General features: G+C 41.2%; 3 protein-coding genes across 4 annotated transcripts; 1 reads left to right on the forward strand and 2 right to left on the reverse strand.

Moving 5' to 3' along the window:
* Positions 1–3691: 3691 nt before the first annotated feature.
* On the reverse strand, positions 3692–3991 carry LOC120865713 (cytochrome c oxidase subunit 7C, mitochondrial-like). The gene has a single exon (XM_040243032.1). The coding sequence runs from the start codon at positions 3890–3892 to the stop codon at positions 3701–3703; it is 192 nt and encodes a 63-aa protein (XP_040098966.1). The 5' UTR covers positions 3893–3991; the 3' UTR covers positions 3692–3700.
* Positions 3992–13797: 9806 nt separating this feature from the next.
* On the reverse strand, positions 13798–23381 carry RWDD4 (RWD domain containing 4). Of its 2 annotated transcripts, XM_040243034.1 has the most exons (8): positions 23109–23381; positions 21692–21772; positions 19600–19709; positions 19368–19515; positions 18109–18226; positions 17201–17250; positions 17059–17061; positions 13798–15632 (listed from the first exon to the last, which is right to left on the reverse strand). In XM_040243034.1, exons 1-8 carry the CDS (start codon positions 23130–23132, stop codon positions 15600–15602), a joined length of 567 nt encoding a protein of 188 aa, XP_040098968.1. In that variant the 5' UTR covers positions 23133–23381; the 3' UTR covers positions 13798–15599. The 2 variants fall into 2 exon arrangements, with proteins under 2 accessions (XP_040098968.1, XP_040098967.1); XM_040243033.1 differs by having other exon boundaries at positions 17059–17250.
* Positions 23382–23579: 198 nt separating this feature from the next.
* On the forward strand, positions 23580–60443 carry TRAPPC11 (trafficking protein particle complex subunit 11). Its single transcript, XM_040243035.1, has 30 exons — positions 23580–23735; positions 28689–28913; positions 29765–29934; positions 30611–30681; positions 31493–31607; positions 32356–32455; positions 32820–32893; positions 34463–34559; positions 36559–36692; positions 37327–37474; positions 39460–39553; positions 40519–40598; positions 40699–40777; positions 40885–40939; positions 41294–41439; positions 41920–41981; positions 42078–42210; positions 42794–42924; positions 44210–44365; positions 46647–46834; positions 46939–47087; positions 47272–47393; positions 48684–48803; positions 49895–49960; positions 50069–50225; positions 51091–51202; positions 54140–54231; positions 55894–56027; positions 57499–57666; positions 59604–60443. Exons 2-30 carry the CDS (start codon positions 28710–28712, stop codon positions 59646–59648), a joined length of 3402 nt encoding a protein of 1133 aa, XP_040098969.1. The 5' UTR covers positions 23580–23735; positions 28689–28709; the 3' UTR covers positions 59649–60443.
* Positions 60444–71082: the final 10639 nt, after the last annotated feature.

Here is a 71082-nt window from a genome sequence, read left to right on the forward strand (position 1 = left end):
GCCACAAATCCTCCGTGGTCTGAGCCAGCAGATACGTAACAACTCCAGTTTCAGCATGACTAGGTTCTAGACCCTGTTCTCCATGCTGTCCATCCTGTCTTACTTAATGTGCACACGACCCCACCAGATGGTTGCTCCCACTTCTCTCCCCATTTTGCAAATGGGTAGACTGAAGCCCAAAGGTGTTAAGGAGAGCACAGGCTGATGAGTTTAGGAAGCAGAGGAATCAAAGGTTAAACCTAGGCCGTCGGTCCCCATGACTGCAGCTGTTAACAAAGAGGAACCTTAATGTTTTGTCAAAGGTGAGAATCAGAGAGCAGGAGGTCATTTCACTTATGCACAGAGATCTTCTCTGCGCGGTTTGTTCTCAAGCAAGAGTTAAACCATCTTGGAAATAAATATAAAATTACCATGTGGAAATACAGCATAAGAAAGAGAGAACTACCTGAAGAGTTCAGTTACATTCATGGATACTCTGATGTATGATATTGGAGAAGAACTGGGTCACATTAGAAAAAAAATGGGAAGAGAGTCACAAATATGGCAAAGATGTTAAAGTGGTAGCATTAGTCGTGATTCCGCACTGCTCCCCCCCATAGCTGTTTAGGGAAAAAAGATACAAACGGCAAAGTTAAAACTATCTGTAAGGTGAGAGAGTGAGTAGAAAAATGCAGCTTTGGGATCAACTGTTGAAGTGAAGTAACATCGCTCAGTCGTGCCTGACTCTTTGCGACCCCGTGGACTGTAGTTTACAAGGTTCCTCTGTCCATGGAATTTTCCAGGCAAGAGTACTGGAGTGGGTTGCCATTCCCTTCTCCAGGGGATCTTCCTGACCCAGGGATTGAACCCAGGTCTCCCGCATTGCGGGCAGACGCTTTACCATCTGAGCCACCAGGGAAGAACCTACTAATGATAATCAAAACAGCCGATGTGCATTAGCTGGTCAGCTCCGGACATCTCACCCAGCACCCATGATGGCACATCAGAGTCCCAGGAGCCCAAAGAGGAGGCTTCTTCTGGCGTAAAGATGGGGAATTCAAGGGCTAGGAAAAACACCTCGTTCTCTCTTCCTGGAATAAACTCACCCCCTTTACCTGGCCATTGCCAAACTAGAGCGAGACCTTCCTGTCAATCTATCTCAGCAGACCCTGATTTTTCCTCCATAAAATTTACTGTAAGTTGTAATTACAAGCAAAAGCACTTCTGTTTATTTTCAACATAAAACCTTGTGCAGACAGAAACAAAGCTATACTCAGAACCAAAGAAATGAACCCCAGAAACAGAGTCTGGCCACAGTCGTACATAGAGAAACCAGTTAGTGAATTTTCCAGCGTTATCACTGAAAGTCATGTGTCCTAGGAAACCCCAAAGTAACTTGGTTGTTGTGCTGTGCTCAGTCGCGTCTGACTCTGTGACGCCCTGGACTGTGGCCTGCCAGGCTCCTCTGTCCATGGGATTCTCCAGGCAAGAATACTGGAGTGCATTGCTAATACTGGAGCACCCTGCTCCAGGGACTCTTCCCCACCCAGGGATAGAACATGTATCTCCTGTGTGTCCTGCATTGCAGGCAGACTGTTTACATTAAGCCACCAGGGAAGCCCAAGTAACTTTACCATTCTGTTGTTTATCTTTGCTGCAAGATCACTGCTGGTACATACAGGCAACTCTGTGACCCCTAAGAAGGGAGGATCCCTCCTTTTGGTAGACCAACCGGAAAAGCATTTTCCTTCTCCCATGCTGGTGGAAGGTGTCAGGGAGCTGGGCCAGGCAGCTTGGTGATCAGCGTGGGATTTTAACCCAACCTGAGGCCTGTGCAAGGCATAAACACACATGATGGCCTTGCTTGCAGGCATCACAAACTTCATAGCCAAGGGCCCTGACCCATGGCTAGGTTTATTTGCCTTATTTTAAATATATTTTAATCAGCTATGTTTGAATTCAGGAGGCCCAATCTAAAAATACAGATTTTGGACTTTTCTTGAAAGACCTAGTGATATTCCACTTTCCTTCTCCCATGGCAATTACAGGCTGGGGTCAAGCCGTGCTGCTAACTTCTTGCTCTGCAGACCTGTGTGCTCCCATCACCCCAGCGGTCTCGGACTCAGAGACCCAGTAGAAAGTGTCCTTCCTTAATGCTTTGTATTGCTTTTCCTAAAGTCGACCAGCTTCATTCATATTGTGCCTGACCAGCCACTGCATTCTTTTAAGCGTCCAGTCCTTGTTACCATCTGTCTCTCCTTTGATCATGCGGCTTCCCGGGTGGCTCAGATGGTAAAGCGTCTGTCTGCTATGTGGGAGACCCAGTTCGATCCTTGGGTTGGGAAGATCCCCTGGAGAAGGGAATGGCAACCCACTCCAGTACTCTTACCTGGAAAATTCCATGGATGGAGGAGCCTGGTGGGCTACAGTCCGTGGGGTCGCAAAGAGTCAGACATGACTGAGTGACTTCACTTTCTTTTCTTTTCTCCTTTGATCACAAGGTGACACACTGCAGCAAGTTCAAACCTTACAGCGTCTTGGTTCTTGGTTGGAGGACAAAAAGCAAGAGCATCTCTCTGAGTCCTACTGTATTTCACTGTTTACTATCTGCTCTTAGTAGTGCTAGACCAGGGCTTCCCAGGTGGCTCAGTGTAAAGATTCTGCATGTCAATGCAGGAGCTGCACGGACACAGGTTCGATCCCTGGGTTGGGAAGATCCCTCCTCCGTGTTGGAAGAAATGGCAGGCCCACTCAGGATTCTTGCCTGGATAATCCCATGGACAGAGGAGCCCGGTGCGCTACATTTCTTAGGGTTGCAGAAGAGTCAGACGCAACTGAAGTGACTGAGCACTCATGCACGCACGTAGGGCCGGACCAAACCTCACAATAGCATGGGGTTACCTTGAATGTTGCATTTCTGGGCTTCCTATTGTTTGCAGTCTCACACTGTTCGCATCTTTAGGGTGATGGTGGCTTGAAGAAAGGATAATGGATTTGCATTGTGTGTAGATTTCAGGGAGAGTTAGGTTTCTAGGAGGATACTGTTCTTGAGCTATTTTTAGGGGAGGGTGAAGGAACCCAGGAGCCGGATGACTATTTCAGACTGAGGGGCTGGGACAAGGAGGGACAAACTGTGCTCAGGGTGAGGATGGAGAGCAACTGCCTGGCACTCCTGAGGACGTTCTGGGCTGTGTCTTTCTCTTCTTCTGTACCTATTTGTGATGCACATCTCCTACCAGCACTCAGCCAGAAAGATTTGCTGAAATAAAGGCCATTTGTCCTCATGGCTGAATGCCAACTTGTAGGGCTCTCCCAAGGAATATGAAACAAGAAAATGAATTCATTCTAGAGAAGGCAGACCTGACTTTGATCCCCTATGGGGTTGGACACTCCCTGGTTTTCAGTAGATGTCCAGAAGCCAGCAAGGTCAGGCTCGCCAGTTTTCCAGAACTGCCAGGAGAGTACAAGCCTTCCAGAAGCCACTATGTATGTGAAGGTGTCTCTCTCTCTCTCTTTTTAAATCAAATACATATTTAATTAAGCAATATTACCCAAACAAAATGTAAGCACATGTTCAATTATCATGTTCCGTATTTCAGAGAAGAGGCATTAAGCATTTATGGTTTATTTACAAACATATCTAGGATGCTGAGTTTAAAGGATTGATCCTTTTAAGAGACTGCACCTCTTAATATGTTCCTCTTCCTATCTGTCTCATGGATTACTTTTTAAGCAGTTGGTGTCTTACTATAAAGAAAGGTGCAGCAAATTCAGACCCAAAGAACAAAGTCATCATAGCTAGTAACCTCCACTTGTTTTCCACTGAAAATGGTATATTCTTCCCTGGACCCTCCTCATAGTGGCTCCGATGAACCACAGAGGTTGTGAACCCCTGGATGCTCTGTTCCAACATAGTGCTGTTGGACGCTCTACAAAAGATCCAGAGACCGGAGGCGGAAGAAATGGCGGCTGCAAACCTACCACTCCTTGCCTCATGACCTTGCTCCTCTAACTGCCAAGGTGTCTCTTTTTGAATTGAGGAAGAAGCTTGCTGGTCAGCACGGTGCATTGGGCAGGTACTTGGAAGAACCAAAAGGCTGTCTATTTGTGAAACTTGAAAGACACAGGCCTGGGCAAGTGACAGGCGATCAGGAATGAATGGATCCACTGTAAAATGGGAATGAAAACGCTGTGTGGAGATGGACAGGGCTGCGACTCACTGGGCATAAAGGTCAGTTATTAAGGAGAAGCTTTGATGTGCGGGTAAGTAGAGAAATGGGACCGCTGAGGTGGAAACAGATGGGAGGTCAAAGAAGGGATTTTCTTGTTTGAGAGGAGAGAGAACACGCTTGTTGGCAAAAGGGAAGGATCTAGTAGACAGCAACTGATGCTGCGGGGAGAAAGAGGTGACGGCAGTGTCCTGGAGAGCGAGAGAGGCACCGGGATTTGGAACCTACAAGGGGAGGTGAGCCTTGGCTAGGATGAGGATCTTTTTTACTTGGTGCAGCAGTGAACACAGGTGGACCTGAGTACAGCTGCAACCCGGGTCGCATGACGGTGGGAGATGCGTTACGTTAAGCAAGTGGTCTCCGCCCAGACTGAGGAGTGGCATTTAATCAACGTGGAACTTAGGACATGGGCAGGTGGGAGGAGGGGGAAGGGAAGTGGGAAATTGTGAGGTTTCCTAGGAGCATTTGGTTCAGTGGTAAAGAATCTGCCTGCCAAGCAGGAGGTGCAAGAGACATAGGTTCGATCCCTGGGTTGGGAAGATCCCTGGAGGAGGAAAGGGGAACCCACTCCAGTAAGCTTGCCTGGGAAATCCCATGGACAGAGGAGCCTGGCAGGCTCCAGTCCATGGGGTGGCAAAGAGTTGGACACGACTTAGGGACTAAACAACAAGAATAAAGTAGCACGTGGGCACTGAGCGTCTAAAGCACAGAGGAGGGACAGAGGGAGGGGGGGACCCCAGCGGGGAAACACATTTCTCTCTCTGTGGTTTTACTGAGGCTGCCTACACCAGTGCTGAGCTGATGAATAGTCCTGGAATCTTTGACATGAGTGCCCACAGACTGCCTCTTCCTGATCTAAACTGGAATGCCTCTCAGAAACCAACTTCTGCTGAGTTATCAATGAAGATCAAGAAAGAATAATCCTCAGTGGGGAGAGAAGTTAAGACAAGTGCTGGGGAACCTACCTCGGCCCCATGGCCCAGGGAGGAGGGTCAGAGTCCATGTCACCTGGGAATGACTCAGATTCCAGCACGCCTCTGCAGCCGGGCCTGGGACTGGGGCCTTGGGGAGACGCCGGACAGGCTTTGCCAACTGAACACTGTCACTCAGCAGTTCTTTCACTGATCGATGAAACCACACATAGGGAAGAGACATTATTGAAGGGTGAGATTTAGGGAAAGTGGAGCAAGAAATGCTAAACTGATCATTGGAATGCTTTAGAATGACTTCCTCCTTTTGCCAGCAGAATCGCTATGTGGGCTGCAAAACGGAGTATATTTCTGTTTTTTAATCACTGACTCGGCCCAGTAGTAAAGAAGGGATTCTGCCGTAAAGCTTGATATGGTCAGAATGACTCAGAGGGGCAGCTCAGGTGGGAAGCAGTGGGACACTGCTTGTTAAGGACAGCTTGTTAAAGACACGGGAAGCTTAAATAGGACTTCCCTGGTGGTTCAGACGGTAAAGTGTCTGTCTACAATGCGGGAGACCAGGGTTCAATCCCTGGTTTGGGAAGATCCCTTGGAGAAGGAAATGGCAATCCACTCCAGTACTATTGCCTGGAAAATCCCATGGACAGAGGAGCCTGGTAGGCTACAGTCCATGGGGTCGCAAAGAGTCAGACACGACTGAGTGACTTCACATTCACCAAAAACACAGGAAGCTTAAATAACGTGCACAATTCTGCTCTAAATGCGAAGGAAAGTAAAAATGTCAAGCAAGGATCCATTTGTTGACAATGCAAGTGGTAGAATGTGTTTCTCACCATCTCTTAATGAACTGTAGGACTCTATTGGATAAATTGTATCAGAATAAAGCACCCTGGACATGGTCTGGTTGACTGGTTCGTTAGAATTCACTCCTATTGACTTTCTGTATCTTTGGTCCCATCTAAGCACTGTTCTGGTTAAATACAGGATTATTTGATCAGATTCCATTGCAGTCCTCACAGGCATTCAAGGCAAGCCCCAATTTAGGATTTGGAAAAGTGGTTTTCAATTTTTTTTTTAGAAAATAAAACTCACAGTACATTTTCTATCACAGCCCAGTGTGTAAATACTCACTGGTTCTAAAGCAAGCTGGAAATGTCCCACAGACCATTATCTACTCTTAGAATGTATATTGTATTCTGATCTATTCTACTCTGTTCATTAAAAAAAGATCTGTTGGAAGCCTGCAAGATTGAATTTATACCCACTCATGCATTGGGTTGTGAACCAGTTAAAAAAAACACAGGTCTGAAAAAATGTATTAGTCAAACTAAATCAAACCAAACAAACATATAGATATCAAGACCAGAGTAGCAGTTACCAGAGGGGCAGGGGTCTCGGGTGGGGAGGGCAGAATGGGTCAGGGTCTCTACTGTACGGTGATGGATGCAAGCAAACTAAATTTCTGGTGGTGAGTAGGCTGTAGGGTATACAATTTGCATGATTTTCCTTAAGAACTTCAGTAAAAGCTTTTTTTTTTTTCCTTTTAACAAATCAAGTTGCAAGTTCATTGAGATTCAGTTCAGTTTCTCAGTCCTGTCTGACTCTTTGCCATCCCATGGACTGCAGCACCCCAGGCTTCCCTGTCCATCACCAACTCGCAGAACTTGCTCAAACTCATGCCATCGAGTTGGTGATGTCATCCAACCATCTCGTCCTGTGTCGTCCCCTTCTCCTCCTGCCTTTAATCTTTCCCAGCATCAGAGTCTTTTCAAATGAGTCAGTTCTTCGCATCAGGTGGCCAAAGTATTGGAGTTTCAGCTTTAGCATCAGTCCTTCCAATGAATATTCAGGACTGATTTCCTTTAGGATGGACTGGTTGGATCTCTTTGCAGTCCAAGGGACTCAAGAGTTTTCTCCAACACCACAGCTCAAAAGCATCAATTCTTCAGCGCTCAATTTTCTTTATAGTCCAACTCTCACATCCATACATGACTACTGGAAAAACTATAGTTTTGACTAGATGGACCTCTGTTGGCAAAGTAATGTCTCTGCTTTTAATATGCTGTCTATGTTTGTCATAGCTTTTCTTCCAAGGAGCAAATGTCTTTTAATTTTATGGCTGCAGTCACCATCTGCAGTGATTTTGGAGCCCCCCCAAAATAAAGTCTCTCACTATTCCATTTCCATTGTTTCCTCATCTATTTGCCTTGAAGTAATGGGTTGGATGCCATGATGTTAGTTTTTTGAATGTTGAGTTTTAAGCCAACTTTTCCACTCTGCTCTTTAGTTCTTCTTCACTTTCTGCTACAAGGGTGGTGTCATCTGCATATCTGAAGTTATTGATCTTTCTCCCGGCAATCTTGATTCCAGCTTGTGCTTCATCCAGCCAGGCATTTTGCATGGTGTACTCTGCATATACATTAAATAAGCAGGGTGTCAATATACAGCTTTGACGTGTACTCCTTTCTCAGTTTGGAACCAGTCTGATGTTCCATGTCCAATACTAACTATTGCTTCTTGACTGCATACAGATTTCTCAGGAGGCAGATAATGTGGTCTGATATTTCCATCTCTTGAAGAATTTAAGACAGTTTGCTGTGATCCACACTGTCAAAGGATTTGCCGTAGTCAATAAAGCAAAAGTAGATGTTTTTCTGGAATTCTCTTGCTTTTTCTATGATCCAATGGATGTTGGCAATTTGATCTCTGGTTCTTCTGCCTTTTCTAAATCCAGCTTGAACATCTGGAAGTTCATGGTTCACGTACTGTTGAAGCCTGGCTTCATTTTGAGCATTACTTTGCTAGTGTGTGAGATGAGTGCAATTGTGTGGTAATTTCAGCATTCTTTGACATTGTGTTTCTTTGGGATAGAAATGAAAACTGACCTTTTCCAGTCCTGTGGCCACTGCTGAGTTTTCCAGATTTGCTGGCATATTGAGTGGAGCACTTTCACAGCATCATCTTTTAGGATTTGAAACAGCTCAACTGCCTTCACCTCCTCTAGCTTTGTTCATAGTGATGCTTTCTAAGGCCCACTTGACTTCACATTCCAGGATGTCTGGCTCTAGGTGAGTGATCACACCATCGTGATTATCTGGGTCATGAAGATATTTTTGCATAGTTCTTCTGTGTATTCCTGCCCCTTCTTCTTAATATCTTCTGCTTCTGTTATGTTCATACCATTTCCTTTATTTTGCCCATCTTTGCATGAAATGTTCCCTTGGTATCTCTAATTTTCTTGAAGAGATCTCTAGTCTTTCCCTTTCTATTGTTTTCCTCTATTTCTTTGCATTGATCACTGAGGAAAGCTTTCTTATTTCTCCTTGCTGTTCTTTGGAACTCTGCATTCAGATGGGTATATCTTTCCTTTTCTTTTTTGCCTCTAGCTTCTCTTCTTTTCTCAGCTACTTGTAAGGCCTCCTCAGACAACCATTTTTCCTTTTTGCATTTCTTTTTCTTGGGGATGGTCTTGATCACTGCCTCCTGTACAGTGTCATGAACCTCCATCCATAGATCTTCAGGCACTCTGTCTATCAGATCTAATCCCTTGAATCTATTTGTCACTTCCACTGTATAATCATAAGGGATTGATTTACGTCATACCTGAATGGTCTAGTGGTTTTCCCTTTCTTCGATTTAAGTCTGAACTTGGCAATAAGGAGTTCATGATCTGAGCCACAGTCAGCTCCTGTTCTTGTGTTGTTGTGTTTTTTTTGCTGACTTTATAGAGCTTCTCCATCTTTGGCTGCAAAGAATATAATCAATCTGATTTTGGTATTGACCATCTGGTGATGTCCATGTGTAGAGTCATCTCTTGTGTTGTTGAAAGAGGGTGTTTTCTAAGACCAGTATGTTCCCTTGGCAAAACTCTGTTAGCCTTTGCCCTGCTTCATTCTGTACTCCAAGGCCAAATTTGCCTGTTGCTCTGGATATCTCTCGACTTCCTACTTTTGCATTCCAGTCCCCTATGATGAAAAGGACATCTTTTTTGGTGTTAGTTCTAGAAAATCTTGTAGGTCTTCATTGAATTGTTCAACTTCAGCTTCTTCAGCATTAGTGGTTGGGGTATATACTTGGATTACTGTGGTATTGAATGGTTTGCCTTGGAAATGAACAGATCATTCTGTCGTTTTTGAGATTGCACCCACGTACTGCATTTTGGATTCTTTTGTTGACCATGATGGCTACTCCATTTCTTCTAAGGGATTCTTGCCCACAGTAGTAGATATAATGGTCATCTGAATTAAATTCGCCCATTCCAGTCCATTTTAATTCACTGATTCCTAAAATGTCGATGTTCACTCTTGCCATCTCCTGTTTGACCACTTGCAATTTACCTTGATTCATGGACCTAGCATTCCAGGTTTCTATGCAATATTGGAATCACTGAGATTACCTTACATTTATAGGATAATTTAGGGAGAATTGGTATTTCAAAAAACCAAATTTATTTCATTTGCTCAGGTCAAAAGCTTTGGAGTCCTTATTGATGCATGTCTATTCATTTCTCCCACATCCTTCATCTGATCTGTGAGCAAGCCCTGTGGCAGTTCTCTCAACGCACATTCAGAAGCTGATCACTGCTCACCCACCTCTACCCCCTCACCCTAGTTCAAGCCATTGATATCTCCACCCACATTTCTGCAGGCTTCCCTCCTGGCTCAGGTGGTAAAGAATCTGCCTGCAATGCAGGAGTCCTGGGTTCGATCCCCACTTGAGGAAGATCCCCTGGGGAAGGAAATGGCCAGCCACTCCAGTGCTCTTGCCTGTAGAATTCCATGGACAGAGGAGCAGGAAAGGCTGTAGTCCATGGAATTGCAAAGAGTCGGACACGATTGTGCAACTAGCTTCCACTTTCATTTTTCCACATTTCTGCAACAGCTTCCCCACTGGTCTCTCCCTGACTTCCAACTTCAGTTCATTCCCAACACTAAAGCCACAATAAATAGTTCAAACAAAGGTCATCCTGTCTCACTCCTCAGCTCAGAGCCCTCTGTGTGATGGAGTATTATTCAGTCATGAAAAAGAGGAAATCCCGCCATTTACAACAACACAGATAGAATTGAGGGCATTGTGCTGAATGAAATGCCAGATAGACTAAGACAACTATGGTGTGGTGTGTATGTGGAATCTGAAAAACTCAAATGCACAGAAGCACACGGTAGATTGGTGGCTGCTGGGGGCTGGAGGGTTGGGAAAATGGGGAGATGCTGGTCCAAGGGAACAAAGTTCCAGCTATAAGATGAGTAAGTAATGTCCAGCATGGTGACTGTACTTAACAATGCTGATTTCATTCTTGAATGTTGGTAAGAGAATAGATCTTAAAATGTTTTCACCACACATAAAAATAATTATGTGAAGAGATGGAAGTGTTAAATATGTGTATATAAATGTATATGTGTTGATAAGTGTATCAAACCACAATGTTATATGTCAATTACAGCTCAACAGAGCTGGGGGGAACCCCTCTTGAGGCTGTCCACCTTACTCTGAGTAAAAAACAGACTTGGAGGAAAAGATAGAAACTCGGGGAAATTTTAACAGATGGCATTTGTCAGCAATTAGTGGGAGTGAAGCTTCTCTTTTAGCAGATGGGTGGATGTTCTTGTAACCAAACTCTATGATTTCTTCGTTATCATGGAGACTTTGAATAAATAACCACCACCAATTTAAAACTGTATCTTTGAGCAGCCCCTGGAAGGGAAGGAATATTTAGTGTATTCACATATCGAATGAAATGGCCAACTTGTAAATCCTAGATTTAGTGATCTTCAGAGACACAGGACAGAAAGACGAAAAGGTTTCACTTAATTTCATTCACGTTTGTGCTTAAAAAAAAAAAAATCATTCTATTGGGTAGAATTTGAAAAGCATGTGATTTTAAGAGTTCAAAGCAGACAGGGAAAAGCATATAGGAATTTATCAAGAGTTTGCTGCCACTGAAACCTCAGAGGCACTGATTTTCCCAGGATACAAGGTCTGAGTCTTAAGTATGTTCCTTCACCAAATGAGGTGGGTAGTGACTCAGGACACTGACTGTGCTCTGTCAAAACACACACATTACCACTTTGCAGTCAGAGCAGAATGAAGCGCTAGAGGACAGGATTCTTCAGTCTACACTCGGGGCGGTAAGGCTGGTCCCTTGCAATTCCACACAGGAAAACCTTTCTCCTTATCTCCTGGGCTCTAAATGCCGTCATCAATTAAAGCTTTCGAGGTTAATTTCTAACCACTTAATCATGAAGCAAGACGTTTCTCATCTGTATCCTCCGCTCTCTCACTGGGACAGTTTATTCCTTACTTTATAACTTGCATTCTCTTTTATGAAAGAAGAAAGAACCGATCATACAGAACTGTTTGTGGTTTCAACTATCAAGAAGTGTCCCAACAGGCCCAATCTTTGTGGGAGCCACAGAAATAGATCTTTTATAGCATCCAGAAGGACATAGAGAAATGTGCAAGGTCACTTCAAATTCCCCAGCTGCCAGTAATAACAGAGGAACAAGGGCTGGGACAGGGATGCTTCTTGTCTGTTTTATCACCACCATAGGTGGCTCAGACGGTAAAGAATCTGCCTGCGATATGGGAGATCTGGGTTCGATCCCCGGGTTGGGAAGATCTCCTGGAGAAGGGAATGGCTGCCTATGCCATTTTCTGGCCTGGAGAATTTCACAGAATGTATCGTCTATGTGGTCGCAAAAAGTTGGACATGACTGAGGACTTTCACTTTCATACTTTGATAAGCAGATTATAATTTGTCAAAGTTTTTTTCTTAAAAATATTGGCTGCACTGGGTCTTAGCTCTGGCACATGGGATCTAGTTCTCTTACCGGGGATCGAAGAACCTGGGTCCCTGGTACTGGGAGGGCAGAGTGTTAACCACTGGATCACTAGGTACAGATGGTGTTTGTCAGCAATTAGTGGGAACTTAAGGTTTTCAACTTTTACTTAACTTTTTAGACTCTAGGTATTGCTTACTCTCTTCAGCTCATTTAAAAAAAATATATATTTTTTTTGGTCCAACATTTTGCACCGTTTCTAGGTGGATGCTACATCTTGCATTTGTAAGTCAGTGCAGTTATAAAGCCAACATTTCTCTCTTAGTTTATTTTGGAAACTGGATTGATAGAGGAAACCCAGGAAGAAAATGATCATTCCTTTAGAAATGGTGGGAAAGTTGATAATTTTATGTTCAGTTCTTACCCATATGAAATTAAAGCTATTAAAATTATTTATCTATTTATTCAGGTATTAGCTCTTAGGTGTTCTCTTCAGTTCTTCATATAAGCTAAAACTGTCTTGCAAGGATTTTCACATTACAAATTTACAAAGTCATTAAAAAACCCTACTCTAAATCAAATGTTTTGCTCTTTTCCCATTATACTATGCAATGTGGCTAACTGGTCTTCAGGAAGAAGGCAAAAATCAACAACGAACCTTCTTAGCACTTTGAAAGGCAGGCTCATTTTGTCTTTTTGAAAATTAACAGCCTTCATGTAAAATTTGTTTCATCTTTTATATGCTCTCAGCAGTGGCTTTCAAACTTGTTTCACCGTTACTGACTTTAAGAAATAAATTTTACATAATACTTAAGCATCACAGAATACCTTACATGTCATATCCACTGGTATTTTCTTTAATTCCCTAGTTTCATGGAGGGCAATTTTCCCATGGATTAGCAGGTGAGTGTGTGTATTGTGAATTTTATTTCTATTATCATTACATCAGCTCCACCCCCAGATCATCAGGCATTAGAACCTGAAGGTTGGGGTCTCCTGCAATAGACTGTGTATAACTTGTCAAAAACACTGAAATTCAGAAACATAGATCCCCTGGTAATCCCTACCAGGTAACACTCCTTGGTCTATTTCCACAGACCTTCTGTTTGGAGGTCTGGATTGTGGGTGGGTTCAACCTTCCACAGTAGATTTGTGGTCCTTTCTATCAGCTGCCCAGAGGTTCGACTCACTCCTTACCATCCTGGGTTGAGGGTTTTTTTTTTTTTTTGAGATGGTAGCTCAGTCAGTAAAGAATCTGCTTGCTGTGCAGGAGAGCCGGGTTCAATCCCTGGGTTGGGAAGATCCCCTGGAGAAGAAAACAGCAACCCATTCCAGTGTTCTTGCCTGCAGAATCCCACGGACAGAGGAGCCTGGCCGGCTATTGTCTATGGGGTTGCAAGAGTCAGACACGACTTAGCGATTATACCACCACCACCACAGTGGGGAGGAATTTAGGCTGAAACCCAAGAGTGAGATAACTTGCTATGAGTTGCAGGAGAGCACATGTATGTATACCTACATTTACCGCTCCATGCAGAACCAACGTTCAAGACAAGAACTCTTCCCCAGGGCCCACGAGGGCCAGGGCTCAGCCTCAGGTGTGCTGTGCATGCGTGCGTCTCTCTACCCTGTGCTGATCCTGAACCTCATCTCCTGTCTTCTGGGCCCCTGAGGCTGTGAGAACTAAAGGTTTCCAACTTGCATTTAAACTTTTTAGACGCTGGGTATTTCTTACCCTCTTATCAGCTCATTTAAAATATCTTTTTTTTGGGGGGGGAGGGTCCAACATTTTGCACCGTTTCTAGCTGGATGGTAGATCTGGAGCAGTTATAAAATCAATAGTTCTCTCTCAAGGGACGTGAAATAAAATATACAGAAATGTCACTGGGTAAAATTCAGGTTTTATTGCTTATTACATCATTCCATACAACTTTACGTAAACAGACTTTGAGAAAATATACTGGGAGTATTAACCAGATGATGGCAACCTTGATGAGGATGTTCAAGTGTTTTACATAAGGTAGTAAGAGGCACCACTGCCACCATCACCCCCTGGAATTTGTACATTTCATATAAAAAGAGTAAAAATAGTTCATTGGCATTTAACTATCATTATTCTTTGAAATCTATGAGCCACGACACACCTGAATAATTCAGAATCTTCTGCATAAAACAAAGCATTTTTCCTACTAGCAGATGTAGCAGTTTCAGTTTCTTCAAAAAACCAGCAAATTGGCACAACAAAAACTATGCACACAACATGAAAACAAAAGTTAGCGTATTCCAGTGGTCCTGAATTTTGATGTCTCTATCGGACTAATCCAAGCAATAAAAATGTGATTCAGCATTTAAGAATGAGGCCGAGCTTCTTCACTGTAGTTATGCTTACGTTAGAATTCAAGCGATTTAACTGACACCTATGTGAACCTAGCAAAAACCATGGCTACAACAATCTGCTCTTTTGCTAAGGAAACGTCTTTAAAAGTTTACTATTCGTTAGAAACTCAGACCCAAGCTGCACAGGTGTAACTTGAGGGACCAACAACCAACCTTTCCAGAAACCACGGCAGTAGTCTAAGTATTTTTGAAGCTGGGGAGCATATGCTATCTCACATACATGTCAGTAACTTCCTGCTAAAACTGTACTAATAGTCTCCTCTGTTAATGACTTAAAACAAACAAACAAAAATCCAGCAAGTACTACAGTTTAGCATTTGAAAGATTTCCAAGTCTATTTGTACATGGATGCCTGGGCTGAGACACACATTTGGGTACTGGAAAACCAACAAGGCTTAAAATGTGGTTTTATGTGAAACCACTTAGAAGAACTCAGTTACCAAACAACTAAAAATACACAATGGATAAATAGGAATTTATTAAAACCGCTGTCTTTAACAATATAAAAATTAAATATTAAGGCATCTTTTACTCCCATCTAGGTATATGCAGCAAAGAGAAATGGTTTAAATAGGAGCCAGCACTTCTATTCAAATATTTTCTAATGTATTTGGCAGATCTTTTATTTTTTTTCCTTTCTCTGATTTCATGTTTTATTGAAAGCTCTCAGGATCAAACATCATTACCCAAATCAAAAGTATTAACAGATATACATTTCTTAGAAAGCAGTTCACCCTTGAAAAATAAAATGGACCTAGAAAGAATATTACGTATAAAGTTCAAACACTAGTATTTAAATTTCGCTGAAGCAATGTACGCTTCAGTAATTAAGAGAAAGAAAGAACAAAGACTTAAAGACGAGAAGCCTGTTAATGTTAATAGGGATCATACTGTGAACACACTGTTCACTTACTATTCTCCATTGGGATAAGAATTTGAAAAGGCTTGAAACTCCTTTAAAAAATATCACATCTACTGGAATAAGGTCACATAAATTGACATCGATTATTTGTAATTCCTGGTATTTGTCCATTTATAATTGGTTCCATAAAGTATACTAAACAGTAACATTTTCACCTTTTATTAAGGCAAGTTTGTGAAAATAATTTAATACAACCAGATTCCCTTCATGAACTTTCAGCTTGAAACATTTTTTTTTTACATAAGAAACATACAAAACAATTGTTCTATAAAAAGCCACCTCAATACCAGAAAAGAGTAATGAAAGATTTGGAACTCCATTTACTTATTAAAGGATGCTCTTCCCTCGTCTCAGATTCCAAGGGCTAGTCATCGTCTTTAGAGCCAGTTTTGCTCAACTACAAAAAAAGATGAAAACAAATATTCAACAAGTTTAAGCTACTGTCTTATCTGAGTTCGCTTTTTCCACTTAAAATCAAAAGTCAACATTTATAGTTAACAGAACAGGCAACAGGGTTCAGGTAACTTGTACCACCTAAAGATTTCACCACGTGGAAATACTAATACTTTTTAACTTCAGGCTCAGCTACTTTAAACTGGATTGTTTGATAACATAACCTCAACAGAAAAAGGAAAAAAAAATTCCTTAAAGCTTTCCAAGAAATAAATTGGAACCAAGAGTATATAAAAGGTGCCATTTATAAAATGAATGACATATATATTTTTAAAAAAACAATAAATTCTAAAATTTTTAAATTGTGGTAAAAAAAATATTAAGATTTATCATCTTAACCAGGCAATTCTTAAAATTTTGAAAATGGTACAACTCTTAAATTGCAGGGTCAGCCTCTTGCCCAAGAAGATGATAAGAAATAAAGATCAACCTCAAATCTTGTGGGTTGGGTTTTAGACCATTGCGGTAAAGCAAACATCACAATAAATCAAGTCACACAAATTTTCTGGATTCCCAGTGAACATAAGTTATATTTACACTATACCGTTGCATTATGTGTAAAAGAACAATGCACATACCTTTATCAAAAAATACTTCATTGCTGAAAAATACAAACCCTTGCCTGACAATGCAAGATTGCCACAAACCTTCAATTTTACAAAATGGTATCTATGAAGCAGAATAAAGGAAACTGCAGGAATATGAGGTCTGTGCACACTGAGTTTCTTTATTCCAAGTGCAGTTCATGGCTCCTCACTCTGAGATGACTGTGTACTAGGTTTTAGAACCACATAAATTGCTTCAAATAGTTTCTATAGAAAAGGCCCAAAGATGGATTCAAAATAAACTTTACGAAAACACTGCTTTTAAATTACCCGTGTTTGTGGTTCCTCATTGATCCTAATTTTGGATCACAGGAATTACTTCACACAGCACAGTGACAATAATTGGCATGAAAACACATTTCACAAAGTCCCAGATAGGGCATTAACTCGCTGTGGTAAGGATCTGTTGATGAGGAATGCAAGACAAGCACTGAGAGAAGTGGGCCAAAAATCCCAAGTGGAAAGTAAACAACTCTCCACAACGGAAACAAAAAACCTTTCCTGAGGATGGTGGGCAGCCACATTTAGGGGTCTGTCCTGAAAAAAGTACTTCACCTCCACTGAGAAATCAAAGCACTCCTTTTCATGACCTGTTCCTTCAAATTGCATATTATCTGTAACTTAGAGTTATGTTTTACACAAACAGTCACACTTTATTGTAGTTATAACTCACTTCTACAGATTTTCCACTATTTAAAAAAACAAAACCTAAAACTGAGGGGCTAGGGAAGAGAAAAATGTGAAGGATATTTCAAAAATACTTACATGCTGAACGTCAAAAAGGAAACACGGATATCCCCGGTCCAATGCAAAGATTGATGGGGGAGAAAATGGAAGAGGTAAATTTCATTACTTGACAGCAGTAACTGTAACAATCTTTTGAAGAGGAGAGCAAAATGTTACAAACCTTCACCACATCAACCCAGTTCCATCCCCGAGGAAGCTCTCCTTTGTGATCTAGAGGAGAAAAATAGTAACTTTATTGCTAAGACCAATCAGTAATACTTAAATAAGATTTTTCCATACTATTCTATACCACAAATGGATTAAAAATTTAAATCATTTATTATTAAGGTGGAAAAACAGCTTATCATCATTCTGCACTGAAAGCACTGTTCCCCTGGGAGTACTTGCAAGGCATTTTAGATGTACTGCCTTTCTTATTTATCCTCTTCCCATTCAAGACAAAACCTGACATCACGAAAAAAAGATGGAGGTGAGCTGGTAATGCCAGGAAGAGAAGCTAATTAATTTATTAGTTTGATGCCCTTGCACAACTTCCCTGCTTTATACAAGGTCCCCGCTTAATGAAATAAGCTGTGTCAGTGTGCTGTTCTGTGAGTTATATAAATAGATCAATTACAGAAAAAACCCCGTTATTTATTGTGTTATGATCTGATGGTAGACCAGACTTGATTTCAAATGAAAGCTGTATTTCAAAAAAATTTCAACAACATACTTGGATCTGTCATAAAGGTAAACAAACAGGAAAATCCCAAACATGTCAGAGAGGGTACCAGCAGGACACATATTTGTTCACTATTCTAATATTCAACAGTATTCAGACTCATGTCTACTTTGCCACTTCACCTTCTTCTTAAATGCTTCTCTCTCGTGGTAGTTCAGTTCAGTTGCTCAGTAAAGTAGTAGTAAATATTTTTAATATATATTTGCGACCTAAAACTGTCTCTAATCCAAATGGTTTAAGAATAAAGAGTGCAGAGAACCAATACTCTAAATCCAAATACTTACTAGGCACCCATATCACATCAAAGAGCAGTCAAGTGTATCATAAAAGAAAAAAATAACACAAACCTGTTTTATCTGCCAGCTTACGTTTCTGGGCTTTTGAAAGTTGTTCCTTTTTATCTTTCTTCTTACTTGATGGAGCTGTGTTAGGAGTTTCAACTGAGATGATATTGCTTATGGATGTCTAGAAAAAAAGGAATAATTCTTAGACTCTTGCCTTAAAACTTACTGAATTAAACTAAATATGCCCACATCCTGAAATGAGCTGACAATTTTTAGGTTTGTGAAGTAAAAGAATCTTTCATTATTATATTCATTAATCAGTTCAGGAAGCTCAGCACATGACTGGTTTTACTCTCCTAAAAGTTCACACTGAAGGACATAATATTGTTACACTGTTATCACCAGTTTTTTGAGAAAGAAGATCTGATACCAGGATTATCCTAAAGCTCTGAAGTGCCGAGGTAATTTTACAACTCAGTTCATTTGCTATTATTTGAAAGCTTAAATATGTCTTTAGAAAAATCACGTGTGCCTACTTAGAGCCTTCTGGTTCCCAGAGAAAATGAAGGAAAAATTTTAAATTATATGAGTTCATGGAGTCAGAGAGACAAAACTGAAAATGCTTACCAGGTGCCAAGCATTGCTGTAAATGTTGTACATATACCACTCATTTGATTCTGAGTACAATCTTATGAAGTAACTACTATTATAACTCCCATTTTACAGATGACAAAACTGAGCAAAGCAAGATTAAGAAAGCTGCCTAAAGTCACACAGCAAAGAGGGCATTTGCAGGGCCACATGGTCTCGCTCCCAGTGCAGGAGTCACCGCCCTTCTCTGCTTCTCTAGCTGCCTCTCAGGGTCCAGCTGTAACTATCACTTTCAATGTAATACAAAGTCTCCTTCTAGGCTCTGCTGGTGGCTCAGTGGCAAATAATCCACCTGCCAATGCAGGAGACACCGGTTTGATCCCTGATCCGGGAAGATCCCACAAGTTGAGCAGCAGCTAAGCCCGTGTGCCACAACTACTGAGCCTTGCTCTAGAGCCCAGGAGCTGCAACTACTGACATGCAAACACTGAAGAGCCCCTGCTCCACAAGAATAGAAGCCGCCACGATGAGAAGCCCATGCACCGCAACTAGGGAAAAGCCTACGCAGCAAGGAAGACCCAGCACAGCCAAATAAATAAATAAAACTAAAAAGCCACCAAAACAAAGTCTCCTTCCAATTAAAAAAGTAAGTAAATAAGTAGTAAAAATGAATCACTAGTAGCATAAAACCAAAACAAACAAAACGTGGCAAAGCTGAATCCCCTGCTCACAGCAGAATGAACGGGACGGTGGTTCTCCATGAACTGCTCTTTATTGTCCTTGGCGTATTCAAACAACGTGTAGGTCATGGCTGTCCCAAGGTGGACTTCCACCGCTTCCTGTAACTTGGCTAATATGCTCTGTTTCACATCTGGCGATCTGCAATGCACAAGGAGTACACTACTAAAAGAAAAGTGAAAGAGGGAGTTACCACGACTGAAATGACAATGTAACGGTACTCACATGGTGTTGTTAAAAAAGGCATTCATGGATATGATGGGAGGTGTCTGCGGATACGTTTCTGTCCAGGAAATCTCTATGAGGAAGGCTTTGGGATCCCCGTTTTCACCTATCTGAAGAAAAGGGGAATCTTAGGCTTGTAAAAAGTTCTACAAAGACAGAATATTAAACGATGATCGTTAAAATGATGACCTCAAAAGCTCGTGATCAGATCGGAAATGTCGTTATTTTGAAAAGTTCAAGGGGACGAGCTAAGACCCAGCTGAGGGTGAGGGCAGTGTCAACATGTGTGACTTTTAACCTGCTCTGAGCCTGTTTTAACAGCTTTGGTTGATGTTCACGGCTTGCCTCCAGTCTTTCCCAGCAGCAACTATATGTCTTATACATACAGTTTTTATACCATCAAAGCTTTCTGAGGACAAAAGGAAGATATCAACCATGGAGAACAGGAAGAGAATAGATAAAATAAAATCTACACACTTGAAATACCTCATCTTTCTCTTCAGTTTTCCAACTGCTAAATCATAATAGACATTAAGAACATGTAAATAGATAGGCATTAATCAGCACAATCTCAAGAAACTAGAAAATGAAATGTAAAATTCAGAGAAATAAAGAAAGGGCAGAGAGATAAGGAAGGAGTGCCTTAGTCTGGACGACAACTCCTAAGTTTTTATCTTTTTATTTATTCTATTTTTGAGATGTAATTGACATAGACTATGTTATTTTCAGGTGCATGACATAATGGTTTGACATTTGTATACACTGCAAAATGATCACCACAATGAGTTTAGTTAACATCCATCAACACACATAGTTATAGGGGTTTTTTTGTTATGATGAGAACTTTTACGATCTACTCTCTTAGCAACTTTCGAATGAATACACAATAGGGATTATCAACTGCAGTCGCCATGCTGTACACAATATCCCCAGGACTTATAATTGGAAGTTTATATCTTTCAACAGCCTATTTGACCTGAGCTGCTTAAAGATCTCTTTTTTTTTCTTTTGCTTTCCCCATCTTTTTATTTTGAAAACTTTTACAGAAAAGCTGGAATAAAACAATGAACACTACGCATACTTCACTGCGTACAAATCCATCAGTGTCTACACTACAGGACACCCACATGTCCTGCAACATCCTCAGTGAGTAACTGCTGGTTTAGCGCAGACACTGTGGGAGGACGGGGGGCTCTCCCATTCGCTAGGGTAGCGGAGCCATGGATGGGGAAGTCTGGGCAGGTGACTGGAGGCAAAGAGAAGGGCCTAGTGGCCACTAAGCCTCTGTTGTTCTATATGTGGGGTGGTGTGAGGACTGTGGAGCTTGAAAGGGAACTGAGAAGCAGTGAGCAGAGAGGGGAGTTTCTGAAGGAAATAACCATAAAGGATTTATTTCCTGTGAGGTCAGTAACAATCATGCATAAGGATCAATTTATTTTAAATGGTGACAATGTCAACAACCATAAACCTTTCATAAGTCTTTTACAAAAAAAAATACTTCCTCTGCCACCCGCCACTACTTAAACAGTTTGGATAAATGGTCTATATTACTTGTTTATGAAATCAAATACTGGTGCTGTTCCATGCTGAAAAAGAATTATAAGCAAACTGTATTTTAAAGAAAAATTGACATTTCATATACGTGAAAAATTTTCACACGTTGATAACATAGAACTACAAAAATATCAACTTTTCTTTACTAAGAAAACTAGGCTTGGCCTAGAGACCTGGATTTTAACCCTAACATTTGTCAATATCGCTGTGGAAACTTGGGAAGTCAGGGCTGAGATGCTATCTTTAAGATTAGAAGGTAAAAACCACAATTTCTAACGTTTCTTCCATTTCTAATATTTTATATTTCTCTTATAATAAACACACATTTATCTTACTTTGAAAAAGCTTCTGAATTAAGTTTTCAAAGTTTGAAAATAACTGATGTCATGGTGATGAGTTTTCATTTTCATTTCAATGTGTCAGCAAATCCAAAGACATAGTAAATGTAAGCCACTAAATTAAAAAAAATACCAAACAGCATTTAAAAAAATAACTTCCTAACAAAGTAGTAAGTGCTCCTATTCATGTCAGGTCTTACCCTGTATTGAAATGAAACTGGACTTAATTCCCGGAAACTTTCATCTCCTTCATAAATAGAGCGTAATGCCTCCAGTTCCATCTGAAAGAAATGAATTAAAAGGGTTTTGTTTAATCATACAAATGGATTAGAAATAGAACATAAACTTATGTCCACGGTCACACAATTCTTGAAGCCTGAAGGAACTAATAAGAATGAACAAATAGAGAAAAGCTGAAAGGAACCAGTCAGTGTGAGAAGAGGAGGTCTGAAAAACTGGGCAAGAAAATGATCTTCAAACATCTGAAAATCGGTCCTATGAAAGAAGAATCGAGTTTTATTGTTAAATGGAGATCTGGTTCTCACCGCAGGAGAGCAGGCATCTGTTTTACTAACAATTGCCCAAATGGTTCTAGGTGGTGGTCCCTGGGCCACACTGGAAGGAACATTACACTGTATACTGCATGCTTCACAGTAAGAACTGTTCAAGCCTTAGCTTAGAAACTAACTTGGCAAGAGTATTTTAGAAGCATTTGGACATCATGGCTTGTGGGTCTTCTTTAAAGGTAACTTCCAATCCCGAGATTCCATTACTTCTATCATGTACTGATAAAAGTGCTAACTTTCAAGCAGTATATTCTAAATGCAGAGTGAGACTGGGATTATTTATCTAGGAGACTGGGATTCTAGACCTGATTTTACCACAAACTCCCTGTGCAGCCCTGGGACTGTCACTTTATGTTTGTAGACCCTTCTTCTCATCTGTACACATTACACATTTAGAAGCTCCCTCTAGAGATGACCTGGAGCATCCCTTCCAACTCTCATGTCATAGGATTCAACGTTAAAGTGGCATTTCATGAGAAAATACTTGAGTGTAAACCATACAACTACCCTAGTACATGGATGCTCAAAACAGACTTCGTATCTACTGGAAAACCATCAGGTGGATAAATGATTCCTTCTACCAAGCTATACGGCCAGAAGACACTAGGATCATTACTTCCTGCACCAGAAATTTAACTAACTCAATTAACTTTCTCTGCCGTCCAACAACAGATTCTAAGAATGTAAAGGAGATGGGATTCCAAGAAGCCTAACTCGGAACGCGGGCGCTAAACAACTGCGGGGTTGAAGGCCAACCAAGTGCACCGGCTTGCGGGCCAAGGACACTCGCCCTTATTATCAAGAGACCCGGAGGTGGGGGGCGGATCCTCGGCTTTGCAAAAATCCAAAACTGCGGGGCGGGTGGGGGTGGTGGTGGAGAAAAAGCAGAGGCGGGCCCCCACCCCGGCACGCGTACCGGGGCCTCTTCCCACAGGACGCTGGCAAACTTGGGGCTGCTCCAACGAGACTGTCGCCTTGCGGGCGAGGGGCACGGGCGGGCGGAGAGGGACACCGCGCCTGCGCGGGAAAGGGGCGTCCTGCCCCTACTCACCTCCTGGTCCTCGTTGGCACCCATCGCCCGGGTCAAGGGGTGCACAGCGTTTCGTGACAACGAAAAGGAAGCGAGGGCCGTGGCCCCGAGCCCGGGCCGCTCCCTCTCCGGCGCCCTGGGCTGCTGAGACACACAATTCGCGCGGCAGAAGAATCGCGCGTCCCCGATGCCCGGGCTGAGCAAAGCCGTCAGGCCGCTGGCTGACGACGAGAGGCCGAGGCAGCCGGGGTGCAGGGAGGCTTGGAGGAGCGGCGGCGGGGCGGTGACCGCAAAAGCCCCGCCCTCTCCTCTTTCTCGCTGCTCCTATTGGCTCCTCCTCTCCCCGCCCCCCCAGCTCCTTCTCCTCTAGGACGCGGAGCCCCTTCCTTACCTTTCCGGGAGCGGCGTCCAGTTCCGGGGCTGCGATTGGTGCAGAGGGCTGTCAGTCAGGCCCGGAAAGTGCTTCCTGTGCCTACGCGGCCCTGGGAAGTTTCGCTTGCTGGCCCCCGCGCAGGGGCGGCGGCGGAAGGGACGAAGGACCCAGCCTCCCCGGCGGCGTTCTGTGACATCTCTGCCTGCTTCCTCTCGTCCTCCGCCGGCTGACGGTGAGCGGCCACAGCCGCAGCGGGCCCGGGACGTGCGACCCAAGTGAGTCCGAGTCGGAATACCTCCGGGGCCGGGAGAAACCGCCGAGAGAGATTGCTAGCGCCTAAAGATGCTGTTTTTTGTGTTGTTGTTGTTGTTGCGGGGGGGGTGGTTGCGGGGAAAGCCTGTGATATCCTACAGCATCAGAGAGTGCATTCCTCTTTTAGCTGCTAAAGAAAAGACGCCCCAGCTTTAAAGGGGTTGGGGCGGGGAGGAGAGGAGGAAGGTAAGCGTCTGCCTTTAGGGCTGCAGCGTTTCTTCGTTTGAGCTCCGGGGAGCAAGATTCTGGACCGCGGGGCGAAGGGGGCATGTCTTTCCTAAGTCGGTTATTGCTTCACACCCTCAACATCAGCTTTTGTTTCACCGTTCCGGCTCCAAGCTGTCGTTCCTCTTTTGATCGTTTTTGTAGCTGGACATCGTTGAGTCCCGTCCTTACCGGCCTTGTGTCCTGCGCATCCTGAACCTCCGTTAACTAAAAATAGGGACTGCATTATTATTGTTCTTATTACCTGCCACTTTGATTAGATCACCTTTCTTTGCAGTCTGTCATTCTTTCTAAGGGCGCCCCCCTGGTGGCGTTAGTGGTAAAGAACCCACCCGCCAATGCAGGAGACATAAGGGTGGTGGGTTCAGTCTCTGGGTTGGGAAGATCCCCTCGAGGAGGAAATGGCAACCCACTCCAGTATTCTTGCCTGGAGAATCCCACAGACAGAGGAACCTGGTGGGCTACAGTCCATGGGGTCGCAAAGAGTCTGACACGACTTAAGCGACTTAGCACTCATGCATTCTTTCTGAGCGTCTTCTTTATAATTGTATGATCACATCAGCTTCCAGACTACTTCCCTTGCACTACTTGCTCTCCCATCCAGAGTGTTTACTTCCTACTTCTACATCTCCTTCCAGGTCATAGTTTGGTTAGTTGCCTCATTGGTTTCTTCCAGGAGATCTGGGAATTTCTCCTATAGGCTGTCATGGAGATCCATAGAACCTCTGCAGTTGGCCTTTGCTGATATTCTTCCCATTTTTGGGGGCCACTGATTAGGCATAGCCATTTCAAATGCAAAAACTTCCTAAGGTAGTATGTGGCAAGACTTTCTGATATATTTTCACACGGTAATTTTTGGTACAGAGTTACCATCATTTAGAGCTGCATGGTGCTGCTGCTGCTGCTAAGTCGCTTCAGTCGTATCCGATTCCGTGCGACCCCAGAGATGGCAGCCCACCAGGCTCCCCTGTCCCTGGGATTCGCATAGTTTAGTATAATAGCCGGTCGTCATAAATGGCATATGAAATAGACTAGCCTGATTGAGACGTGCTCTGAGTGTACAATACACACCAGACTTTGAAAGACTTAGTATTAAAAAAGGTAAAAGATTTCACTAGTAACTTTATAGTTACGTTGAATTGATAATATTTTGGACATTGGTTAAATAGCATATTAATAAAATTAATTTCATCCTTTTTTAATGTGACTACTACAAAAGATGAAATGATTTATGTATTAGTAGTTTATGTTATATTTCTCTTGGACAGGATTTTGATTTTAAGTGATTAATAGTCATTTCTGTTTCTCCTTATTTCCATCCCATATGCAAGGACCACAGCTAATTCCTTTGAGTCTTTGGGGTTGTTAAAGGAAGTGGGCCTTCAGGGCTCTAATCTAGACTTTTGGGATCAAGCGGTGGCACTCAGATTGTGCTTTGACCATCTCTTTTATTTTCACCCCAAATTCACTGAAACTAGAATAGCTATTTTTCTGAACATGCTGTCCTTTGCCCTCATAGCTTACTCCTGTCCTCAGAATATCTGTTGAAGCAGTTCTGAAACGTCTGTCTGTTGTAGACATCTGTTGTTTCTGGTAGGCTTTCCAAACCATTTATCTAATACCCAGTGTTCCTTTAGGACCTAAGGTGAGAAGCCTAATAGCCTTTCCTAAATCAACTTTTCAGGTAAAAATACTGTTTCAGTGGCCTAAGTGCTTCTCACAGAAATTGTGTGTGAGTCCTGTATGACATGCTGGTGAAGATAACCTCTGAAACGAGTCTTATGGCACATGTGTATGGAATCAAGAAATTATTCTTGTAATACAGTGATAATTTTGTTCACAATAAACACATCTTTATATGATTGCTTTTGTAAATTTAGTGCATCTTGGATTGATACAGACTGCTTCTCAGCTAAAGGACACAATAGAAATATGTTCTCCTAGAGGGTTCCATTCATTATTAATTTTTCCCTTGTAGATTTTCCTTTAAGTGATGTATTTGCATTAATTGTGGAGAAATGAGAAAACATAGCTATTTAGATAATTAGCATACAATTTTAATGATAGCTCAGAAAACCAGAAATTAGACATTAGCAGTTACAGAGAAGTTAGAGATAATTGTACTTTATTGTATAAGTCAGTCAATCATTACTATTATTATTTTAATAACTGAAGTAGGTAGTTTGATCACCCTCCTGTGATTTTGGTCTGTTCATCCTGAAGTTCTGTGTGGTTTTGAGATGTTACAAGAAATAGTGATTTGCTTAAAGTTGCCTACAGTCGTTGTACGTGTTGTTCAGTCGCTCGGTAGTGTCCCACTCTTTGCAGCGCCATGGACTGCAGAACGCCAGGATTCCCTGTCCTTCACCATCTCTCGGAGCTTGCTCAGACTCATGTCCATCCATTCAGTGATGCCATCCAGTCTCATCCTCTGTCATCCCCTTCTCCTCCCACCTTCAATCTTTCCAATGAGTCAGTTCTTTGCATCAGGTGGCCAGAGTATTGGAGTTCTAGCTTCAGCATCAATCCTTCCAATGAGTATTGAGGACTGATTTCCTTTAGGATAGACTGGTTGGATCTCCTTGCAGTCCAAGGGACTCTCAAGAGTCTTCTCCAACACCACAGTTCAAAAGCATCAATTCTTCAGCACTCAGCTTTCTTTATAGTCCAACTTTCTCAGTCCATACATGACTACTGGAAAAATCCTAGCTTTGACTAGATGGACCTTTGTTGGCAAAGTAATGTCTCTGCATTTTAATATGCTGCCTAGGTTGGTCGTAGCTTTTCTTTCAAGGAGCAAGCATCTTTTAATTTCATGGCTGCAGTCACCATCTTCAGTGATTTTGGAGCCCAAGAAAATAAAGTGTCATTGTTTCCCCATCTGTTTGCCTTGAAGTGATGGGACCAGATGCCATGATCTTCATTTTCTGAATGTTGAGTTTTAAGCCAAGATTTTCCACTCTAATCTTTCACTTTCATCATGAGGCTGTTTAGTTCCTCTTCACTTTCTGCCATAAAGGTGGTATCATCTGCGTATCTGAGATTATTTACATTTCTCCCAGCAATCTTGATTCCAGCTTGTGCTTCCTCCAGCCCAGCATTTCTCATGATGTCCTCTGCATATAAGTTAAATAAGCAGGGTGACAATATACAGCTTTGATGTACTCCTTTCCCAGTTTGGAAACAGTCCATTGTTCCATGTGTGATTCTAACTGTTGCTTCTTGACATGCATACAGATTTCTCAAGGGGCAGGTCAGGTGGTCTGGTAATCCCATCTCTTGAAGAATTTTCCACAGTTTGTTGTGATCTACACAGTCAAGGCTTTGGCATAATCAATAAAGCAGAAGTAGATGTTTTTCTGGAATTCTCTTGCTTTTTCGATGATCCAACGGATATTGGCAATTTGATCTCTGGTTCCTCTGCCTTTTCTAAATCCAGCTTGAACATCTGGAAGTTCACAGTTCACATACTGTTGAATGCTGGCTTGGAGAATTTTGAGCATTACTTTGCTAGCGTGTGTGATGAGTGCAATTGTGTGGTAGTTTGAGCTTTCTTTGGGATTGGAATGAAAACTGACCTTTACAGTCCTGTGGCCACTGCTGAGTTTTCCAGATTTGCTGGCATATTGAGTGCAGCACTTTCACAGAATCATCTTTTAGGATTTGAAATACCTCAACTGGAATTCCATCACCTCCACTAGCTTTGTCTGTAGTGATGCTTCTTAAGGCCCACTTGGCTTCTCATTCCAGGATGTCTGGCTCTAGGTGAGTGATCACACCATCATGATTATCTGGGTCATGAAGATCTTTTTGTAGAGTTCTGTATATTCTTGCCACCTCTTCTTAATATCTTCTGCTTCTGTTAGGTCCATACCATTCATGTCCTTTATTTTGCCCATCTCTGCATGAAATGTTCCCTTAGTATCTCTTAATTTTCTTGGAGGTCTCTAGTCTCCCATTCTGTTGTTTTCCTTTGTTTCTTTGCATTGATCACTGAGGAAGGCGTTCTTATCTCTCCTTGGCGTTCTTTGGAACTCTGCTTTCAGATGGGTATATCTTTCCTTTTCTCCTTTGCCTCTAGCTTCTCTTCTTTTCTCAGCTACTTGTAAGGCCTCCTCAGACAACTATTCATTTTTGGATTTCTTTTTCTGGGGGATGGTCTTGATCCCCGCCTCCTGTACAATGTCCGTACATACCTCCGTCCATAGTTCATCAGGCACTCTGTCTATCAGATCTAATCCCTTGAATCTATTTCTTACTTCCACTGTATAATCATAAGGGATTTGATTTAGGTCATACCTGAATGGTCTAGTGGTTTTCCCTACTTTCTTCGATTTAAGTCTGAATTTGGCAATAAGGAGTTGATGATCTGAGTCACAGTCAGCTCCTGGTCTTGTTTTTGCTGACTGTATTGAGCTTCTCCATCTTCGACGGCAAAGAATATAATCAATCTGATTTTGGTATTGACCATCTGGTGGTGTCCATGTGTAGTTATTAAATTCTAATAGGTCCAATTCAAGAATTAAAGTTTTCCCATTTGCTCTCTTCTTTTGGATTTGCTTGACAGTTTGTAAACACTCAAAGTCTTTTGCTTTTTTGTAATATTTCCTGAATGGTAGAGGTTCATATATTAGATGAGGATGTGGGCTTTCACTAAATTGATTATTAATGTATTAATGTTTGCATTTCAGAGTTTTTGTGACGTCTTAAACATGAGCCCCACCCAGTGGGACTTCCCTGTGGAATTATGTTGTCGGCCTATGGCTTTCGTCACTCTCACAGGCCTGGATGTGGTCTATAATGCTGTCCATCGAGCTGTCTGGGATGCCTTCTGTGCCAACCGGAGGGCTGATCGGGTACCGATTTCTTTCAAGGTGCTCCCAGGTGACCACGAGTATCCTAAATGTAGACCCAAGGTAATGACATTATACTTGCAAGGGGACCCTCCTTCTCCCTCTGTCTCTCCTTCTTTTAGTGTGTATATCTTTTTTGTCCCTATATCTGTGCAGAGAACCCCCTGAGTTTATCAAGGGTATGGTTACAGAGGTGCATGAAGAAAACTCTAGATATTTTCATGTGTGTAATACGCTGCAAGTTCCCAAGTTGTTTTGTATCCTGTCCTCTCTTTCCTCATGTGGAGTAAAGGTTGGACCAGCATGAGCTGGAGTAGTGTGGGTTGGTGCAGGTGCTCTGGGGGTGATTCGAGAGTTTCTGGGTGCTTCGGGCCATCCCCTCCCATGACGTGGCACTCCTGCTGACTCACAGTGACTGCCCTACTGCCACTGTACTTAGGAATTAGCCTTCATTTTTTTCTTTTACCCACAAGGAGGTATAATGCCATCCTGGTCACATGACTTTGAAACAAATGAAGCCATTTTGGGCTTTAGAGAACACCTGAGCAGCTTTTATAAGAGCAGAATCTGGGATAGTAAGGAATGTAAGTAGAATTTATTGGGGAAAGGGCTGTTTAATTCAGCCTCTTGAATTTGAAAGCTTGACATAGTTATTTGAAAGACTTGACGTCATTAAAAATGCTTTGGCTTTGGTCCTTCTTCAGATGGTTACAGTACTGGCTCTAGGGTTGAGTGTCTACCTCCAAAAATTGCTGTCTCTTATTTGGTCTCTGTAAAAAGTGTTATCTTTAAAAAGTATGGCATGTGTATATGGAATGAGAGAAATACACAGAAAGAGCCTGCACTCCATAACAAGTGGTCTCTGCTGTTCTCGTTGTCAAGTACCTCTTTTCAACTTTGGTCAATGTTCGCAGAGAACATCATATGAATGGTACATCCCCAAAGGGATCTTAAAAACTGGCTGGATGAACAAACATCTGAATCTGGTGCCAGCCCTGGTGGTCGTGTTTTATGAACTGGACTGGGACGAGCCCCAGTGGAAGGAGAAGCAGTCCGAATGTGCCACCAGAGTGGAAATAGTCAGGTATGTTCCCCTTTGTCCAGTTGACTGTGTGAGGTCAGACCCACCTCTGGAGCTTACTGACCTTTACTGAAGACAGCTGAGTGCTGTTAAGACTGCAGTGGTCATTCGGGGATCACTGGCCTCTGGGGAAACCTGTTGACTTGCTAACAGGTAGCATTAACTGACCTTAACTTACAGTATGCTAAGCGATGGGAAGAAATTTCAAAGGCAAATTGGCCTGAATATCCATATGTTTTTTCTTGTATTTATATATATTTTTGAACTGTAGTGGTTTATTATTTAGTCTCATAAAGCACTTTTTGCTTTATCACCATTTATTTCTAAATAATTCTTTTGGATGACTTCTCTAACATATCACTATAAAGAAATAAATTGTTATATAACTTTTATATTAAAATTCATGTTCAACTTTTGCCTTCTAAGAAGATTTTTTTGTAAGAAATAGGAGCTCAATGTGAGATTGTACTTTTAAGATTTAAATCATTGTGGCATGTATGTTTCATTATATGTGGGGAAAAAAATTCCCCTAATGTTGTTGGTTTTTTTTTTTTTTAGTTTAAATTTGTCTTTCTTGGACTAAATTGTCAATCTTGTATCTTACGTAAAATTTTGAATACACTTTTAAGTAAAAACAGTTTGAGTATTAATTCATCTTATTGCTCTTTTTCCGCTGCAGGCAGAGTTTACAAGGGAGAAACACCAAAGTTGCAGTGGTTCTGATTCAGAAGAAAACCCCCTTACCCCCAGGTAGCAGAAGGTTGCTTAACAACTAATTGATTGGTTTATCCCTCCAGTTCTTATTACCAGAAGGCATCATCTTTAATATTAAAATCTTTTGCATTCGGTTACATGAAAGGTGGTGTGTTAACCTTAAAAAAGTGTCAATAACACAGGAGTAAATGCTTATTATAAAAAAATTAAGAACACTAAAGAGTGCCGGTCTTCTCAAGTGCTGCTTCCTAGTTCCATTCACCTCACCTAAGGGTATTGACACCATAGTTGTTCACTTAATGTTTAAAATTAAAGGTTGTTTTGCTTTTGAGATCTAGTTGAAATTATATTCCTTACATAATTTTTTTTTTTAAATTTCCAGTACGGCAAAGAAAAGTGCTGCGGGGTGGGAGGGGGTCTAATTTTCTATAAGAAAATGTCTTATTTCAAGTGATTATTTCTTCTACCATCTCAAACTTTAGAAGCCAAAATGTATGTTTGTTTCTGTGTTGAAACTTGAAGCATCTTAAATAGTTTTCCAAACCATTTTCATGAATTATTGCTTTTATTTTTAGTTACGATTTTGAAACAGTTATGTGGTGTATCTGTTGTCATTCCTTGGCCTGTCTGTCTTGGCTCTGTAGAATATTCCACAGTGTTTTTCTATGACAGAGATGTGTGGTACAGCTTCTAAGCACCCCACAGAGCTCTCAAGGGTGCCTGGGGTCCTACAGATGTGGTGAAAAGTGGCTTGAGTGTTTTTTTAATTACATTGTACCAATCTGGGGAGGTGTTCATTAAGAAAAATATATTGATTTTCTCTCTTTATGGAACTTGTTGTCAACAGGAGAAGATGTCATTGCTTCAGAAAGGGCTGCAGCCTTATGCAACGCGTGTGAGCTATCAGGAAAGTCTTTGTTTGTACTGCCCCATACAGACCACCTTGTGGGTTATATTATAAGGTAAATAACCGAGACAATATATTGAATTATTTAAGTTTTGACTAATCCATTTTATGTTACTTTTTTGCACATTTTCCTTAGATATACTGAAACCCTTTTATAACTTCAGAACTCTTCCAAGGAGGAAGAGCCTTGACGGTCAATCTTTGTCTGACTTTGAAGTCAGCTTTCTTTCATCCCAGGGAAGATACTTCTGATATGTACTTATTTTCATAAGCAGAACTTTGAGTTGTTTATCCATCTTCAGGCAATTTGGTTCCTCTCTAATCTCATAATTACAGAATGAAGCCGGATTTAACTTACACAAATGTTACTTTCACCTCATTTGCTAGTTCTCACTTCTGGTCCCTTTCCTGTTTTCTTTATCTTTAAACCCTAAATGTTATAGTCACAAAAACAGACAAATATAATTGAGTATTAGATGTCTTATTTCTTTCATATTTATAAATTAATAAAATAATTAGAGTGGTTGTAATCTTAGAGCTTACCTAATTTTTACAAATTGTAGAGTTATTTTTATTGATTATTTCTTAGACTGTAAATAATTTTAAATGGCTTTTGGTGGGTCTTATTTTAAGATTTTTTTTTTCCTAAAAATTTAGTTTATAGTTTGTTTTACTTTTTATCTTACGAAGTAAATCAGGCATTATTTCTGTCAGGATTTACTTTCAGGTCTTAGAAATGTGATTCTTGAAAACACTTTGGTTTAAAGTAACTTTGGTGTTTGAATTTTTTTTTTTTTTAACAGATTAGAAAATGCCTTTTATGAACATGCACAGACTTATTACTACACTGAGATTAGAAGAGTGAAATCTCATAAAGAATTTTTGAATAAAACAACACACCAGGTACATGTCTTTTCCTAAAGAAGGAAATAGCAGCAGCATTCTAGAGCAGATTATTCATCATCAATTATTTTTGAGGAGATTAAAGTTCTTAAATACTTTGATGTTTTAAAATGTCTTCTGTACTTTTGAGCTTTTTTTTAAAAAGCTTTTAAAAATTAATTTATCTTTTGTCCTCTTTGCCCTTAAAGCTCATTCAGATGTACCTTTATAGCCTTCTCAACTACATTTGTTTACTGGAGTAATGCTGAACCTTACTTTCGAATAGTTTCCTTTATACTTTAGATTTCCTCTTAACAAGCATTATTACAATTTTTATATTTTTAAGAGAAGATGTGTAATGTATTTTTTTTCCTATTTTTTTCAGCTTTTATTTGTTAGACATCAGTTCAAAATAGCTTTCTTCAGTGAGTTGAAACAAGATACACAAAATGCTCTGAAGTAAGTTTCTAACAGTTGTCAAACTAGATTTTTCTTTATGTTAACAATAACATATTAAGAGCAATTTCTGAATCACAACCAAACTTTAATTTTTAAAATGTTTTTCTTGGTTAGATTCAGGTTTGTAATATTTACTTTAATTTTTCTAGAGATAAATGGAATATAATGTTTGAATTTTTTGGAAAAATATCCATTTTACTATCAGAAGTAAATTTTATAGTATTAAAAAGCTTTCTGTTCTAATTTAATTAATTTCATGATCTAAAGAAATAGAGTACTAAAATTTTTCCCATCTTGTTGCCTGCTTCTCATTTGTATACTCAGTAAAACCCTTGTGTTAAGACTGATTTTCAGTTTAATATGTACTGAACATTATCTGAATCAAACTGAATTTTTTAAGGTGTGTAGTACATTTATTCAATTCAACTATGATTTTATTTTAATTAATTTGTTTTTAGTTTATAATACCTGCCAGTAGCATCATCTGTTATTCAAAGGCTCTGTTTAGCACTTTGAAGAATAGTTGTAGAGGCGTTGGCAGTGGTTAGATATTTTATCCCTTTGCTTTTATTTTGCTACACACAATATAGTAAAACATCTCTTTCTAGCTTAACTGAATTTTTTAAGATTGACAGTGCCAGTGTAGCAAAAGGATAAAAACCAGCTTTATATCCTAAAATTGAGGCAGGACTAAGTCTACTTGGGAGTGGAATAGAGAAAAATCATAAGTCTGTCATTCAGAGGAATATTGCAGGAACCTTGTCTTTTTTGTTTTTAATGAGGTGCTAAACACCAAATCGTGTTTCATAAATCTCAGCAACTTCATATATAGTTTTAGCTGGTTTTAAAAGGTAGTTTATTTATTGTCCATGGTATTAGTGAAACACCTTCCATTCTAATTCTGTTCAAAAACAGTGCTGGGAAGAAAGCTGTTACCTGGAGAAGTCAGGCGCAGTTTTCTTTGGAGAAGACTGCGATTTTCCTCATTACCTTCTGTCTTCTGTCAGACTTCGCTTTCTCACCCTGTTCTCTCCTTAAGCACTAGCTGCCCTGAGGGAGTCTCCACTGAGCCCGTGCCCTAGACCAGTGGTTCCCACTTCATGTGGAGAGAAACCTGGCTTTAAAGCTGCTGACCCATCTCTGTCTTGATGGCTCCTTCTTTGCTCATACAGTGTCTGTTTGTTTGAGGAGCTCAACAATGATGCTTTTAAAAATTACTTGTTATTTAACAGAATGTTAATTTTGCCATGTAACTCTTGGTCAATTTTCCATTTTACTTTTTTTTTTCAACTTATTTCTTGTCAGCTGTAGACAGATGTTAGTGACCGAACAATGTACCGTGGGTTCTGTTCTTAGTGAAAAGACATTGACTCCTCCCACACATAACGAATCAGTGTGTCATTTTCCAGGACATCAGAGACTGATCTGTGTATGTTGTTACTGAAGCTATTGAGTGTTAAGACATGTTGAGTAAATGTCGACTCTGTTATTTCTGGTAATTTTGCTGATAGGAATTTTTCTTTAAAATCAACCGGCATCATTTAACTGCCTTCCCCATGTTTATGTTAGGAATTACAGGACCGCCTATAACCTTGTACATGAATTGAGAGCCCATGAAACTAACATTCTGGAAATTAAGACCATGGCAGGATTTATAAACTACAAGGTAATAGTTCCACTTCCAAGAATAAGGAATATTTGGCTTTAAATATGGGATTGTCCGCTTAGGATTTGAAAATCCTGATTAGTCACTTGCTTTGAAAAGTGATCACTTGATAAATTGTGTTAGGTACTCAGTCATGTCCAACTCTTTGTGACCCCCCTGGACTTCTCCTCTGTCTGTGGACTTCTCTGGGCAAGAATGCTGGAGCGGGTTGCCATGCCCTTCTCCAGGTGGTTAATTGTGTTCTGTTCCTTTATGTCCCTTATCAAGGGCTGCCCTGGTTCTTAGCAGCCTAATTGTAGTGCTTGGTTATGAGCTATGGGTCCCAGAGTTCTTGTTTAGAACAGTTTTATCTTTGTAAAACTCCTCGAGGAGGGTCTTTTGTTTTTAAGTGGGCGCAGGAGACAGTGAGAAGAAAGCTGCCTCTACTACTGAATTTTAAAAGATGCAATCTATTAGAACTGGGTAAGCCTTCCTTGGTGTAATGGCATAGGTCCAGAAAAAGTGTACTTATTCCTCTAGAGAAAACTTTTATACCTGTTATGTGAGCACTTTAAGGTTGTATATGGTCGAAGTAGACACCTCTGGAAGGTAAGAGAGGCTGTGTGTTGTGCTTTTCATCTTTTCTGCACTCATCTTTTAAAGAGGCTGTCTCTGGGTTAGTGATGTGAGGGCAGACTTGATTCATTACTCGTGTAAGTGTAGATTGGTATACCTTCTACAGAAACTATTTTTTTATAATGACTGTGAAGATTTAAATTTGCACATTCCTTTTGACCTAGCAATTCCATTTCTGGAAGTTTATCCCACGTCTGTGCTAAGACTCACAAATCACGTGTTTGAGGATATTTATTGCATCTTGTAATAAGAAAAGATTGGAAACCCAGCAGTAGGTGATTGGTCAACATAAATAACTCCGAACAATGAAATACACAACTATTAAGAATGAGGCAGCTCCGCATATTGAAATGGAATATCGAAAATATATTGGTAGGTGAAAAAAGTGAGGCACAGACAGTATATTTAGTGAAATGCTGTTTGTATGAAAATAATATTAATAGTTCCCGTGTAAATGCATGCACATACTTGTCTGAGCATAGACTATACCACGAATGCCAGGAGCTGGTTGCCTTTGGAGGGGGAGATTGGATCCCCAAGGGACAGGGATGGATGGAGAGAACAACTTTTCATTTATTCCTTTTTACCTAAAAAATAAAGTCAAAACTGCTAATAAGTATGTGAGCCTCCCAGGTGGCTCAGTGATAAAGAATCTGCCTGCCAAGCAGGAGACACGGGTTCGATCCCTGAGGCTTTCCTGGAGGAGGGCATGGCAACCCACTCCAGTATTCTTGTCTGGAGAATGCCACGGTCAGAGGAGCCTGGCGGGCTACAGTCCATGGGGTTGCAAAGAGTTGGAGATGGCTGAGTGACCAAGCCACAACAGTAAGCATGTGGAAATAAATTTAGGCTTTGTTTCTTCTTTTCTTTTTTCATTTACCCTACATGCGTATAGATTATTACTTTGAAATAGTATCCCAGAGAAAAATTTTTTCAAGAATTTCTGTAATCCTTCTTTGATACAGAGGCTACTATGCTTTTATTGTGCTGCAGAATATCTTTCACTTTCTGACAGTTCTAAAACTGAAAGTTCATCTGTCCTTTCTCAGTTACCTGTGGGAAATATTTTATTTTTGCCCATCTTTATACTCTTCACTGGGTTTAATATTTCCTTATGCTATACCTTAACAAAACTTTCTAAGGTATAGAATAGATTCACTACAAATAGTGAATAATTTTATTTCATTAATCAATGGGACATAACCTTTTTAGATAACTTTTCTAACAGAAAATCAGTTTTGTTGTACTTCAATTCTATTGAACTTCAGAGATGGACATTCCGTAGTTTTTTTAAAGTTAGTCTCAAATTTTATATACTTTTAGATAAACCCACCTTTGAGTTTGGTTTTCTTCTTAACTTTGGCGTTGGTCTTACATCTTGCAGATCTGTAGGTTGTGTTTTCAACACAACACCCCGCTGGATGCAATCGCTCAGTTCCGAAAGCATATTGACTTGTGTAAGAAAAAAATTGGAAGTGCAGAGTTGGCTTTTGAGCATGCAGCATGGATGTCTAAACAGTATGTTTTAAATTTTATTTTCAGAATTTTTTTTTTTAAATCAAATTCTTGGAATTTGGACGAATGGAGTTAGCATGGACTTTGGTTATAAATCGCACTAAGATTTTTGTCAGTAAGTAGGTTTTTAATGATCCAGCATGTTTGGTGTAATGGCAGATATTGATTCATACAGTTCCTTAATGAGAATCAGCTGTTTACTGGTCCCATCTCTTTCATTCAACCAAGTTTCTGTTATGTGTCCAAAAACACTGAGAATATAGCAGTTTATAGACAATATCCCTACTGATATGGAATTTGCTCTCTGAGACTGATGACAAAAAATTGCTAAAATGAAAAATTTCCCAGACACGTGAATGTATTTGAGTGGTTGGAACCATGTTGACATCTGGTTGGAGGATACATTTATAAAGACTTGCTAGCATGAGAGAGTTGACTTAGAGAATTTTTCTGTAACCTACAATTAGTGTGTATTAGTATTTACAAAGCAATCCCCACAGTTTACAGCTCACCAGTGGCATTTTCTGGATACAGTCTTCTGAGGTTATGGTTTCAGGATGAAAGACTAGTATTAATAGAAGTAAGCTGCTTTTTCTTTTCTCTCTAAAATTTCTTGATTTTTTTTTTCCCCTTGAAGATTCCAGGCCTTCGGAGATTTATTTGATGAAGCTATTAAGTTGGGGTTGACAGCTATTCAAACTCAGAATCCTGGTTTCTATTATCAGCAAGCAGCGTACTATGCCCAGGAGCGGAAACAGCTTGCCAAAGCCCTCTGTAACCATGAAGTAAGTCACCGACTCCTGTATTACCTGGCAATTAGGAAGTTTATTAACCTTCTCTTGAAAGAGGATAAAGTTGGTTGGCGTTGATAATTTTTTTTCCAAGCCTTTGCCTATAATGAGTTTTTATTGTTGATATTTTCAGGAATTAGGATTCTTTTCAGTTTTAGCCTGAGTACTCTGTTTTCACCTATGAACTAAGCAGACATTTTTCTTTGAAGAACTGATTTTTGATTAGCTATTAGTTAGTGATTTTGACCAGGGAAAGTTGCTTTAAAATAAAAGCCACAGTTTAGTCTTTGCCACACTGTAAATTCATTGTTTTGCAGTGTGAAGGACACTGAGCAACGTGCTTTATTTTGACCCAATGGAGAAGATGTCATTGGACTTCTTTCTCTTCCTGCGGTTCTCCTCCATGGAAAACTCTAAAGAATATGTTTAAGAGTATTAATTGCATAGTTTCTTAAACTTGACATTTTATATTGCCTTTCTCTTGCATGTTTATATTTAAATACCAATTACTCCATAAGGACCTTTTAAAGTAAAATTATGGTATGAGTATGTTTATATACATAGATAGAGACACTTAGATTCATATAGTTATATCAGTTTATTTTCACTTAAGATCTCAAAATTCTTCTCTAAAGGGAATTTAAACAACAGTGCTACTTAAAAAACTGTTTAGAAAAAAAAAGCAATTTGCATATTAGTACTTTAAATATTTGAAATTTTTTCCCCTTAAATCATAATATACTGAGACTATTTTCTACCATGTTATTTGTATATGATGTATAATTTCATTTTATGTTTTATATTTTTAAAGTTTGTTATATTATCATTTGAGCACAGTATTTTAAAAGGCGATTAAAACTAGGTCTCATCAGGATATGTATAAACAGGCATTTGCAAGTCCTGGCTGGAGTGTAAAATGATATTTCTGTCAAGTAATTACTTCTGTCAAGTAATTATATAATCATGCCTACCTTTTGACCTAGAATTTCATATTCAGGAAGCCCAAGGCAGATAAGGGATCCTAAGAGATAAGTTTTAAGCATTATTTATAAAACTATTAATCATAGCGCAAAATAATAATAATGTAAATAACTGTAGAGAATCTGTTAAAATGTGGAATAGCAGGCAGCCATGAAAAATAATGTTTTGGCAGAATATTCAATGATGTGGTGAGATACAGGGAATGTATTTAAATGAAAAAAGTAGGTTGAAAAATTATGTTAGCTGATGACAAACATTCGCATATAAAATCTGGAAGAATAATGCACACACTTAATAGTGGTGGTAGGTCTACAGGTAATTAAATTTTTTTCCTTTTGAAAGTTTTCTTTATTTTTCAACAAAAGCTCTTATTATGTTTTGGTTTCAGAGAAGGTTATTAAAAAAAAAAAAAGGAAAGGAAAGCAGTGTAAATTTGTGAACCCTGGTGCCAAAAATAGCCTTCCTCCACCAATACCAGGACTTAATACACTTGCAATAAAAGAAAATCATATCTTTCTTTAAAAAATATCTGATAACATTTTTATTTGCGCAAAAATATATATGGTTTAACTATCAAGTTTAATTTGTAATATATTTTTACTGGTTTATAAATAAAAAGAAAATGTAGAGAAGTTAGTTATTATTAAATCATTTGTTAGAATCAGGTTGGTTTATTCAGGTTTATTTTTATGATACTACCTGATCCCTCCCAGTATTCTTGCCTGGGAAATCCCATGGACAAAGGAGCCTGGCGGGCTACAGTCCATGAAGTCGCAAGGAGTTGGACATGACTTAGCAACTGAGAACACCCACATGCAGTATTAAACAGTTTTTGTTTAATTTTGTGAAAGTTCAGTTTGTGTTAAAATAGTCACAACTTTGATATTTAATTGTGTGGTTTGTATTTACGAAAGCTTTTTTATTCTGACAATGATGAGGGAAGAGTTGGTTAGTGACAGGCTGTGTAAACTTATTCAGGGTTGTGTTTTAACTTACAGGCTTCTGTAACGTATCCCAACCCTGATCCCTTAGAAACGCAAGCAGGCGTTCTTGACTTCTATGGACAACGATCATGGCGACAAGGAATACTCAGTAAATAATTTTTCCTTTTTCCTTTTTTTGTCAATCTCGAAAGGCAAGAGATTGCTATCATAATTTTTCCTTTGGCTGCATTAGTATAACAAATTATGTTGAGGTAGAAATATTTGCTTTTTAACCATTCTTTAAAATTGAAGTACAAAAAAAAAAAAAATTGAAGTACAGTTAATTTACAATATTGTGTTTCTGCTGTCCAGTAAAGTGAATCAGTTATACATATATGTATATTCAGTCTTTTTTAGATTCTAAACATTTTTTTAAGATTTTTCTTTTTAGAATGTGTTGTTTGTATCACTGCATCTTAGAGTAACATAGCTAATGGTGTGATCAACACATTTGGATATCTGTTTTCTTAAAGGAAAGAATTTAATAAGCCACTGTGGCCAATTTTTATATTTGATACTTTAAAACATTACTTGTACTACCTTAAAAATAATTTCTGCGCATCTTTCTTGTTTTATACACCCTTAATTGGAGCAATTTCTGTGGCTATTAAACCTTAAGTGTTAAGAAATCATTTACTTTGGGGGAGAATGGATACATGTATATGTATGGCTGAGTCCCTTCCCTGTTCACCCAAAACTATCACAGTTAACTGGCTATACTCCAATGCAAAATAAAAAGTTAAAAAGAGAGAAATTATTTACTTTGGTCTCTGGGAAATGTATTCTATATAGAGAATGATATTGATATCACTTTTTTTTTTTGATACCACTTTTGAGGTGGTCGTTCCCACTGAGCAAGAGTACTGAGCTCAGTATCGCACCGTTCAGAACAGCGGCCACACCGAAGATTCCATGCTGATAGAGCCGCCTCTTAGACTCTTCAGAGTTCTAGAATGTTGAAGAGTCTGAAGTACATTGTAGTAAAGGCCTCAAGGAATGCACATATCTGATGTCCGTGTGGAGGATCTGTGTTCAATGAGCTATCTGAAATGGGCTGTGTCCTCTCTTACACAGGCTTTGATCTTTCGGATCCCGAAAAAGAGAAGGTGGGGATTCTTGCCATTCAGCTGAAGGAGAGAAATGTTGTTCACTCTGTGAGTTTTTGTTTTTTTTTTCCCTCAACACAAACTGTATTTTCAAGGAAAACATGAGATTATTTTTATTGGAATGTTTCTTTTTTATCTTTCCCAACAGGAAGTAATAATAACTCTTCTGAGCAATGCTGTTGCACAGTTTAAGAAATATAAATGTCCAAGAATGAAGAGTCACCTGAGTACGTATCCCTGACATGCCATGACTTGATGCGACTTTTGAGTGATTTCAGATTACATTCATACAAGATTTCAGATTACATTCATAAAATCTTTGTTTCCTTTATAGTGGTTCAAATGGGAGAGGAATATTACTATGCAAAGGATTATACCAAAGCTTTGAAGTGAGTCCTGTTCACTGTTTATTTTTGTAAGCATTGTGATTCCCTTGTGGCTAAATGAGAACGGAAATTTGTATTGGAGGATTTATTACTTCTGTGTTTATTGCCACTTCTATTAAACACCATTTATGTGATTTTTTTATTTTTTCAAGTAATGCCTGTTGGTACAGTCCTTTTCAGAGTCTTAGCAAACCTCACATTTATTTAATGTGAAAATACCTGTTGAACTATTTCAGGAAGATTTTTCTGAAGTTTATATAAAACGAGTAAAGCACTTTCTTTTAGTTTCTGCATGAACTCTTCCTGCACTGCCCTGTGAGGCTGGCTCGGCGTGTCTGACGTGTCGTCCTCTGTCAGGTTGCTAGATTACGTGATGTGTGATTATCGGAGTGAAGGGTGGTGGACCCTGCTCACGTCTATACTGACCACGGCTCTGAAGTGTTCCTACCTCATGGCCCAGCTGAAAGATTACATCACTTACTCCCTGGAACTCCTTGGCAGAGGTAACAACATTCCTTCAGTAAAGTCTGGAATCTTAACAACTACAGAGCCTCTTTAAGCTTCTTATAGTTGGAAGAATAATTCAGTATCAAATATCTGATAGTACTTGTATCACCTGCTTGTCACTTTGCTGAGAGAAGGGGTTTATACTTTAATGGAACTTGTTACAGTTGAAGGTCATACTGTAGTTGAGAAGAACAGATTTCTTCTGCCTTTTCAAATTATGGCATAAAGTAATTTTTCACATAAGAGTTCAAATGCACATACATAAAGTGTTGAGGCTGACTTAGAAAGCTGAGCTATCAGTTTTCTGGAATTGTGTTTAGCCATCTTAGAAGAGAGATTTATCTACAGTATTTTAATACCTGTAGTGGGGGTGGTATTGGGCTTACTTGGGGCTTACCCCACTAATACCTGTACAGGGTCATGGGCTTACTTGCCTGTCTTATAGTTCTGATTTTTTGCTTCTTCCTTCCTATTAGCTTCAACGCTGAAAGATGACCAGAAATCTCGGATAGAAAAAAACCTCATAAATGTTTTAATGGTAGGTTGGAACTCTTTATATATAAAATCTGTATCTGGATATGTGTATGTTTTTTTATAACTAGCTGAACAAACGTTTAACTCCATGTTGGTGCAGAATGAAAGTCCTGATCCTGAACCTGACTGTGATATCTTAGCTGTGAAAACTGCTCAGAAGCTGTGGGCGGACCGAATCTCTCTGGCTGGCAGCAATGTTTTCACAATAGGCGTACAAGACTTTGTGCCATTTGGTGGGTAACCAGCATCTATAGTATTATCTTAAGAGAAATTGTCCATTTTCTAAGAAATAAATAGATGCAGAATAATAAAAGTCAAAGATATTCCAAATACAGTCATTTTGTAGATAAACTAAATTTTTTTTTTTTTACTTTCCCCATTGACATACAAAGATGGTCAGAATTTTAAGTACTTAGTTTAGGTCTTAAAATTTCCTGCTGTGTTCATTTTTAGTTCAGATGTTATTTGAAAAAACAGTTATTTAAAAGGTTGATGCTTTCCTATCTAGGCAGGTATTTTGAAATAAGCTAAAAATAACAGAATCGTTCTTTTTTCTTTAAAATCATATGTCAGTTATGTTTCAGGAGCAAGCATGCTTTTAAAATTAAAGAGGTTTTGGAGGTAGAGTTCCTTTAAATTTTTTTTTAAAGAGTGAACTGCATTTATGTCTGTTGAAATGCTTCAAGTTCAGAAATCAGTTAGAATAATCAGTAGAGATGTTTCCTTTCTGAGGAGCAGATGTAGGTCGGAGAATAACGTGCGTGGGGCTAGCACGTCTGGTGGTGTCTGAACTGACCCCTTTTGTTTTGTTTCTAGTGCAATGTAAAGCCAAGTTCCACGCTCCAAGTTTTCATGTCGATGTTCCTGTGCAGTTCGATGTTTATCTGAAGGCTGATTGTCCACATCCCGTTCGGTTTTCTAAGCTCTGTATCAGCTTTAATAATCAGGTAATGGTACCTTTTAATGTGTGTGTGTGTGTTTTTTTTTTTTAACCGTGTATGTATTGTATCATAACTTGCATTAAATGAAGTAAAATAAACTTAGTGAATTTTAGGTCTTAGTAGGTTTCTCGCTAATAGGTGTATCTAGATAGACTGTATCATACACCTATTAGCAAGAAACCTACTAAGACCTAAAATTCACTAAGTTTATTTTACTTCATAAATGTATTTGTAATTTTCAACTTCTGTGTCCACAATGCAAGTTTTACAGTTTTCCTATTCTAATTTTTGTTTTCCCTTCCTGCTTAGGAAACCTATGAACTTTGTCTATACCTAGAGACAAGTTTTGTAATATGTAACTTAAATTTCAAATAAGATATATTCAGAATGAGTGTGATTAGATTTTCAAAAGCATTTGTTTTATTCTCACGTTAGTATTAGCTTTTCATTATAAAACTGTTTGGAGAAGGCAATGGCACCTCACTCCAGTACTCCTGCCTGGCAAACCCCATGGATGGAGGAGCCTGGTAGGCTGCAGTCCATGGGGTCGCTAAGAGTCGGACACGACTGAGTGACTTCCCTTTCACTTTTCACTTTCATGCATTGAAGGAAATGGCAACCCACTGCAGTGTTCTTGCTTGGAGAATCCCAGGGACGGGGGAGCCTGATGGGCTACCGTCTATGGGGCTGCATAGAGTCGGACACGACTGAAGCCACTTAACAACATAAAACTGTTATCTTTTTGATTTTAAAGAAATGAAAGTGGAATAGATGGATATAAAGTAAATGTGTAAACGTGCGCTCTTCCAGTTTCATTCCTTTGGGGGCATCACAGTTAACTTCTCGAATAGTTTAAACACCATATGGCACCCATAAATAAGCAACTTTTTTCTACAGAATTGGGATAGTATATTTCTCACATTTGAACATCTTTGTAGTATGATGTAGGCAAGTGCTTGATTATATTCTGTTTCACCTATAAGCCCACTTCTAATTTTCTGGTGACCCAGAAAGTATGTTGCACCACTAACCAGCAAGCATTTTTGAGTTTCAATATTCTTAGCATCTTGGCGAACCTGAGAAAGTTTAGTGTATGTCAACCCCATTAAAATAGAAGCATTTTGAGAGCAAGGGCAGGAGCAAGCCTGGGTCACTTGAAGATTAGTATGTTTTATTCAACTACAAACCATTACCCAAGGATTCCTTCTGATTAATTGGAGAATCTTAAGCAAGAGCATGAAATTTATGTTTAAGAAACATAAACCATGACCCTCACTCTTGTCTTTTTCAGGAATACAACCAGTTCTGTGTAATCGAAGAAGCATCCAAAGCAAGTGACGTTTTAGAAAATTTGACTCAAGGCAAGATGTGTTTAGTTCCTGGTAAAACAAGGAAGTTTTTATTTAAATTTGTTGCAAAAACTGAAGATGTAGGAAAGAAAATTGAGGTTAGTTATAAAATGTGTTTAAAAAATATTTTAAATGATACAAGTAATAATGAGTATGCATCAGAAAGAATTTCAATAATACTTGTTTATTAAGTTAAAAATGAAAATCTTCCATTTGGACTTACCAAGGGAAATCATTCATTACGGTTTTCTGATAGGTTTCCTTTCAGTGGGGATATATTATACATAATATTCGGTCAGTCAGTCAGTTCAGTAGCTCAGTTGTGTCCGACTCTTTGTGACCCCATGAATTGCAGCACGCCAGGCCTCCCTGTCCATCACCAGTTCCTGGAGTTCACTCAGACTCACGTCCATCGAGTCGGTGATGCCATCCAGCCATCTCACCCTCTGTCGTCCCCTTCTCCTCCTGCCCCCAATCCTTCCCAGCATCAGAGTCTTTTCCAGTGAGTCACCTCTTTGCATGAGGTGGCCAGAGTACTGGAGCTTCAGCTTTAGCATCAGTCCTTCCAAAGAAATCCCAGGGCTGATCTCCTTCAGAATGGACTGGTTGGATCTCCTTGCAGTCCAAGGGACTGTCAAGAGTCTTCTCCAACACCACAGTTCAAAAGCATCAACTCTTTGGTGCTCAGCTTTCTTCACAGTCCAACTCTCACATCCATACATGACCACTGGAAAAACCATAGCCTTGACTAGACAGACCTTTGTTGGCAAGGTAATGTCTCTACTTTTCAATATGCTATTTAGGTTGGTCATAACTTCTTCCAAGGAGTAATTGCTAGATAGTGTTGTGTTAGACATCACTTCCTGTTAACACATAAGACCAACCTTATTTTTAATGCCTGTATAATCAGTTGAGGAATTTTAAACTATATATATCCTGTATATGTGTGTGTATATGTTTTCTGTAATGTGGGCTTCCAGGTGGCACAGAGGTAAAGCGTCCACCTTGCAGCACAGGAGATGTAGGAGGCCTGGGTTTGATCCTTCAGTCAGGAAGATCCCCTGGAGGAGGAAATGGCAACCCACTCCAGTGTTCTTGCCTGGGAAATTCCACAGACAGAGGAGTCTGGCTTGGGCTACCGTCCAAGGGGTCATAAAGAGTCAGATACTGAGTGACTGAGCACAGCATTCTGGAATGTAGCAATTATATTTTGTAAAATACGACATAATTCACGCTCAGGTGTGATATCATTGTGATGTTTAAACATTGCTGATTGCTTCTTTTTAAAAAGATAGGTACTGTAAAGGGTTCGTTTAATGTAGATAATTAAAATGTCTTTCAGGAATATATGATGAAACTCATTTTTATTGAGCATAAACTTTGGAGCCAAACTCCACGGGTTTCAGTTCCAGCTCTCCAGCTTACCTGCTTGTGGCCCTGGGCAGTTACTTGACTGCTTTTATCACAGTTTATTCATCTGTAAAGTGGGAATAATAATGTTACCTGCCTCTTAGTGTTTCATGAGGATTAAATCAGTTAGTGTAAATTTCCTGGAATAGTGATTAGGACGGGGTAAGCCTCTCAGGAAATGTTGCTTTCCCATGACTGGAATGGGACAGGTAAGCTAATCTGAACTTGGGACCATTTCTCAAACAGAAGCATAAGACTGCACCCCTAGTATTCCCATAACAATTTTTGTGACTCTGTTTATTATATATTCTGTAAACCAGTATCCAGAGTTTTTGCTTGTTCATTTAAAAAAATTCTTCATGATTTTGACTAAACCCCTAATGTCATGTTTTAATTTTTTATGAGAAACTAAGGTAAAGTTTTTAAAAAACCTTTTGCAAGATGCCCCAAGGAAGCCTACGAGATGCAAGTCAAAATTAATAATGCTATTAAATATATTTGCAAATAGATTTAGTGGAAAGGACATTTATTCAGTTAGTAAAAAATTTCCTTGCTTGTGCTGTTGATGTCATCAGGAAAAGTCCGTGTGGAAGTAGGAGTTAGGTTCAGAGGAGGTGAGTGGTTACCAGAACATTCGTTAATTTCACTCAGCAGCCACTGCTTGCATGTCTGCTCCCTCGGGTACCACCCCAGGTGCTGACGTAACTGCCACACGGCCCGTCTCAGCTGGAGAGTCAGGTTATTGTCCTTGTATGAAGGTGAAGAGGTTGAAACCTGGCGCAGGGTTACTAGCCAGTGTCCCAGCCAACGGGAGCCCAAGACCGGGCTCTCCGAACGGGTGTTCCGACCTGTGTGTCACGTCGCGGGTCCCAGGAACACCACAGCCCAGCAGCCGACCCCGAGACTTCCTGGGAGGGGATGGTGACAAACTGTGCAAGCTGGCATCTCTGACAGACCTCCTCCTCTCAGATTACATCCGTGGATCTGGTTCTGGGCAGCGAGGCGGGCAGGTGTGTGGTCCTGAACTGGCAGGGAGGAGGCGGGGATGCCGCATACGCCCAGGAGGCCCTGCAGGCCTCGCGCTCTTTCAAACGAAGACCCAGGCTCCCCGACAGCGAGGTCCACTGGGATGGCATCGTGATCCAGGCGAGCACCATGTGAGTTGGGCTGCGGGCCGGTTGTGGAAGGTCGTCTCACTTCTTTGAATCCTTTGTTGTTGTTTTTAGATCAGTTACTTAGCTAGCATTTTTTTCCCCCAAAGGATCATTTCCAGAGTTCCAAGCATTTCGGTCCATCTGCGACATGACCCTCCTGCCCTGACTAACGAAATGTACTGTTTGGTTGTGACCGTTCAGTCCCACGAGAAGACCCTGATCAGAGATGTGAAGCTCACTGCTGGTTTAAAACCTGGTAAACTTTTCTTTTCAAAATTTCATCTGTGTTGATCCAACATGAAATAAACATCACAGTGTTAACTTCAGGAAATCTGTTTTGAAAATGGTTATGATTGAGTGCTCTGTCTGCAGTAGTGTTGATTCTCAGGACAACATTTGAATCTTCTGTATTTTTAAAATGTCAACATTTGTATTTTCAGGACAGGATGCCAATTTAACTCAGAAAACGCATGTGACTCTTCATGGGACAGAACTCTGTGACGAGTCCTACCCGGCTCTGCTCACTGACATTCCTGTCGGGGACTTACAGCCCGGGGAACAGGTGAATTCGGCCAGCCGGGACTCAGAGGAAATGGGTCAGGTTGTAGTGTTAAATATGGAGTGGGTTTTAGACAGCTTTAGCGCATTTTAACAGCACATCCTGAGACTAAACAAGTCATTTAACTAATGCACATTTTATACACATATTTCAGTTCAGTTCAGTCGCTCAGTCGTGACCGACTCTGCGACCCCATGGACTGCGTGCAGCATGCCAGGCCTCTCTGTCCATCACCAACTCCTGGAGCTTACTCAAACTCATGTCCGTTGAGTCAGTGACGCCATCTACTCTCATCCTCTGTCATCCCCTTCTCTCGCCTTCAATCTTTCCCAGCATCAGGGTCTTTTCAAATGAGTCAGTTCTTTGCATCAGGTGGCCAAAGGATTGGAGTTTCAGCTTCAGCATCAGTCCTTCCAGTGAATATTTGGGACTGAATTCCTTTAGAATTGACTGGTTTGATCTCCATGCAGTCCAACAGACTCTAAAGCGTCTTCTCTAACACCACAGTTCAAAAGCATCAGTTCTTCAGCACCCGGCTTTCTTTATAGTCCAACTCTCATATCCGTGCATGACTACTGGAAAAGTCATAGCTTTGACTAGATGGACCTTTGTTGACAAAGTAATGTCTCTGCTTTTTAATATGCTGTCTAGGTTGCTGATAGCTTTTCTTCCAAGGAGCAAGTATCTTAATTTCATGGCTGCAGTCACCATCTGCAGTGATTTTGGAGCCCCCTGAAATGAAATCTGTCACTGTTTCCACTGTTTCCACATCTTTTTGCCATGAAGTGGTGGGACCGGATGCCATGATCTTAGTTTTCTGGATGTTGAGTTTTAAGCCAGCTTTTTCATTCTCCTCTTTCATTTTCATCAAGAGGCTCTTAGTTCCTCTTCGCTTTCTGCCATAAGGGTGGTGTCACATATTTAAATGTATAAAATACCTTCAGCAGTTTTTATACAAGGGATTTTATAACAAATGATCCTAATATAGGAAATCCATTGCCTGATAAAATAACTAAATAACATAAACTTTACAACTTCGTGAAAGAACCTTTCAGTCAATTTTTATTTCCAAAGCAAACACAGAGTTCATGAGAAGTTGAGAATGATAATAGAAAAAAAAGATGGTGTGATAATGACCCCACTCTTAGGCTGTGGCAGGAACAGCTGTAAAAAAGTGTTCAGGTGTTTACCCAGTTAGTCCAGTAAACTCTGGAAGGTGGGAGCATTATCCTGGAATATATATCAGGAGGCAATCTCTGTAATATTAATTAAAATACTTTTATGTTGTTGCAGCTGGAAAAAACGTTATATGTTTGCTGTGGAACAGTGGGCTCGAGAATGTTTCTTGTGTATGTTTCTTACCTGATCAATACAACGATTGAAGGAAAAGAAATTGTTTGCAAGTGTCACAAGGTACTTTTTTCATGGTGACTTTGGGAAATATCATATGTGGAGTGTTTTCCTATTTCCTGTTATTTTAGTTTACCTGTGAAATAAGCAGCTTAGGTGATTATAGTGTCCTCCCAGCCCAACAGAGGAGACCCAGAGATCTGGGGGTTTGTAGTTTGGTCACTGCAGAGAGTCTGGGCCGTGGGCTCCTTTAAAAGTCACTGGGAAGCAAAGATAAATAAAAGCCCATTGTTTTGTGAATAGACCCTGGCAGAGGAGATGGAATGGGGGTTACTCCAGGGTCAGATTCCCTTCAGCTACCGCCTTTGTCACCTACTAGCTTTGTGACTCCCCCGCCCCTGCCCCGCCCCCCCCAGCAGGCCCTCGCCCTGCCCATCTTAAAGCAACAGTAGTACTGACATCTGTTTCTTGAGTTACTGCGAGCATTACAGTACATGTACAGCGATTATAAGGGGCTTCCCAGGTGGCTCAGTGGTAAAGAATCCGCCTGCCAATGCAGGAGACACCGATTAGATCCCTGGGTCGGGAAGATCCCCTGTAGGAAGAAATGGCAACCCACTGCAGTCTCCTTGCCTGGAAAGTCTCATGGACAGAGAAGCCTGCCCGGCTACAGTCCACAGGGTTGCAAACAGGCAGGACTGACCACACACATTGATGCTATGCCATATTACCTTATTGCTGTTATCATTATCCTTATTCTAGTCACCTGGAGCCAAGGTGAAGGAAGGGACTTAGGAAGAAGACCCAGATTCTAGGCATCATGGTTTAAGGCCAGTTGCCAAGTCTTTAGCTTTTGGTTCCTCTCCTGTGGAATGGTGATGGCGCCTGCCCTGCCCGCTGTTGCTGGACCCCACCATAAATAACGTATGAGAAAGCGCTCTGCAGGGTGAGCCGTTACACAACCATAGGTGCCTTGTTAGAAATGCTAACCTGGACTCTCGACATAGGTTTTTACAAATATTGTCTAAGGGAAAGGTCCCTGTTTTGTAATATTTAAGTTGGGATTATTTGATCAGTAATCGATTTGTGTTTTGTAATCTTCTTTTGTTAAGACTGAGAAAAGCCATTGATGTACCCTTTCTGTTTCCTTGCAGGATGAAACTGTAACAATAGAAACGGTCTTTCCATTTGACGTTGCAGTTAAATTTGTTTCTACAAAGGTATGTCCTGGGAAGCATATTGGAAATCACTTAGCTGATAGAAATTAACGGAAAAAAGGAAATGGGTCAGTGTACTTCCTGACAGACCTTTGTCTCCATCTGCGACAGTTCGAGCACTTGGAAAGGGTTTATGCAGACATCCCCTTCCTGCTCATGACGGACCTGTTGAGCGCCTCCCCCTGGGCCCTTACCATCGCCTCCAGTGAGCTGCAGCTTGCTCCCTCCATGACCCCTGTGGACCAGCTGGAGTCCCAGGTGGACAGAGGTGAGAATGTGGCTCATCCCACTTCACTAGCAGAAGGCAGTGGGGGGGACGATTAGCATCGTTTACAGTTGACCTTGTTTTAAAGGATCAAGTTCTTGATACATTAAGAAAGTGACTAAGAAATGTACTTGAAAATACAGTATTTTTTCCTGTTTGGATTTTTAATAGATTTTTTTTCCAATTAATTTTTAATTGATGTTTACTGCTGTTTATAATTTGAAATGGGAAAAGGTGTTTATCAAAGAAACTTTGGAAAACAGAAAAGTAGACAAGTTTTCTAAATCATCCAACTAAAAGTAAAACAGTTTATAGAGGAGATAATACCTTTCTGGTTCAGGGTACTTTGGGCTTTCTTGTATTTCTTAAAAGGAATAAAAACTAGTTTGAAATTGTGGTCAACTGGATTATAAGGGCAAATATTGTGAGGGTTTTAAAAAATCACGATGTAGTCTTAAGACCAAATACGTGTGTGGGTTGCTCAGTCGTGTCGAACTCTTTGCGACCCCATGGGCTGTAGCCTGCCAGGCTCCTCTGTCCATGGAACTCTCCAGGCAAGAATACTGGAGTGGGTAGCCATGCCCTTCTCCATGGGATCTTCCCGCCCCAAGGATAGAACCTGGGTCTCCTGCATTTCAGGCAGATTCTTGACCATCTGAACTGCCAGGGAAGCCCAAGACCAAATATAAGCAGGTTATTTTAGTTGCTCTGTTTACCCGTCTTCCTTGAAAAAGTCGTTTAACATCTCCAGGTCTCTATAGGTAATATATAAACATTGGTATGGTGCCCTTTTTTGTTGTGTTACTTGGATGTAACACCCTCTGCTTATCGATGGAATGACGGGGGGGGTATGAACTCTGTCTTCCAGTCATCTTGCAGACTGGAGAGAGTGCCAGCGAGTGCTTCTGTCTGCGATGCCCATCGGCTGGAAATGTTGAAGGTGGAGTAGCAACCGGGCATTATATTATCTCCTGGAAAAGGTGAGATTGTGTCCACCCTGCCTTTTCTCCATTGTTTGTGTCACTCTCATGCCTTTATTTTGTGTCACTGTTAATAGTTGAGAGATTCTGCCAGCCTGTAGAATAGACGAGAAGCTACATGCTGCCACTGACCATTTGTCAAAAACACACAGATTGAAGAGGATAACTTTTGTTCATGTTTGTTACAGTTTGTGATCTATATACTAACGAGATTTTAGCCAAATTCTGATGACAGGACCAGTAAAAGCATTAGGAGAAACTGCCCTCATTTGCAGTCAGTAGGACTATTTGCACAGAAAACCCAAGGGGACCAATACATTATTAGAATTATAAAGAGTTTCAGCAAGACTGCTGTGGATACAGCATCAGTATACAGAAATCAGATTCTGTATATCAGTAATAAACCTCAAGGCAAAGTACTTTTAAAACAGGTATCATTTATGTAAATGATGAGAAACATATTTAGTAGAAGATATATACTACCTTTATGGAAAAAATTATAAAAATTTAAAACATTAAAGGAAGACCTAAAAAAATGGGAGAGGTACAAAGTAGTCTCTGATAGGACTTGGCTAAGATTTAATATTATAAATTGTCTGTAGGTTCAGTGCAATTTCCTTCAAGATCTCAGCAGCTTGTTTTGTTTCTGTGGAACTTGACACTCTTGGATCTAAATTTTGTACAGAAAGGCCAAATGTCAGTAATCGTCAGAATTCTCAGAAGAGGTACAGCTAGGCAAGGGTACTTAGCCATTCAGATTCTAAGACTTATTGTAAATCTACTGTGGTCATCACTGTGGTGTGGGCTCAGGGAGAGGTAAATAAACCAGTGGAACAGAAGAGCGAGTCTAGAAATTGTTCCACAGATGCACATATGGAAATTACGTTTCATAGAGGTAGCGTTGTTACCACTGGGGGAAGGATGAACTGTTTTATAGTTGGTGGTAAACAACTGAGTATTGACTTGGGGAGAAAATGGGATATCTGTTGTGCATTGTATATGAAAATTAATTTCAGATTTATCGAAATTCTGATTGTAAAAAGCAAAACTTTACTACTTTTAGGAGAAAAATAAGAGAATCATTTTATGACTTTACTGTAGGGAAGAATTTCTTTAAATGAGACACTAGAAGTATGAGCCTCTAAAATTGATGAATTTGATTTCTTAAACTTAAGTTTTTCAGTTCATTAGAAAATGCCATGAAGAATGTGAAAAGACAGTACAAAGGGGGAAGACTACTTAGCAACATCGGAAATGAACAAAGGATTCGAATTCAGATCAAGAAGTTTTTCAGATCATTAAAAAGAAACCTCTAAGCCGAAAGTTGAGAAAAATACTTGAGTAGGCATAGTGATCAGGAGAAGCTGAATGGTCAGTAAACACAGAGGAAAGAAGGTCAGCCTTACAAGTAATCTGAGATTTGTGTACTCCCACTACTTGGAAAAAATAAAGAGGTTTAACAATGTAGAGTTTGTCACGAGGGAGAGTATGATTAGAATGATGCCCTGGAAATCTGTTTGGCAATACCTGGTAAGCTGATGGCTATACCATGCAGTCCTAGAAAAGATTCAAACATACAGGAAGGGGACATGGTTAGGAGTGTTCATAGCAGCACTGTTTGTAATAAAATATTAGAAGCAACCTAGATGTCCACCAACAGGAAGTTAGATAAATTGTGGCACGGTTGTACAATGGAATATTATATATCAGTGAATATGAAGGAACCAGAGCTATAGCTAAGAGCCTGTTAATGTTAAATGAAACAAAGCAACTGCAGATGTTCAGGATATGAACAAATTGTGCAGAATTGGAAAACATATGCTTCCTAGGCTTTATGTATAATTTGGAAAAGCATAAAGAAACAGGAATGATAGATGCCAGATTCAAGCTAGTAGTTACTTTTGGAGCGGAGGGTAGGGGGCTCCAAGCAGGACTGGATCCACGAGAAGCTTCAGCTCTGTCGTTATGTTCTCTTAGACCCGGAGGTGGATACATGGCATTGCATGTGTTATTGTCTTGTATGGCTTAATTATTTTATAAATCTTAAAACTAATTATTAGAAGTAAGAAAGAAAAAATAATTTTCTTAAAAAAAAAAAACTTGTCTTTCTTTCCACACTGCTGAATTTACCATGTTGATGTTTAGCTCAGTTCACATTTGTAGGAGTTAAAACAGTGTATTGAAGGCACTGCTTAGTTTACTCTGTCGTGTTACCGTAATACTGTAAAGACAGGAACTTCTTAAAAGGGAGGGGTTGGCTGTTTTTGCCTGTGGCGTTTGCTCAGTAATGCTTTGCACTTTTGAAACAATTCACCTGTTCTGCCTCTGCATACAGGCTCTTCCCACGGGTTGTCAGATAGTTGTCAGCCACCCCTGTGGTTCCCACCCTGACTGTCCTACAGGGAAAGTATCTGACCGTTTCATAACGTTACTCACTTTATCTCAGTAATGCCGGAATGCCACTGTGTCTGCTGATAGTGAAATATTTTTAGGTCTTCAGTTGCTCCTGCACACCCACAGCGCCGTTACAGCAGCGCGTGTCCAGTGGCCTGGGCTCCTCTGGGGACAGTCGTCAGTGTGAGGAGGCATCGTGTTGTAATGCTACACCACTCTGCTACCGATTGAGGACATTTTGCTACCAAAACGCTGGGTCACATGGTGTGCTTTTTGGTACAGTTGACTTAGGTTCTGATGCAAGTCCTGACTTCATCACTGAGACCAAACAGCAGCCTTGAGTTGTAACACTCTTTCATTGGACGTTCTCAGAAATGGGATTGGAAAAGCCCCTACTTCACAAAACTTCTTCCATTAAACCTTTAGAAAAGGGGTCATTTGTATTTGCTTTGTAGTGAGTTGGTGAATACCCTTGTTCCCTGGTTTTGATGTATTTACTTCTCACATGAAACGTGGATTTAAGGGGCCTCTCTTCTGCCATAGGACTTCAGCCATGGACAGCATCCCCGTCATCAGGACCGTCATCACCCTGCCCCACGTGATCGTGGAAAACATCCCTCTCCATGTGAATGCAGGTGACCCCACTCTCATTTTATTTGATTTACGGAATCCAAAAAGAATATTTATTTTAGCTTCTAAGATTTTTCTTTCTAACTTTCCCCGTTACAAGAAATGCCCACCATTTACAAAAGGTAGATTGTGACCAGTCTTGTTTTACCTATACCTCTACACAACCCTCCTGCCCTCAACATTTTGGAGCAAATGCCAGAATGTTATTTCATCTATAGAGATTTCAGTATGCAGCTTTAACATCACTGGCTATTTTTCTAAACATAATCACAGAGTCATTATGATAACTTTAAAAATTAGCAATAATTTTGCAATATGATCAAATTCCTGTGTTGAAATTTCCCTAGCTGACTCTGAATGTTCTTCATAGTTTGTTCTAAGGCCTCTGCATTGCTGTTGATTGGCGTTGGTGTCTAGACTCTTAAAAGCCCTAGGCAGGTGGACAGCCTCTCCCCTACTGTGCTGCCTCTACCCCCCATCACCTCCTCTACGCCCTTCACCTCCCCCTTCGATTCCTTGATGTTCATTTGTTGAAGAAACTGTCCTTCTCCTGTAAAGCTGCCTGTAGTCTGGATTTGCTGACTTGCATTGCATCACTTTTAAGTATTCCTCTGCCCCTGTAAATTGGTAGTTAGACCTGTGCGTGTGTGCGCGTTCAGTCACTCAGTCACGTCTTTGTGACTCCATGTCCTGTGGCCCGCCAGGCTCCTCTGTCCATGGCATTTCCCAGGCAAGAATACTGGAGCAGGTTGCCATTTCTTCCTCCCGGGGATCTTCCCGACCCTGTGTCTCTGGCATTGCAGGCAGATTCTTTACCACTGTGCCACCTGGGAAGCCCAGTTAGATCTATAGTCTTGATCAAATTCAGGTTAAAGGTTTTGACAAAAATACATCATAATTTCCACCAAGGAGCCCATAAGGTCTGTCATCCCATCTCAAGCCATTATTGATATTTAGGGAAATTTTTTGTGTGTTTAAGAAATTATTTCTAAAAGGTAATTCAGCTTTTGGTAGCCAAGACCCTTTCTGAGCCAAATCAGTTGTAGAAGGAGACTTTGATTCTTCTTAGCCTGCTTTATCATAGCCCTGTGGCTATTTTCCAATCAGAATTTTCTTCAGTTCAGTGCAGTCGCTCAGTCGTGTCTGACTCTTTGTGACCCCATGAATCGCAGCACGCCAGGCCTCCCTGTCCATCAGCAACTCCCGGAGTTCACTCAGACTCATGTCCATCGGGTCAGTGATGCCATCTAGCCATCTCATCCTCTGTCGTCCCCTTCTCCTCCTGCCCCCAATCCTTCCCAGCATCAGTCTTTTCAGTGAGTCAACTCTTCACATGAGGTGGCCAAAGTACTGGAATTTTAGCTTTAGCATCAGTCTTTCCAAAGAGATCCCAGGGCTGATCTCCTTCAGAATGGACTGGTTGGATCTCCTTGCAGTCCAAGGGACTCTCAAGAGTCTTCTCCAACACCACAGTTCAAAAGCATCAATTCTTCGGCGCTCAGCTTTCTTCACAGTCCAACTCTCGCATCCATACATTAACAACAACGCAGTGCTGTCATTAATTTAAATAATTCCATGTCTATGGAATGAACTTTATTTACAAAAGGAACCCATGAATGGTGAGCTTTGTTGTTTTTTTTTAACCAAGAGAAATGTCACCTCTGCAGATCTGCCGTCATTCGGGCGTGTCAGAGAGTCGCTACCTGTCAGATATCACCTGCAGAATAAGACTGACTTAGTTCAAGACGTGGAGATTTCCGTGGAGCCCAGTGATGCCTTCATGTTCTCAGGGCTTAAACAGGTACAGGTTGTATCTCACGGGGTTGCTTGTGAAGACACAGGAGTGTGGCCAGAAAGTAGAGAGCTGTCAGAAATGAATTGATAAGGCTGATTGTGGTCCCTCTTGTTTTGATAGTGGTGAATCTTAAGTACTTTTGAAGATTTAATTACAACTTGCTGTAGAAGTGGGTTAAATGGGCCACCCTTTCCATATTGAGATCACACATAGAGGTTCTTTCTCCGTATAAAACAAGAGTTCACAAATCCTTGGACTGATAGAATTCCTGAAAATTTTAAACTATTCCTTTTTCCTTTTATTGCTAACGAGTTTGTGTGTGTGTATCTTTTAATTTGAGACCTTTTGAAGCATAACTGCACAGATTAAAAGCCTAATTCGCTTCTAAACTATCAGTATAATTTTTTAGAGATTTTGATCCTGCATAGAGTTATCTGTGTTACGTGTAGGCACAATTTTGTATCCACATAGAAAAATACATGATTCAGATGTTTTTCTTCATGTCTTCATATCAGAGATGGAAAAGTTCATCAGATTTTTGGGTGGAACATGCTCTCAGGCAAAACCATGTTTTCAGTAAGAATGCTGTCCTCTGTCACAATGGCAACAGAGACACACCTCAGTGGTCAGGACATGCTTTTTATTATTAATAATAAGGGTGTAATTAGAGCACAAACTTGTAATAACGCCAAGTAGTATTCACCCTGAGTCAACCATCTGGCTAGCTGTGTTTGCTGTTAAATGAAAGTAAAATTACACATAAAGTGTACTATAAGTCTGTACACTGATATAAATTTATAATATTAATATACTCAAAGTATAATGTTGGCTGAATATGTTGGTTCACACACACATATATTATCTCTCATGCATGATACATGAATACCTTTATGTATTCATTTGCAAATGAGTAGGCTTTTCTTGATTGTCCTGATCTCTTTCACATATTGACTTGAAAATAATTAGATAAAGTACTGAAAATCTTACCAGATAGTGCTCTTTCCTTTTGCCCTGAAGGTACTTACCTTACCACAAAGGTAAAATCCCTAAGACAAAACACAGGAAACGGCCAGCTCCTCTCCTGTTAATGTAGTGTCTACAGAGATGCTCTTCTACACATTATCCCATAGCGCACTGTGGCTGTACCGCCTGCCTGGTCTGAGACACAGGAAATGCTGAGCTGTCTGGTGTTTGCATTGTTAAGCAAGTGCAGGTTGCCTTTTGCTGTTGGTAGAAACTGAGAAACCGTGCACATGTTTGTGTTACATTTGTTACCTGCGTGGTTCTGGCCTCATTAATTCAGCCCTACATTTTGGTGTCTGTCTAGAAGATGGTATAGGAGAGGGTACAAATATTTCTCCAGAAGGATTTAAGTGTCTGATCGTTTGCCAGAATTTGACAGGTAACAACATGTAGCTGTTGCAAGTTTTTCTGATACATGGATGTGTTTATCTTTTTCTGTCACTTTGTGATTTAGATTCGATTACGTATCCTCCCTGGCACGGAACAGGAGATGTTATATAACTTCTACCCTCTGATGGCTGGGTACCAGCAGCTGCCGTCTCTCAACATCAACTTGCTCAGGTTTCCCAACTTCACAAATCAACTGCTCAGGCGCTTCATACCAACCAGTATTTTTGTAAAGGTGAGGTTTAGACATTTTCTATTTTTTATCGTCTTGGAAACAAATGCAAGTAGATGTTTTTTCACGTCAGTCAGTTAGTTCTGTTGTTCAGTTGTGTCCGATTCTTTGCGACCCCATGGAGGGCATCACGCCAGGCTTCCCTGTCCTTCACCAACTCCTGGAGCTTGCCCAAACTCATGTCCATCGAGTCAGTGATGCCATCCAACCATCTCGTCCTCTGTCGTACCCTTCTCCTCCCACCTTCAATCTTTCCCAGCATAGGGGTCTTTTCAGATGAGTCAGTTCTTCTCATCAGGTGGCCAAAGTATTGGAGTTCAGCTTCAGCATCTGTCCTTCAAACGAATATTCAGGACTGATTTCCTTTAGGATGGACTGGTTTGATCTCCTTGCAGTCCAAGGACTCTCAAGAGTCTTCTTCAACACCACAGTTTTTTCATATAAACGTCACTAAATAGTATTTTGAAACCAGCAATGTTAGTATTTTGACTGTTACTACATAAATTTGGCAGTATTGCTATCTGTTTCTTACTAAGTTATTATTTTATCAATTTTTTATTTTCTATTTTATAGATTTTTTTCTTAGATCTAATTTGAAAGGTTTTTATTCCTTTGGGCAAATGAAGATTTATCTTGATGGCATCCTTAAACATGTGTTTCCTTTGGCTTAGTAAAATATATTTTTATTTTTTTATTTAAAAAAATTTTTATTTTACTTTATAATTTATTTTTTAGAAATATATTTTAAAATTGTAGTTAATTTGTAACTCGTTTTTAATCACAATGGATTAATTTTCTGAATACAATCCCTGAACTTTTCTGATTCTAATAACTTTGCAGTACTACTGGATTTGGATCTTTTCTAAAAGTGATCACCAGTCGGAAACTATACTCGGGTTTAATGTTTGGATTTTTTTAAATAGTGATATGATTTCCAGGTTCTTGTTCTTTGATTGACTTAGCCTTCCATTCATTCCATTCCTGCATTGAGCTTCAGTTGCCTCACTCACACATGCATGCGTGTGTACCTACACGTATGAAACCTCCCAGCAACAGGGCAGAGCAGGAGGCCCCCTTCCCTGCCTCAGGGAACCCCCAGGACTTAACTCACAGCCGTCAGCCTGTGGTGCTACGGTTCTAACGCTGGTCTGGTGCCCCTTCTGCTCTCCCCACAAAGGTCTGCTTTTAAAGTCCGTCAGCATAGTACGGTCATTTGCAGGAATCTCGTTCTTTTAACTACTTGATGACTCTCTGGGGTGTTGTCAGACTTTCTGACTTGTCAGAAATTTTACACCTAAAAGCAGTCACGATATATTTTATTGACTCTTAGCTTTTCCTCTTCCGATGTCATGTTTTAAATTTATTCGGTCAGTGAACTTCGAGAAGGGGGCATTCTGTGTTTATCCTCTGCTTCAGTCCTCGCAGTATTTGTAGTTACACACTGTAGAGTTCATGACGCATCACTCTGTCCCAAACAGGAGAAGGGGAGCCCTTGAGTCCCAAGGAGCTTGCTGGCAGCTCAGGTTTGTGGCCTGCTTAAAGCTCGAGACACAGGCTGAGCATGAGAGGGAGGGTAAAGCTTTCCCACTCGAGCGGGAGTGGTGGCCAGGCGCCCTATCGCCCACGGTACACTGACGGGTGGGTGGCGGTTGCAGGTTAGGGGGCGAGGGGACTCCACGGGCAGAGGATGTGATGTGCTGGTGGGCTTGCCACTAGGAACAGAGGAAGCGGGCTGCATGGAGGCTGCGAGGTCGCCATCCCCAGGCTCACGTGGCGAGAGAAGGTGGGGAAAGGAGACAGATGAACATAATCTTGTTTGGAAACTTGCACACGTTTATTCTGTGTCCATGAAACAGTTCCAAGTACTTGCAGACCCTCTCCAGTTAACAGCACTTCTGTCGTCATTCTTACCTTGCAAACCCTCGTTTTCCCCTCCGAAGCCACAGGGCCGGCTCATGGACGACGCCTCCATCGCAGCCGCGTGAGATTCAGGACCGGCCTCAGTTGTTCTTGGAGAAATTGGACAGAACTGTGTGGTTGTTTCCTGGTGAGCTGTACTTGATCATGGTACAGGTTAATCTTCTCTATTTTTTAATGGATGTTACACCAACTCTTCAGAGGAAGTCATCCTAAAATATTAGGAAAATCTCTCTTCTAGTTTGACTAATAAATATTTGAAATCTGTCAGCGTGACGTGAAAGGGTGTTAGCCCTTTGTTTTTGTTGAAAGTTGTTTTGTGGACACGGGCGTCTTCCCAGTTAAGGGGGTTTTGTATGTGCAGTAGCCGAGGAAAGTTAAGTCTCTGAAATACGCCTGGACAAGGGGAGCCATGCACCAGTGTCTCCCCTGGAAAGCTTGGAATCCCCGTGGGTGCCTTTGAGAGTTGGCTAAACCAGAGATGGAATAGAATAAATCTGTTCTCATGCATCTAACGTATGTTCAGAGTCCATACACAGGAACCAGAAAGCAGTCACGGGACTGACAGAGACAACTTCCAAAAAGTTTTAATGAAAGCAGTTTAAGATGTCTAAAAAAAATAACCTTTGCTTAGCACCAAAACATTTCAGATAGGTTCAGCTTGCTTGGTTCGTTTATGAAGCAGGTTCGTAAACAAGATCCTCACCTGTCAGGATCTGAACTGCAAGATGCTAAGCATAATCTCCTAAACTGAAAGTTTTCGAGAAAGATGCAAGGTCTAAATCTAAAGTTCTAGAGCTTTTAGTTATGTCGTGCAGGTTGAAAAGAACTTTTTAAAACTTTTGAATATTCATGTACATAAACATATTGTGAAAATCCTCTGTTAAAATATCTTAATTTAAAACTCCCCCATTGTTCAGAAATTTTTATTATTTAAAAGTATAGGAGTTGTAAAAAGGAAAAGAATGATGTAAATAAATAACTTTCTCTTTCACACATGCTTGTGTGTGTCTTTTATTTATTTTGAGCTTGTTGGATAGCTGCTCTGTGGAGCGGCTTTTACTGGGAAACACCGTTGCAGAAGTGTGTGTGGTAGGGGGTGTGTTCTGGAGCCAGGGGCTGTGATGGGCTGGGGGGATCTGAGTTCCCTGTTGTCCCCACTGCTCAGGTGGAGACCACAGGAGCTTGTCGGATTGTCCCAGGGCCAAGTCCCAGCTCTGGTGACTTTGTTTATGTTGCCCTTTGTGTGTCTCAGGTTCTTACCTGGAAGACATGGATGATATGATGATAATACCACCTGAGAGGCATGTTATGAGGATGATAAAAATTAAAAACACAAGAGGGACTGTAAACAAAAATGCCATGAAGTAATGTTTTCTCTATGCTCTTTTATTTTATATCCTACTCTGTTTTGTTAAAAGATGTTCCCGGTGTAACGAATTGATTTCATGACTCACTAACAGGATGTAACCTGCAGTTTGAAAAATTCAAAGGTGCATCTGATGCACGACTCACATAATAAACGTCTCCTGTGTGTACACTGCCATTGTCAGACACGAAGTACCCAGGGCGTGTTAGGACACGTGGATCGCTGGCCTCCACTTCAGCATCACTAGCCTTGATGTCAGTGTGATCTCTGTGAGTGCAAATACACCACATAAATCGGCCTGCACTTTCCCTCAGTAGCGTAATCCTTTCTCAACCAGGAATCCTCCCATGTCGTTCATTTTACTGCAGATGTATTCCATTTATTTAAATTACAGCAAATTTTAATTCAGAAATACATGAAATAGTGATCTTGCCTGGGTTCCCCAAACAGAGCTGTCATTGCAGGAGCCGTTGACTCACTGAGGTTACAGCGTCCAGAAGGACCGCAGAGCCTTTCCCTTGGAGCCTCTGTGCTTCAGCCACAGCCCCTCTGTCCCCGCCGAGAGGCTCCTGTCTCCTCTCTGACTCCTGTGTCACCATTTGGGTCTCACTACTCCTCCTTACCAGTACTACGCACCATTCAGGAGGACACATTTTTAAATAAAGCATTTAAAATTTGGCTTTGGGGGAGTGACTAAAGTTTGCTTTCTGATTCTTGAAAGTAAGCACTGGTTTTTAATCAGTGTGGAGTGTTATGAAGAGGATGGGGATGGTAATGTTTTTGGAATAAAAATGATTTCCAGTTTGCTTCATTTTATATTTTTATGATCCTAAAATTACAACTTCAACTCAGTTTTCCTCATGAAGTGTTAGGTTCCTTATCTTTGAATTCTTTTTAAGGGACTGTATGGGATCATGGCTCTTAAATGGATTTTTTTTTTTAATGTCTTCAGCTTACTTGAAAAAAAGATTCTTTTGTTCTCATTCAGTCATTTCTTTCATGGCCCGTTCATAGCTCCACCCAGAATATGAAAGGCCTCTCTTCTTGATGCTGTCCCTAACAATAGCTCTGAAGAATTCTGAGCTGTAATTTCCACATTGGCGTTGCAAAGAAAGAGGGGGTGCTTTCAAGGAAGAAACAAGTGGGAAAGCTAAACTCACTCTTTCAATAAGGAGCGTCTATATGGTCTCCACATGTACCTTTCTGAAACTTCCTCTCTTGACCTAAAACCCCAGAAAAGGCACCAAAAGTATCCCAACTCCTAGTACTTTTTACACTAAGTAAAAAAAAAAAAAAAAAAGCTTAAGATGGATTGTGTTATTTACCAGTTGAGAGAATAGATAGTAACGACTGTAATTTTCAGGAAGCGGTTAGGTTCAACATTCATGATTAGAGATTGTTGAATGAACATGTGATAGCAAATAAAAATGTGACTTGCTCTTGCTGTGCATTTGTGTTCTGAAACATTTCCAACAAGGGATACTCATGCCATCCTTTGATGAGTGAGCCCCATTCCCACCATCTTCTTTGTACTTTAGTCAACGATGCGGTTCTCAGACAGCTACCGAAGTGCTGCATACAATTCGCCAAATGAGTGTAAAGCCGTGTGTTTTCACGCACGAGAAAAGAAATTCTTGGCTTAAGTACATTCAGGTTCTCTTCCAAGGTCAAATTGGTGAGAAACTTTCCCTTCCACTCAATTTACTTGCGCCTGAGAGCGAAAGAGACTGTTCACCGGGCCTTTTGTGTCTGCTTTCTGAAGCGTGTTTTACCAGAGTCAGCCCTGCCAGGCACGCCTGCGTTTCCGGTGACATATACCGTGCAAATGATAGGTTGAGCCATGCTTTAAATTCTAGTTTCTCCCCAGTCGTTCAGAGAATGCAAAACTCATAGCCACCTTGCAGCTGGTTTTTCATTTATGGAAAACACTTCTCACGCAGAATGTATCAGCCTGCCTGGGATGTGTTGCTGCTGCTGCTGCTGCTGCTAAGTCTCTTCAGTCATGTCCGACTCTGTATGACCCCATAAATGACAGCCCACCAGGCTCCGCCGTCCCTGGGGTTCTCCAGGCAAGAACACTGGAGTGGGTTTCCATTTCCTTCTCCAATGCATGAAAATGAAAAATGAAAGTGAGGTCGCTCAGTCGTGTCCGACTCTTTGCCACCCCATGGACTGTAGCCTACCAGGCTTTTCCGTCCGTGGGATTTTCCAGGCAAGAGTACTGGAGTGGGATGCCATCGCCTTGCAAATGATATCTTTATTAGGTTGGCCAGGATTTCTAAACCATGTATGTTTCCCAAATGATAAGTGCCGATATTTATTGAGGGCTACAGAGTACCAGGTGATTTTTGGTCTTAACTTCATTTGTTTAATACTCAAAAAAGCCCAGTGTGGAGTAGATACTATTATTATCATCCCCATTTTAAAGATGTGGAAACTGAGGCACAGAGAAGTTAAGTAACTTGCCCAATGTTCTGGTTATCACTGCACAGCAAATCATCCCAATACTTGGTGTCCAAACACAACAGTCATTTTTTATGCTGTCAGTGGGTCAGGAATTGAGGAAGAGCTTGTCTGGGCATTTTTGGTTTGGGTTCACTCATGCAGCTGTTTGACAGTAGGTGAAGTAGGAAATAGGAAGGTGAGAACAAGGAGGCTGAAGCCGCGTGGGGTTAGCCAGGTGTCTCTCCGTGTAGTCCCAGGACATTTCCAGGTGGTCTTTGGGCTTCCTCACAGCATGGCGGTCTCAGAATGCTTGGGTGCTTACATGGCGACATAGAGCTCTGGTGTGGCTGGTGCAGCCAGGAAGATAGAAGCCTCATTCCCTTCCGTGACCTGGCCTTGGGTAGCACAGAACGTCACTTCCACGATGCTCACAGGCCCATCCACCTTTAAGAGGAGGGAACATGAACCCTACCTCTTGCTGGGGAAATGGTCACATCCTAGAACAGCGGGGACAGGAGAGCTCACTGCAATCTTTGGAAAATGCAGCCTGTCTTAGCCAATGACATGGCACGTGGTGGGAGAGCTGGGATTCAAATCAAGGCCCTCTGCCTGCAGAGGCCACGTGCTGAACCTCCACGCTACGCAGCCACCGCTCTAAGGCTGCCAGTGTTTGCTCCTAAAGAAATGAGCCTTGGCTAAATACGGGTTTGATGACTGAGGCATTGCGCACTCTGTGACTGAGACCTATTCTTAAGTCTGGCAGCAACACTGTTGCCCTTAATTACACGTTGACTTCCAAGTGTTCAGAGTGCTTGCCATGGGCCAGTTTCTGTGTCAGCAGCTAAAGTATAAAGGAATCCTCTTCCTGAGGACCAGCAGTCCAGCACAAGATGCTGCCATGCGATGAATGCAATAGAGGTGGGCACAAGACCGGTGAACTGATGAGATGTGTGAGAATGGCTTTAAAATGCTCCAGAAAACAAAATCAAAAACCGGAAGACAACCTAGGTCAGTAAGAAGTGGATGAAACAAGATTTGAAAAACGTTGATCATTCTTTAAAGCAGGTAAAGAGTGCCTGGGGGCTGTACTTTTGGATATGTCTGCAATTTTCCATGATAAAAAAATTCATAAAAGATTCAAGGTAGAGAGGAAGCCCAGTGGAGGTGATTACAGAGTGTGAGTGAGGAAGCAGCAGAGAGGAGGGGCTAACTCCTGGAGTGACACTGGAGTGGCTTCCACGTTCCTAATGAAACTCCTGGGAGGTTTTCCTGTAAGGAATGTGTTTCCATCACCCCTGAACCAACAATGTTTCCGGGAGCTGGGTTTTGAAGACATAAAAGTTTGTAAACTAGACAGGTCAGGTGACAAAGAGGTGCTGGCTGGTGTCGGCTCCTGCCCACCTCCTCACACACCAAGCTCTCTTAGTGTAGACAGACTTGCACCGCTGAGTAGCGCTGGCTTTGTTTTCCCTGCCTGAGAGGTTCACATTTAGTGATAAAGAGAATTAGGAGAGGAATGAAACTCATTGAAAACTGAAAGAATGCTCTCTGCTCTTCAGCACTGTTGCTTCTGGAGAGCAGAGCTTTTTCTGTTAGAATTTGATAATTTTGAACAAAGTCTGTCTTCTTGTTAGTTGTATAATGCTCTCATCAGAGTATTGAGTTGTAGCTTGAAAAATGTTTGACCCTGGATGGTAATCAAAAACCATAGTCTGAACAAAGGACTGAATCCCAAATACCCAACTTACCAGGAAACAGTAGGGAGCCCTACATTCAAGATGTGTTTGAATATTGAATTGTTTAAACACAGGATAGCTCATGTGTTGACTGAGCGACTTCACTTCACTTCTCACTTTCATGCATTGGAGAAGGAAATGGCAACCCACTCCAGTGTTCTTGCCTGGAGAATCCCAGGGACGGGGGAGCCTGGTGGGCTGCCGTCTATGGGGTCGCACAGAGTTGGACACGACTGAAGCGACTTAGTAGCAGCAGCAGCAGCTCATGTGTGTATCAGAGGTGTTAGTGCCTACAAGTTGTTCAGACTACATTTACAGTATTTTCTCTGCTTGTAATTCCTACCACTTAATTCATTTTACTCTTTTATAGAGAAAATTTCAAAACATATACAAGAGAAGAGGCTATAATACACCTCCATGCTTCTACTCAGCTCTGTAACTGAATACTTTGCTATCTACTGTCTACATAGCACTGTACCCACGTCTATTCCCCTATTGTATAATTTCACCCATAAATAAAAGACTTAAAAAAACATACAATGCAATAATATTATTACATCTAATAAGTTGCCAATAATTTCTTAGAAGTTGCCTAATATACAATATATGTTCAATTTTCCCTAATGGACTAAGCAGTCTTTTTAGAGTTGGTTTGTTTCAATCAGCATCCTAACAAGGTCCATCATCATGTTTAATTATGTCCCAAGGCTTTTTTGAGCTTCATTAACTGTAGAAGAGTCTCTTCCCCACCTCTATGCCTTATCATTGACCTGTTGAAGAAAGGGGGTCAGTGTCTTGTAAAGTAGTCTACACCCTGGTGTTGGCTGGTTGCTTCCCATGGTGTCGTTGGGCTTGTTTCTCTCTTCCCTGGATTTCCTGTGGACTAGGAGTTAGGGTTTAAAGCTTGCCTGAGTCCCTTTCTACCTACCTCGTCCCTTGCCCCATTTTTTTTTTTTTTTTTAAGAATATCTCACAGTTGATCTGCTGCATATCTATTGCCACACAGATCTGATTGCCTCACTTTTAGTGATGCTGAAATGGATCAGTGGGCTTACGGGATGATGGCCTAATCCCTTTATTATAAGGTTCAGCTAAACATCCATCAGTGGCAATTGTCTGAATCAGTCACTTAATTAGAAGTTGCAAAATATAATTTTAATATACTGGCCTGCATTTATTGGCTAGAATTATGCTGTCGAGAAGCATTCTTCCCCCTTCACCTACTAGGTCTATGTAATTACTCTAATAAATAGTTCCTATAGGAAAGAAAGAATTTTTAATAACTTGATTCTTTCTCTTTATAATTTTCAGGGTAATGAGGCATGCCTTATCTAACTCTTTGTTAACTAAGAGCTTTGGTTTTTGTTTTGGTTTACTGGTCCTCTCCTTTTCTCCTTTCTTATGAAATAATCGTAAATGAGAGACTGCAACGCAGGGGAGTTGGTGTGAGGACTTTCTGACATTTTGGTGGCTGTTGCCCCCTCTATAGGGACACTCAGTGCCCTCCATTTGGCTTCATCTGAACAGAGGGATTCTTTTTTTTTTTTTTTTAACTTCATTTTATTTAGGCTATACTGGGTCTTCATACAGGACATGGGATCCAGAGTATGGGGTCAGTAGCAGCACCTGGGTTAGTTGCCCCAGGCCATGTGGGATCTTAGTTCCCTGACCAGGGATGCAACCCATGTCCCCAGTCTTGGAAGGCAGATTCTTAACTGCTGGACCAGCAGGGAGGTCCCCAGAGGGATTCTTATGCCTGTGTTTACCCCTGTAAAGCCTCTGCTTTGAAAAGTAAAGTTGGCAAGGAATCTTCAGCTGTAAGAATGAGACCAACAAGAAAACTTCTACAAACTTCTGTCAGACAATCACTTCTGCAAGTCTGGGCCAAGCACACACTACAAATCAATATTACAGAGGTTCCAAGTGATTCCCTGGAGGAATTAGTGCAAGAGCCTGATACAGAAGAAAGATTCAATGATGTTTAATAAATGGATTTTCTAGGAATTCTTTGAAAACCGATTATCACATCATGGTGGATCTTTCAACACAGACGCAGATACTGTTAAAAAATTACTTGGGATACTTGTTAATGACAGTTAGCCAGACTTATTCAAGAGAGGCTATTGTGATCGGGTTTTGTAGGGGAGTGAGATCAGATTCAGCTCTGACAGAGATGAGTGTGGATTTGAAGGCAAGGAGCCGGTGGGCATCAGTGGATGGGAAATTTGTTGTTGCTTAGTTACTCCATCATGTCCGACTCTTTGTGACCTCATGGACTGCAGCCCACCAGTCTCCTCTGTCCATGGGATTTCCCAGGCAAGAATACCAGAGTGGGTTGCTATTTCCTTCACCAGGGGATCTTCCCAACCCAGGGATTGAACCCTCATCTCCTGCATTGGCTGGTGGGTCCTTTAGCACTGAGCCACCTGGGGATATTTTTTTTTTTTTATTGCTGAGGCAAACCCTAAGGGGTAAGAGGGATTTTTGCTAGACCAACTCAACAGAATGCCTGCTGAAGGCAGCGGAGATGGTCAAGTACCATTCTCCATGGACAGGCAGAGAAGCCTGTCAGACCTGGTTGAGCAGAGGTGCCCAGAGAAGCCTGATTAAAGTTTGGTCAAAGGAGGGGTAGGTGCCCACTTACAACCATTAACCACGATGTTTTATTTTTCAGGTTAATCATTCTTCCTCTATCAGGTAGTAGAGTATTTGCTGCTTTCAAAGTCAAGTGTGTCTGAGCGGGTTGGGTAAGCTGAACCTTTCTTTTCAAGTGTTGCCACCCGCTGCCTCCCAGAAGATGAAACCAGGGCCTCCCCTTGCGAGAGGCTCAGTGCATGAACAATGCTAGCTCAGGACGCAGGAGGACGTCGTCGCATGACTGACTCCACTCCGAGTTCTTCGAAGCAGAAAGAAATTTCCAAAGTGGTTAGACAGGCTGGGTGACTTTAGGACAAGGCGCCTTTATGTTTTAAAATCGGAACCCAGCTGTGACGAGCCAGCAAAAAGGTTTTCTTGAAGCTGCTGGGATGACCTGCAGAAACCCTGGCTGGGCGGGTGAGTGTGGACTCCGCACGCACGCAGGCTCCCCTCCACTGCATCCCCGGCGCCCCCCATCCTCGGGTCCCCGCGCCCCCGGGTCCACTGAATCCCTGGTCCCCGCGTCCCCGGGTCCCCCATCCCCGGGTCCCCGCACCCCCAAGGTCCCTGCCTCCCCGCAGCGCGCTGAAGGGATGCCACCGCTGCAGCGTCAACCAGGCTGGGCTCCTGCGTGAGGGCCCCTAGCGCATCTGAGACGGAAGTTCACCCTAGTGGGCTCACGCCTGGCTTAAACGTGGTGCAGCCCCTTCCAAAAAGCCGGCCCAGCTGCTACTCTGAGAGAGGCCCCTGGGGGCGTTTTCAAAGTGAATGCAAAAAAAGCTTCTATGGATTTTGCCAAGCCCACGTAGGGTGTGGAGCCCTATTAATTAAATCTACCTTTTCTTTCCAGGAGGAGGCATCATAGTCCAGAAAGACAGAGGTTGTGTCCAGTTTAGAACCTCCAGGCCACCCGCAGATGTAGGGACCGGGTGTCCTAACACCCTGGCATTCCCGAGCTCCCAGCTCACCCCAACCCGCTTCAGATGCTGATAGAAGAGTGGAGAAGCTCTGTGTCCAGAAGGCAGGCAGCTAGTATCTGAACCGGGAGTCAGTTGCTGACTGGCACTTGCCGTGGGGGCTCACCATCCACCTCTACAAGGATTAAGTCATGTGCTACTGCTGACCTCCGACACCCCTGAAGGGCAGGGGGAGGAGAGCAGAATCGAGGCATTCTGTGCTTGGGGTGAACTGGCAGGACAGGTCTTCAGAGAGTTAGCTATGCTCAGGAACTAATTTTATGAGCCCAATTTTTGTATCTCCTCATATCTAGAAAAGCACTAAAATCCTTCATGGTGACGACTGTTTCTCGTGACCTAGCAAAGCTTCACGAGACTAGTAGAAACCTTCTGGAAAAAGTATGTGCTTGATTACGTGTATTCCCCTTCACCAAAATCACATATATACCTAAAACTTCCCCCCCTGCCTCTTTGGAGCTGTCTCCCAGAGCTATCTGAGGCGCTGTCTCCAGTCTGCAGTCCTCATTTTGCCCCAATTCTAACTGAACTGGCAATTCTCATGTTGTGCATATTTTTTCAGTCGACAGAGGCCAGGGGATGAAGGCAGTGGACACAGGTGCCTCTGGAATGTTCCCTCCAGGAAGGGAGCGTGGCCTGCCTCGCAGATGCCAGCACTGCTAGACTCAGATCCTGCCTGCATTCTCTCTTTTCCTGTTTGGTTTGGCAGATCTGCAGAGCTCTCAGTGGGGCCTGAACCCTCACGGACAAGTCTGTCTTTGTTAGAAGGGCCCTCCTCCCTGGTGAAATCACCTTTATCCAGATACATAGGTCTGATCAAAGGGAAATACTTTAATAACATGGAAAATGGTCACTGTTACAGTGTTGTGGGGGGAAAAAAAGCATGTTCCAAAACAGTATGTTATCGGATCTTGTTTTGTAAAACAAAACCAAACAAACACCAGAAAAACACAAATACATACTCAAAGGAAAAAGACGAGAAGTATATGCATCAAATTCTACTTTTGGCTTATTGGATGATAGGTGATTTTAATTTTCTTCATTTTACTTATTTGTTCTACAGTGATTTCAACAGTAGACATGGTTTTTTCCTAATAAGAAAAAAAAAAGACAAATTTTATCAAACAAACAAACAAACAGTGTCACCGGCCCAGTGGGAAGGGAGTCCATAGGTGGGCACACCTGGTGATAATATACCAATATACCCACTTTCAGAAGCACCCGTGTAAATTGCTGGAGACACTCTGTCTTGTAGAAGATACAGATCTGTTCCTGTTTTGTGGCCACTCAAGGAAGAAGCAGATGAACCCCCACTGCTGTTATAACCAGGATGCTTTTCTCTTACCCAGAAGATTCCTCAGGATATTGGTGACTCTGATCTGTTGCTTGGCAACATGTTCATTGAATTGGTTCTCTTCCAATTTCCAGTTCTCTATGGCCAGGGGATTTCTTGTCGTGCCTCAGCTTTTGGATTGTAGGAGGCAGGTCTCAATTTAGGTCTCTGACCTTGGGGATGATGTCAAAGGGACCCAAAGAGCTTCGAAGTCTTAACTTAATGGGACCCAATAGCTTCCTTCTTGCCATAGCACCCTAAATGGGCCTTCCAGCAGAACCACAAGAATGTAAGTGCCCAAAAAACAGGTTTTATTCCCTGCGCTGTCTCTCACTCCTAGAACTATTCCTGACACCCATTAGAAGGAACTGGTAAATATTGATGTCAATAAATACAGCGATAAACTGTAGACTTACTGTTTGAAAATATCTCAGGTGTTCAGATTTCTCTTTCCTTTTCTTTCTTAGTTCTTATCCTTTGTTCCTCTTCTTTTCTTCTCACTTTTACAATTTATCAGGAGAACTCCTTCCTTACCCACCCCATGCCCATTTGTCATTTGCTCACTAACAATCCAGTTATTTACTAAAAATGACAACGAAACCCACAGGCCACAACTGTTGTCTGACCCCTCGAAACTTCCAAGTCCCACCCAACAAAGTCTTGAGACATGGGAGAGCCAAAACCAAAACTCAAGCAATTCCATCTGTGCCCGTTATTCTTATTTCCAGCTTCTTGTAGACGTGAGGATGACTGGAACGCTGGTATTTCCACACTAGGGATGCCAACGATTTTTTGTCAAAACATGAGAAGGAGGGCTTTCCCTGGTGGTCCAGTAGCTAAGCTCCCAGAGGGAGCAGAGGGTCCAGGTTTGATTCCTGGTCAGGGAACTAGATCTCACATGCTGCTGCTAAGACCCAGGGCAGGCAAATAAATAAATAAATATTATTTTTAAAACGTGAGAAGAAGCAGCTGTTTCAGATACTGCAGGCCGAGGGCCAGTGTAATTTG

This window comes from Oryx dammah, unplaced genomic scaffold (genome assembly GCF_014754425.2).
Source record: "Oryx dammah isolate SB20612 unplaced genomic scaffold, SCBI_Odam_1.1 HiC_scaffold_7, whole genome shotgun sequence".
Classification (NCBI taxonomy): Eukaryota; Metazoa; Chordata; class Mammalia; order Artiodactyla; family Bovidae; genus Oryx; species Oryx dammah.

Excerpts from the sequence above, each read along its gene's own strand:
- TRAPPC11 (XM_040243035.1), top strand. The coding sequence starts at position 28,710 with ATGAGCCCCACCCAGTGGGACTTCCCTGTGGAATTATGTTGTCGGCCT. Across the intron at positions 40,940-41,293 it reads GATTATACCAAAGCTTTGAA|GTTGCTAGATTACGTGATGT; the intron begins GTGAGTCCTGTT and ends GTCCTCTGTCAG. Across the intron at positions 57,667-59,603 it reads CAACCAGTATTTTTGTAAAG|CCACAGGGCCGGCTCATGGA; the intron begins GTGAGGTTTAGA and ends TCCCCTCCGAAG.
- RWDD4 (XM_040243033.1), bottom strand. The coding sequence starts at position 23,132 with ATGGGTGCCAACGAGGACCAGGAG. Across the intron at positions 19,516-19,599 it reads GCCTTTTTTAACAACACCAT|ATCGCCAGATGTGAAACAGA; the intron begins GTGAGTACCGTT and ends TGTGCATTGCAG. Across the intron at positions 17,251-18,108 it reads TAAGCTGGCAGATAAAACAG|ATCACAAAGGAGAGCTTCCT; the intron begins GTTTGTGTTATT and ends TTTCTCCTCTAG.
- LOC120865713 (XM_040243032.1), bottom strand. The coding sequence starts at position 3,892 with ATGTTGGAACAGAGCATCCAGGGGTTCACAACCTCTGTGGTTCATCGG.